This window comes from Eutrema salsugineum, unplaced genomic scaffold (genome assembly GCF_000478725.1).
Source record: "Eutrema salsugineum unplaced genomic scaffold, Eutsalg1_0 scaffold_4, whole genome shotgun sequence".
Lineage (NCBI taxonomy): Eukaryota > Viridiplantae > Streptophyta > Magnoliopsida > Brassicales > Brassicaceae > Eutrema > Eutrema salsugineum.
In genome coordinates this window covers 8461925-8531781 of record NW_006256686.1, presented here as the reverse complement: position 1 = coordinate 8531781, position 69857 = coordinate 8461925, and the positions used below count along the sequence as shown (strand labels likewise).

General features: G+C 44.8%; 6 protein-coding genes and 4 non-coding genes across 16 annotated transcripts in view; 8 read left to right on the top strand and 2 right to left on the bottom strand.

Annotated features, from left to right (window-relative positions):
• Positions 1–2566, top strand: part of LOC18014062 (putative receptor-like protein kinase At3g46340) — a 4656-nt gene extending 2090 nt beyond the window's left edge. For 2 of the 7 annotated variants that reach the window (XM_024153743.1, XM_024153740.1), the window contains 10 exons: positions 1–68; positions 157–228; positions 304–375; positions 461–538; positions 626–783; positions 862–1112; positions 1200–1326; positions 1424–1489; positions 1790–1982; positions 2158–2566. The exon at positions 1–68 is cut by the window's left edge and continues 77 nt beyond it. In XM_024153743.1, the coding sequence (XP_024009511.1) occupies positions 1–68; positions 157–228; positions 304–375; positions 461–538; positions 626–783; positions 862–1112; positions 1200–1326; positions 1424–1489; positions 1790–1982; positions 2158–2566 (1494 nt within the window). Of the gene's footprint in view, positions 69–156; positions 229–303; positions 376–460; positions 539–625; positions 785–861; positions 1113–1197; positions 1327–1423; positions 1490–1789; positions 1983–2157 lie in introns of those variants that run through there. The other 5 variants (XM_024153745.1, XM_024153742.1, XM_024153741.1 and 2 more) reach the window with 5 other exon arrangements.
• Positions 2567–5482: 2916 nt separating this feature from the next.
• Positions 5483–6563, top strand: LOC112084455. Its single transcript, XM_024153591.1, has 3 exons — positions 5483–5836; positions 5908–6161; positions 6278–6563. The coding sequence occupies exons 1-3, from the start codon at positions 5483–5485 to the stop codon at positions 6561–6563; spliced, it is 894 nt and encodes a 297-aa protein (XP_024009359.1).
• Positions 6564–9626: 3063 nt separating this feature from the next.
• LOC112084454 lies at positions 9627–10730 on the top strand. Its single transcript, XM_024153590.1, has 2 exons — positions 9627–10197; positions 10240–10730. Exons 1-2 carry the CDS (start codon positions 9627–9629, stop codon positions 10728–10730), a joined length of 1062 nt encoding a protein of 353 aa, XP_024009358.1.
• Positions 10731–15435: 4705 nt separating this feature from the next.
• Positions 15436–18070, bottom strand: LOC112084453 (uncharacterized protein At3g60930, chloroplastic-like). Its single transcript, XM_024153589.1, has 3 exons — positions 17182–18070; positions 16280–17088; positions 15436–16206 (listed from the first exon to the last, which is right to left on the bottom strand). Exons 1-3 carry the CDS (start codon positions 18068–18070, stop codon positions 15436–15438), a joined length of 2469 nt encoding a protein of 822 aa, XP_024009357.1.
• A 15858-nt stretch (positions 18071–33928) lies between these two features.
• On the top strand, positions 33929–34034 carry LOC112084912. The gene has a single exon (XR_002898568.1). It is a non-coding gene; the product is annotated as a small nucleolar RNA R71 (small nucleolar RNA).
• Positions 34035–35777: 1743 nt separating this feature from the next.
• LOC18014061 (putative receptor-like protein kinase At3g46340) lies at positions 35778–36519 on the top strand. Its single transcript, XM_006418848.2, has 2 exons — positions 35778–35935; positions 36111–36519. Exons 1-2 carry the CDS (start codon positions 35778–35780, stop codon positions 36517–36519), a joined length of 567 nt encoding a protein of 188 aa, XP_006418911.2.
• Positions 36520–39465: 2946 nt separating this feature from the next.
• On the top strand, positions 39466–40545 carry LOC112084452. Its single transcript, XM_024153588.1, has 3 exons — positions 39466–39819; positions 39890–40143; positions 40260–40545. The coding sequence occupies exons 1-3, from the start codon at positions 39466–39468 to the stop codon at positions 40543–40545; spliced, it is 894 nt and encodes a 297-aa protein (XP_024009356.1).
• Positions 40546–57199: 16654 nt separating this feature from the next.
• On the top strand, positions 57200–57306 carry LOC112084705. The gene has a single exon (XR_002898366.1). It is a non-coding gene; the product is annotated as a small nucleolar RNA R71 (small nucleolar RNA).
• Positions 57307–65478: 8172 nt separating this feature from the next.
• On the top strand, positions 65479–65584 carry LOC112084873. Its single transcript, XR_002898530.1, has one exon. It is a non-coding gene; the product is annotated as a small nucleolar RNA R71 (small nucleolar RNA).
• A 3844-nt stretch (positions 65585–69428) lies between these two features.
• Positions 69429–69533, bottom strand: LOC112084977. The gene has a single exon (XR_002898622.1). It is a non-coding gene; the product is annotated as a small nucleolar RNA R71 (small nucleolar RNA).
• Positions 69534–69857: the final 324 nt, after the last annotated feature.

Here is a 69857-nt window from a genome sequence, read left to right as displayed (position 1 = left end):
AAGTTTTTGTGGGACAATCTAAATTGCAACAGCAAAGATACATCTACACCACCAAGAATCACTTCTTTGTGAGATCTTTATACAGCACAACCTTTGTAAAATGGTTAGAAAACAGTTTTTAGGTACATTACACGTTTTTTCTTTATGTGTAAACAGGAACTTATCTTCAAACGGGTTAAAAGGAACCATAGCAGCTGCAATTCAAAATCTTACTCGTCTTGAAATGTTGTAAGTATGATAACTGATACCTGGAAGACAAGAAATTCATACCTGTTAATGACATTTGATTCTTACAAACTCCAGGGACTTGTCAAATAACAAATTGACTGGAGAAGTTCCAAAGTTTCTAGCTAATATGAAGTCTTTATTTCTCATGTAAGTTTCTCTCGACATATTTGGTCATATTCTTTCTTGGGATCATGTTCACCTTTCTGTACGAGCTTTTTCTCTGGTTTAACAGAAACTTGAGCAAGAACAATCTGGTTGGTTCCATTCCACAAGCCCTTCTTGATAGAGAGAGAGAAGGGCTGAAGTTGATGTAAGAATGAACTCCACCCATACACTTTTCCTTTTGAATCCTTTACCACATGCATTCAGAATCCTAAGATTCAATCCTTTTTTGTAGTGTTGATGGAGAGCATCACTGTGTATCTGGTTCATGTGAAGCAAAGAAGAAGAAATTTCCAGTAATGATATTAGCTTCTTCCGCGGTTGTTGTGGTCATTGTAGTGGTTCTAGTTCTCATTTTTGTGTTTAAGAAGAAAAAATCATCAAATTCAGAAGGTATTCGCCAAAACTAATATTATAAGCAAAACAACTATATATACACACTATTCTTGTACTAAATTTAGGTCTCTACAGCTATACCACCATCATCAGTTACGCCTAGTGTAAATACTGGATCCACTAATCTATCTGAATTATGGATCGAGACGAGAAGGAAGAAATTTACTTATTCAGAGGTTTTGGAAATGACAAAAAACTTGGAAAGACCACTTGGTGAAGGAGGGTTCGGCGTTGTTTATCATGGTGAAATAAATGGTTCACAACAAGTAGCTGTCAAACTACTTTCCCAAACATCTACACAAGGCTATAAAGAGTTCAAGGCAGAGGTAAAAAAAATCTCGTAAGTCTATGTATGTTAATCTAATGGATTTCATGTGTTTTTTTTTTTTTTTCCTTTGTTAATTGGTGTACAGGTCGAACTTTTGTTGAGAGTTCACCACATAAACTTGGTAAGCCTAGTAGGATATTGCGATGAACGAGATCATTTGGCTCTCATCTATGAATACATGTCCAATAGAGACTTGAAATATCATTTGTCAGGTGAAAAATTATACTATTTATATATAGATAACTATAGCATTTTTGGTTATATTAATACATAAAAGATATGTTTAGCTGATTTGGCAATCTATGACAGGAAAATGTGGCAACGCTGTTCTGAAGTGGAGTACAAGACTACAAATAGCCATTGATGCCGCACAAGGTTCGAACTATAAAAACGTCATCTACTTTTCTTCTTACTAATCATTTCATGTGTTCTATGGAGCTAAATGATTCAAACATAAACAGTACATATACATTTTCTAATCTTCTACTCAAGTTAGAAAAATGAATGGGCCGTTTATACTCTTAACATAGTAATAATATGCATCAATTTGATAATCTTGTTACAATGACGAAGGTAATAGTTTTGGATAAATTTTGTTATAAACGTTAACCATATTCTTATCACGATTTGTAAAGACCATACAAAAATAAACAGTGCAAGTTCTAATGTTTATAGGACTAGAATACTTACATTTTGGATGTCGACCATCTATGGTACATAGAGATGTCAAAAGTACAAATATATTGTTGGACGAACGATATAGTGCCAAAATTGCGGATTTTGGGCTTTCAAGATCTTACCAACTCGAAGATAAATCTCATCATGTTTCGACAGCTATTGCTGGCACTCCTGGATATCTTGACCCTGAGTAAGTATAATTACTCCACCTAAGATTTGGTGCCTTTGGTTGTATGTATGAACAGGATATGTCAAAAGAAACTCAAAAATGATAATACACACAAATGAGCTAAAATTTGTGTCAGTATTCATCTTTTCCAGTTAAACGAGTTTACATATATTACTCTATGTTTTTGCCATGCTAGATACTACAGGACAGGTCGTTTGGCAGAAATGAGCGATGTCTATAGTTTCGGGATTGTATTATTGGAGATAATCACAAACCAACGCGTGATGGACCTAACCCGTGATAAGTCACACATAGCAGAATGGACAGCATTTATGCTTATTAGAGGAGATATTACCAGTATCATGGATCCTAACCTTCATGGTGATTACAACTCTCGTTCTGTCTGGAGAGCTCTTGAATTAGCTATGTTGTGTGCAAACCCTTCTTCAGAAAAACGACCAAGCATGTTCCAAGTTGTTATCGAGCTAAAAGAGTGTCTTGCCTCTGAAATCTCGATGAAAAGTAACAATCAAGACATGGACTCTCACAGTTCCTCTGAAGTAAGCTTGAGCTTTGACACCAAGGTTGTGCCTAGCGCAAGGTAGTATTTCCAAAGAAGCCTTGTTTGCGTCGATTTTATACATTTCTGTTTGTTGTATGTATCTTTTTGTTGGAGTGACATCCTAAAGAAACATCTAATCAAAACAAAAAAATATATATAGAGTAAGAGACATGAGCAAGAAATATAACAATTTTTTTACTCATTCATTTAAATTTATTGTTAGATATTATATTTGGGCAGTTACTTTTCATACTCGCATGCTATCTTTTTTTTCTTTCTTTTTTTGTTAATTAGGAGGGCTTCAGGCCGACCACCTTTTACTATTACTTTGCGATATAATTTGTAAGATATTTTTTCTATTAGGAATTGAACTAGAGGCACATATGATCAAGTGACCAACCCCTGTATTTAACCACTTGTTGAAGGTAGGTTTAGTATCCCTAATTAGCTAGGTCTATCTGTGTTTAAGGCCCAGCGCTCAAGATCAACAACTATCAAGCCTAGAGTCAACAAGTCCAGTCAGTATAACCCGCGAGATTACTATCATTACAACACCGATCTACACTGCCCAGAACCGAGCAGAAACTGACACGTGTAAGAGCAGTTCGTCTATAGTAGCCTAACTGCACAAATAGTTCGGCGACGAACTCATCATGATTTGCCGCAGAGTGGTTCGAACGCGCAGCTCAAAATGCCAGACCCACAGAATGCACTGAAGCTGCCACATCACCCTAGTTGGGCGGGAATCCGCCTCCCAACTTCCGCTATAAATACTCCCCAAGCATCATTAATGAAGGGGATCCCCGAATATAATACTCTTAGGCTGCTTGTATTCGCATTTTATACTTCAGTTCTATAAACACACAGTCAACGGTCCACGACCTGACTGCTTTCTCGACCTAAGTTCTTGTCAAGTCTTTACTCTTAAATCACAGAAATCTCATCCCCTTTTACATCTTAATCATCATCACCATCTCATAAATACACTTAGTGATCACTGGGATCAACAATTGGTGCTAGAAAAAGGAGAGTTTAGAGATTTTCTATACGCAAAAGAAAGATTTAAAAATGGCAGAAGCACCGACCTCGACCTCAGGAGTGCTGAAATCGTCACCAGCAAGAGCACAACCAGCAACTACATCAGTCGCAACACTCGCGGAACCCTAGCTGCCCACACCCGTCCCTCAATCCAAGGAGACCACCATGTCAATAGAGGCCGGAGCGTCACCACCGCAACTACCAGCACTGCCCCTCGCTCCGGATCCCATGCTAACAAACAGCCTACCTCGCCAGATCTTGGACCTGTTGGCGCTGCCCCCGAATCCGGTCCATGTTATCCCACAAACGCCGGTCAAGCAGCATGCTCCAGCAAGTGGAGAGCATGTTCTGGCTCCTCTGCTTCACTCTTTGCTTAACATGATGAACGAGATGACATGCCAAACTGACCAGAGATTCTCCGAGCTGACGGCAGAGCGCGGAATGCAGACAAACCAACCAGAGAACCCCAGGTCCTCAGCCGAGCGAAATCGGGAGGTAGTGCATCGTTCAGAGGTGTTGCGCTTACAAAGGAACCTCTTGGGCGATTCTCCAAAGGAGCAAGTAGGAGATTCACCCTGATAGCCAACAACTCAGCAGAGACGCGTCCACAGGTCACCAGCCCTGGAGCTTTTCGACGGATGGCCGCAGAGCGGGAGCGAGACAAAGAGATTGAAGCCATCAAGGCGAAGATTCACGAGATGATCTCTAAGGTTCATCAGGCTACAAGCTCGGCCCTTGAGATAGGCCATGTCTTGCAAGAGACGTAGAACACTTCCTTTACTCACCGTATAGCCTCCACTCCGTTCCACCACGTCAGCAAAGTAAAATTCCCCTTATATTCTGGGAACACCAACCCCACGTAATACCTAACAGCATTCACGGTCGCATGGGACGAGCTCACTTCACACCAGAAGATTTGGTCGGCCCCGCCCTGACTTGGTTTTCCAGGTTGGAGATGCACTCCATCGACAACTTCAAGGCACTCTCAACCACCTTCCTCAAGCACTATTCTATCTACATCCAGCGGTTCGCCTCCAGTGCTGATCTCTGGGCTCTAAGCCAGGGACTGAAGGAGTCACTCAGATCGTTCATCGAACGTGTTAAAGCAACAGCCTCACGTGCCGAAGTATCAGATGAATTCACCATCCCCGCTTTGAGGAAGGCACTCTACTTCGAATGGCCATTCAAGGATGAAATGATGCTCAACAAGCCACGAACTCTGAAAGACGCCTTGCATCGTGGGGCTGTTTATCAAAGGTTAGGAGGAAAGGGCGAGTTTCAAGAATCTCACTCCCCAGAGGCCGACACAAAAGAAGAAGGTCCAGGACAAATACCACGAATCCCACCAACACTATGACGAAGAGTATCAGCGTAGACAGACCGCCACCTTCCTCGTCAGCAAAGTATCGGTCTCGTGCCTCGTTAATGAGGCCCCAGCCTTCTTTCACATAAGTGGCCAGCCCCAGCAATCTCTCCTGTCGAACAGGTGATTCCGAACTGTAGAAACGGCTATTCCAGAGCGGACAGTAGCCCCTCAAGTGAGCTGCAGCTCCCGCCACGCGAGACAACCAAGCCTTCTACAAATACCATCAAATGAGAGGGTACCCTACCGAAAAATACCGCAAGCTTCAGGAAGCTCTCTTAGCTCATTATCAGAAAGGGAAGATAAGGGTTCCTGACCAGCAGCCATCGCATTGAAACAACAGCAACTGACCTTAGAATAATAATTGACGCGGTTAGCAGGACAACCAACATCACCTAGACAATCGGGCTCAACAATATGACCGACGTCAGCGATCTCCCTATCACGAGGACAATAGGATACAACCTGCACAGCAGCAAGCTGCATAAAAAAGGCCAGTATCCCCACCCCCAGCTCTGACGATGATCAGAATGATCATGGGCGGCCTCCTATCTTGCAATGACTCCGTTAGATCGATCAAAGTACACGACGGAGATGTGGGTAGCCAAAATAAGAGAGACAAACGCTAAGGATACAAGCAGAAGGGGCATAACTTTCTACGAGGAGGACGCAGAAGGCATCGACCAAACATACAATTGCCCCCTCGTCATCCAGATTCGCGTGGCCGACTGCGACGTAATCCGAGTGCTCATCGACACAGGCAGTTTGGTCGATCTCATCTTCAAAGAAGCCCTCGAGAAGATGGACCTCCGTGGCATCGAGATGAAGCCATCCGTCACTCCCTTAACCGGCTTCGCCGGAGATACCATTACAGCCATTGGCACCATCAAATTACCGGTTTACGTAAGCCGGGTAACAAAGATAGTAAAACTCATCGTCGTCGACATGCCGACTATCTACAACATCATCCTTGGAACCCCTAGGTTGCATTTGATGAAGGCGGTCACATCGACCTACCACCAATGCCTCAAGTTCCCCAACCAGGCCGGACAGTCCGGAGCAACAAGAGGGTCTCGCGCTCATGCTTCATCATTGAGCATAAACTTTGCAACGCCGCTCGCACTCAGCTCTGCGCGACGATAAGCCGCAAAGGAATACCGACCTGCAATGTTGTCGAACCAGGACTCTCAGGGAACCAAACCAAGAAGACCGTCCGTTCCGAGACCTCATCATTCAAGTGAATATCGACTTCAGTAATCGCGATCATTGCGTTGGCATCGGAGCCGACCTGAAGGAAAGTATTAAGACCGAGTTCCTCAAGCATAACGTCTCCAGTTTTTCCTGGTCAACCAGCGACATACCCGACATCAGCCCGACCATATGCAGCCAAGAGCTCAACGTAGATCCAACATTCCGACCCATCAAGAAGAAAAGACGAAAGTTGGGCGTCGAACGTGCTCAAGCTGTGAATGACGAAGTGGAAAGATTACTGGCAGTTGGTCAGATCACCGAGATGAAATACCCAGATTGGCTGGCCAACCCAGTCGTGGTGAAAAACAAAAACTGCAAATGGAGGGTTTGTGTGGATTTCACCGACGTGAAAAAGGCCAGCTCAAAAGATAGCTTCCCACTTCCATAAATCGACCAGATCATCGAAGTAACTGCGGAGAATGAAATGCTTTCATTTATGGATGCCTTCTCGGGGTACAACCAAATTTTTATGCACCTAGACAATAGGGAGAAGACAGTAATTATCACTGATCACGGGACTACTGCTCAAGAACGCCGGGGCCACGTACCAGCACCTCGTATATAAAATGTTCGCCGACCAGCTCGGCTGCACAATGAAAGTTTTCATAGACGATATGCTGGTCAAGTCCCTGGTGTCAAACAATTACATTGGTCATCTCAAAACATGCCTCAATACCCTGAACGAATACGGCATGAAACTGAATCCCTCAAAGTGCACCTTCGACGTCACCTCGACAGAATTTCTCGGATACATCGTCATGCAGCGCGGGATAGAGGCAAATCTGAAATAAATTCAAGCCGTCCTCAAACTTAAGTTGTTGAAGAATAACCGTGAAATTCAGCGCCTCACCAAAAGGATCGCCGCTCTCAACCGATTCATCTCGCACTCCACGGACAAGGATCTCCCTTTCTATCAGTTACTCCGAGGTAACAAACGATTCGAATTGGACGACAAGTGCGATATGGCCTTCCAAGAACTCAAGGAATATCTATCTACCCCTCCAGTCCTGGAAAAACCCGAAGTGGGAAAAACTCTCTGTCTCTATATCACTATGTCCACCTCGGCAGTCAGCTGAGTACTCGTGCGAGAAGACCGAAGTGAATATAAACCCGTATTCTACATCTCCAAATCGCTTGACAGAGCCGAGAGCAGATATCCGACAATGGAGAAGCTTGCACTAGCAGTCGTGGTAGCAGTCCAAATTCTTCGCCCCTACTTCCAATCTCACACGATCGCCGTCTTGATCACGTACCCTCTTCGGACGGTCCTTCACAGCCTGAGCCAATAAGAGCGGATGATGAAATAGGCAGTAGAGTTCAGCGAGTATGACATTGATTATCGAGGACGCACCACCGCCACTAAATTGCCCATCTTTTTTCTTGATGAATCGAGCAATCCATGTCCCAACACACATACACAAAAACATGTATATATTGTTGGGGTCGATTTCCACCCCACACAGATAAACCATCCCAAAATAACTAAGTATAGAAGATGGGAGAGCCGTGATCATCAAAACGGGAGAGCCGTTCTCACCAAGGCAAGAAGGAGAGCCGTTTTTACCGAGAAAGGCGGGAGAGCCGCGATCGCCAGGTGGGAGAGCCGAGAAGAAGGAGATGGGCTGAGCCGTATAACATAACATAGGCCGAGCCCCTGTCCTAAATACCTGGGCCGAGCCGTGCCGCGGAGAGGTGGAGCGAATTATGCCAAGTGGGCCGAGCCGTAAAGAAAGCATGACGGGCCGAGCCGAAGCCTTGAAGAGGCGAAGCCCACGAAAAACCCTAGGCGAGATGCAAAGTCGGTCAGCCGCACGAGGCGATAAGGAAATATTCCGAAAATCTCGCCCGAGATTCTCGGCTAGGCGGTTTAGAAAATCAGTATAAATATGTGGTGTATGTAATTCATTCCGCCAATTTTGGGCAACCCTAAGCAATAAGAAGGAAACACTTTCACAGCAAGAAAAGCTCTCTTTTGATCTTACTGTCTTTGGCGATAAACCCTAGAAGTTTCCGATCCCTTAGTTTCTTTACAAATCTTTGGTTGTGCGAGTTTTGGCTCACACAATTTGGCGCCGTCTGTGGGGAGACGAAACTTTCTTACTCTATATCGACAAAGCTTTAAGATTCGAAGAAAATGGCGAGCAACGCTAATGACGACAACAACAACACCGGTAACAGCGCGGATAGGGACGCTCCAGGATCAGGCACAACGACCGCGCCGACAACAACGGCGACGACCGAAACCCATGAGGAGATGCGATATATGATAGCTGCGTTGATGAAAAAGATCGACGACCAAGACAAAAGAAACGAGGCGATTACGGCGAGGCTCGACGCAATGGCAGCAGAGCGACAGCATCCGACTTGGAGAGCCGGAGTCAACGACCCGATGGACGGAATTCGGAGACGCTTCGACTTCTCGACGCCCGCCGAAGCCTCAGGGAGTGGTGCAAGAAACTCCTCTTTTCTTCGTCCCCTCGACGAACGCACTCCTGCAGCAACCAGAGTCAACATGACCGAGCCGCCTCCACTACGCCGCAACTCCAGGCAACGAACCGGTGAAGAAGGAGACGACGCGATCGATGTAGACGCCCAGCAAAATGACGAGACCATAAATCTGCAACAAACTGGCTCGGCTCGTCGAATCAGTGAAGAAGAACTCGCCTCGGCACTGAACGGCATCCGGACTGACGATGTCTCCGATCCAGCCCGAGGCGATAACCCAACCGAAGCGGACGGAAATCCCCAATGGAACGAGCCGGAAGAGCGCGAAGACGAGCCGAGGCGAGAGGAGCGGGAGCGACTCCCCCAATCAAAGGGAATGACTCACGCACAAACCCTCGAGCTTAAAGAGCTGCGAGCCTCTATGGCTCGAACGGTAGCTGAAATACGCGCTATGAAATCCCAAGTGCACAACGCGACAAGTGCCGCACCCAAAATCGACCGAATGCTCGAAGAAATGCAAAGAACCCCGTTCACTGCAAGGATCACGGAAGCCAGGATTCCCGAGCCAGGGAAGGTGAGAATTCTGTTCTACGAAGGAACAACCGACCCAAAAGCACACATCACAGCGTTTCGAATAGCGATGGGGCGAGCCTTCACAAAGAACGCCGCTAAACTCACCGAGCGCGAAGTGGATGCCCGATACTGTCTGCTCTTCGTGGAGCATCTCAAGGGAGCCGCACTCGAGTGGTTCTCAAGGCAGGAACGAAATTCAATCGGCAGTTTTCAGCAGCTCTCCGCCTTGTTTCTTAAACAATACTCGATGTTTATGGACAGAGGAACATCTGATGCCGATCTATGGACAGTATCTCAAGGACCGAACGAACCGCTTCGGGATTACATGACGTGATTCAAGGCGGTCGTATCCAAAATAGAAGGGATAAGCGACAAGGCTGCACTCGAGGCTCTGAAACGATCCTTGTGGTACAAATCCGAATTCCGCCGTGAGATGGCTCTCAATACGCCGCAAACAATTCAAGACGCGTTGCACCGATCATCAGACTTCGTCGTAAACGAGGAGGAAATGAAAAACTTGGACGAGCAGTACGAAGCCACGAAAGCAGTGATCCGAAGCTCAATTTTGCCACGCCCAGCGAAGAAGGGCAATCCATCAAGCAATGCGGCAACGCAGAGTTCGGAAGAGCCTAGGAACGGAGGTGCCCATAACTACCAGGTCAGCTCCGGACGCGGAAGAGGAGAGCCGCGCAACAATACTTGGGTAAGAAAGTCAGCCAACTACGACGAGAAGGCTTTCTGCGAGTATCACCAGACCTACGGACACTCAACGGCTCAATGCCGGACCTTGGGAGCAAAGCTCGCAGCCAAAATGGCAGCAGGAGAGCTCCAAAACGCGGTCAGCCTCAAGGACCTCGTCCCTAACAAACAACAGGAAAAAGCCGAGCCGAACGGTGCGGCGGAACCAGCGAATCCTCCCCGACGAGGCGACAACCCCAAGCGCGACAGGCGAGGCGAACCTGAAGAGCGACCCGAGCCGAGGCAAAGGATCAATATGATCATGGGTGGATCCTAGTACTATCAAGATACCGTTTCCTTAATCAAAGCCTATCAGCGCCGAGCCGAAGCAAAGGAGAATTGGACAGAGCCGACTGACATCCCAAACACGGTGATCTCTTTTGCTGAGGAGGAAACAGCAGGAATCGATCGACCTCACAATGATCCGTTAGTAGTTGAGCTAACGATCAGGGATCATGACGTAGCAAGGGTGCTCATCGATACTGGAAGCTCGGTGAATGTCGTCTTCAGGGAAACGCTCAGAAGAATGGGAATCGACCTCTCCGAGGTGGAGGCAATCCCCAAACCTCTAACCGGATTTTCGGGAGAAACGACGATGACTATGGGAACGATCAGGCTTTCTATGGTAGCTGGCGGAGTCACCAAGATCGTCGAGTTTTGCGTCACTGACCTCCCAGCCATCTATAACGTCATCATGGGAACCCCTTGGATCAACGGGATGAGGGCGGTACCTTCCACCTATCATCTTTGTCTCAAATTCCCAACTCCATCAGGTGTCAAAATGATATGGGGAAATTAAAAAGAATCAAGAAATTGCTTCCTAACCGAGCACAAGCTAAGGAACCCCGTCACCGACGCACGAGCTGACATAGACCGCAAAAAGATGAAGACAGACAGAGAGCCCGCGAACGAGCTCTCCAAACTCTTATAGCAATTACAGATCGCGGAGAGCCGCGCAACACGCACCGAGCCGATATGTGACGCAGTGGACTCGGTGTGCATAGACGAGACGCATCCGGAGCGGTGCGTCGAAATTGGAACACAACTAGGCGAACCCCTGAGAAGCAAGCTCCTTTCCCTCCTCAAGGAAAACATCGATACTGTTGCCTGGACGGCGGAAGACATGCCAGGCATCAGCGTCGACGTAACCTGTCACGAGCTTAATGTGGATCCAACCTTCAAACCAGTCAAGCAGAAAAGAAGAAAGCTTGGTCCAGAACGAGCTAAAGCAGTCAACGACGAAGTTGAGAGATTACTCAAGGTAGGATCAATCACCGAGGCCAAATATCCGGACTGGCTCGCAAACCCGGTGGTTGTGAAGAAGAAGAACGGCAAGTGGCGAGTCTGTGTGGATTTCACCGACCTCAACAAGGCATGCCCAAAAGACAGCTTTCCCCTGCCACATATCGACCGGCTCGTCGAGGCCACTGCGGGGAACAAACTGTTAACGTTTATGGACGCGTTCTCCAGCTATAATCAGATCCTGATGCATCCCGATGATCGGGAAAAAACGGCATTCATAACCGATCGCGGGATATATTGCTACAAAGTCATGCCGTTCGGGCTCAAAAACGCAGGAGCAACGTATCAACGGCTCGTCAACAAAATGTTTGCAGCTCAGCTCGGGAAAACTATGGAGGTATACATCGACGACATGTTAGTTAAGTCACTCGAGGAGGAAGACCACGTCGCGCACCTACAAGAATGTTTCGAACAGTTGAACAAGCACAACATGAAGCTAAATCCGGCGAAGTGCAGGTTCGCAGTCACCTCGGGAGAATTCCTCGGCTATCTGGTAACCCACCGAGGCATAGAGGCAAACCCCAAGCAGATTAAGGCGTTAGTTGAAATGCCCTCTCCAAGGACGAAGCGCGAAGTACAAAGGTTAACATGGAGAGTCGCTGCGCTAAATCGATTTATCTCCCGTTCTACGGACAAATGCCTGCCTTTCTACGACACCCTCAGAGGAAACAAGAAATTTGAATGGGACGAACGATGTGAGACGGCTTTCCAAGAACTGAAGACTTATCTGGCGAGCCCGCCAATCTTAGCAAAACCGGTCGAAGGAGAGCCGCTCTTCCTCTACATCGCGGTGTCTGCTACAGCTGTAAGTGGGGTATTAATCAGAGAAGAACGATCCGAGCAAAAACCCATTTTCTACATCAGCCAAACACTGACCGACGCCGAGACCCGCTACCCACAAATCGAGAAGGTCGCCCTAGCCGTCGTAGTCTCGGCTCGCAAGCTGCGCCCATACTTTCAGTCGCATTCGATTGGTGTGCTCGCCACCCTTCCGCTGCGCTCGATCCTGCACAGCCCAAGCCAATCCGGTCGGCTCGCCAAGTGGGCCATAGAGCTGAGCGAATACGACATCGAGTATCGGAATAGGTCGTCTGCAAAAATCACAAGTGCTCGCTGATTTCCTCATTGAACTCCCGGCCGAAGCAACAAACGAGCTAACCCTAGACGAAGTATGGACATTGCACGTCGACGGCACGTCATCTAAACATGGCTCGGGAATAGGAATCCGCCTTACCTCTCCCACCGGAGAAATACTTGAGCAGTCTTTTCGCCTGAATTTCCACGCCTCGAACAACGAAGCGGAATACGAAGCACTGATCGCCGGCATACGGCTAGCACAAGGAATCGGAGTTCGAAAAATAAGAACCTTCTGCGACTCGCAGCTCGTAGCATGTCAGTTCAACGGAGAATACGAGGCGAAGGATGGACGTATGGGCGCTTACCTCAAAGTGGTCCGGCAGTTGGTGCAAAAGTTTGATGAGTTCAAACTCACTCGCATTCCCCGAGGAGAAAACACCTCGGCCGACGCCTTAGCAGCACTCGCTTCAACCTCGGACCCGGACCTCTGACGAACGATCCCAGTCGAATTCATCGAACGCCCTAGCATCGAAGAAGTAGAAGGAGTTCGGCTGATAAATCCCCCTGAACAAGAACCAGAAAACGACGAAGCCATTCCGATGGAGGAAGACGCCTCGTCGGCTGAGCCGGAATACGGCTGCGACAAAGAATGGCTCGGGGCCATCCGCACGTACATCGCCGACGGAGAGGCGCCAACCGACAAATGGGAAGCCCGCAAGCTTAAAGCTCAGGCAGCACGTTATGTCCTCGTCGATGGCGAGGTGTTTAAATGGAGATTTTCGGGGCCTCTCATGACATGCGTCGAAGGACCAGAAGCACGAAAGATCATGCACGAGGTGCATAGCGGCGCGTGCGGTAACCACTCCAGCGGAAGGTCACTCGCTATCAAGATAAAACGGCACGGCTACTTCTGGCCTACGATGGTCAAAGACTGCGAGAAATTCACGGCGAAATGCGAGAAATGTCAGCGGCACGCTCCAAAAATTCACCAACCTACCGAGCTGCTCTCGTCAATTTCGTCGCCCTATCCATTCATGAGATGGTCGATGGACATCGTCAGACCTCTACATCGCTCGAAACAGAAGCGTTTTCTGCTCGTCCTCACGGATTACTTTTCCAAGTGGGTCGAGGCCGATTCTTACGCAAGTATAAAAGACGTTCAGGTCGAACACTTCGTCTGGAAAAATATAATCTGCCGACACGGGGTCCCTTACGAGATCGTCACCGACAACGGATCCCAATTTATTTCAACACGCTTCGAAGCTTTCTGCGAGAAGTGGAAAATCCGCCTCAGCAAATCCACGCCAAGATACCCTCAAGGGAATGGACAAGCCGAAGCAGCCAACAAGACGATCCTCGATGGTCTGAAAAAGAGGCTCGACGAGAAGAAAGGACGGTGGGCAGACGAACTCGAAGGAGTCCTTTGGTCTCATCGGACAACTCCGCGCCGAGCCATTGGGGAAACTCCATTCGCTCTGGTCTACGGGTCGGAGTGCGTAATTCCCCCCGAGGTGGACTTCCCAGGTATTCGACGAAGACTTCTACCAGGACAAGAAGGCTTAAACCACTTAATGATGCTAGATGAGCTCGACCTAATCAACGAAAAGCGCGACCAAGCCCTAGTTCGAATTCAGAACTACCAACAAGCAACGGCGCGGTACTACAACAAAAACGTTCGTAGCCGAAGATTCAAAGAGGGAGAGCTCGTCCTCCGAAAGGTCTTCCAAAATACTGCCGAGAAGAACGCAGGAAAGCTCGGAGCAAATTGGGAAGGTCCTTACAAGATCACCAAAGTGGTTCGTCCGGGAGTCTACGAACTCGCGACACTAGCCGACGAGGCGATTCCAAGATCATGGAACGCAATGCATCTGAAGAAATACTATCACTAAGGATACAGCACGACCATCATGAACTACGGGACGACTTGATCCCTGCAAAGGGTACGTAGGCAGCCCGTCTTCGGACGGGTTCAGCTGTCCCCCCCCCCTAAAAAGGGGGGGGAGTGGGTACGTATACACATACCTCCTCTAAACTCTATTATTTTGACTTACCCATTTAGGAACGTCGCCACTTCGGCATATTTCTCACTTCATTTTTAATCATCTACTTATTTCACTTGATTTCTAGTTAAACTATTATCGCTTCGGCTAGCTTCACATTGTAACAAGCTCGGATTTTTAAATTTTATCACTCATCACTTCGGCAAGTAATCGTACCACTTCGGCATGATATCATGACCCGATTACCTCGGACCCTAATCGGTCCTCAATTTCAGTTCGGCAAACTAAGCCTCTGAACGCCTAGCCTCGTTGCTGGCCACAACGGGGCAACAAGTACAAAGTTCTCTAAACGAACTTTTACCACCTTTCCTAGGACGAGGGTGCAAGTTACATCCTCTACGGATAAAAATTAAGCGCGCTATACAAATATCAGACCAAAAACGTATCTGGCCGCCACGGTTTACTATCGCACACGAGAATATAAGTCGAGACTACATCGCTTTCTCTAAAAACCGAAGTAAACTCTTAAACCCGGATAAACATACTCGAGAACACCGGTCCTTAGACAGGTTCGATAACACTTCAACCTCGGCTAACAACTGCAAAACGCCTCGTCGCCTATACAGCTCGGCGTCACGCCAAGCGAAAAAACGCCTCGTCGTTTACACGGTTTGGCAAAATACGCAGCAAAAACGCCTCGTCATTAAAAAATGGCTCGGCATTACCAGGCAAAAAGTCGCCTCGACATTATCACTTTAAAAAGTTTTCCAGCATCACCTAAAAGATGTTCCACAAAACTAACTCCCACCTCGGGATTAAGAATCCAAACGATGTCCTTAAACGAACTCAACCCTTAGCCAGTACTTCTATCATTTTCAAAGGATTCGGCTAAGGAAGCAGTTAAAATCATTACAACAGTTTTATCCTCAACAATTTTCTCTATTCCAAGGGTTGAAAATAAGTACATCAAATCCTAAAACAGCTAAGGGAAAGAGAACTTATTCATAAAACGAAAGTAAAATGTTAGATGGATAAAGCCGTCCAGGCATCAGTTACAAAGAGAGTTCAAAAACAAAAAAAAAACCTAAGTACAAAAGGATTAAAGACAGGGGAGAGCAGAGAGAATCAGGCCGCGGACTGCGTCTCACGTTCGGCGAAGAGGTTTGAGAGGACTGGCATGCCCGCGTTCGATCCGTTCGGGTCCACCACACCTAAGTTAGCCGCTGTCTCTTCGAGCGGCTCGTTCCCGAGGGTGGTGTCGACCGAGTCCGGCGATACGGGGGAATAGTACAGCTCGCCCCGAATCTCGGAAGCAATGCGCTCGTACGCCTCTTCGTCGGCATACTCGCTTTCCCAGCTTTTCAGCTTTGCTTTCTCGTCGTCGAGCGTCGGGGCATCTGGTTTCTTCAGGTCGGCAATCATCGCCAGATTGCCCTTAATCTGTCCCAGATCATTCTCGTCATTCTTGGCTTTTTCAAGCCGAACCAGACCCTCCTCCACCTTGGCGAGGCGTTCTTGAAACTTCGCTGTAAGCTCTCGCCTCGCCTCCTTCTTCGCCCTCTTGACCTTAGCATCAAACAAGGCATCCTTGGCCTCGATACGCCTCTTCAGCATCGCCACCTCGGCACTTTTGGCTCTCCTCGCCTCCTCAAGGCGAATGACCGAGGCGGAGACTTTATCTACGTTTGCACGCAGAACGATCTTCTCCTCTTCCAGCCTGGACGCCCTGGCCGTCGCCTCGTCCAGTTTCCCCTTTACCGCCGCGGCTTCGGTCTGAGCCTCTTCCAGCTTCGTTTTCGACGATGCGGACTCAATTTTGGCCTCGGCCAAGCGACGTTCGACCTTAGACAGGTCCGCCTCGTACTCGGCCATTAGGTCGTTAATGGCCGCGACAAACTGCAGAAAATAAACTCGTGTCAAATACTTAGCGAAAATTCACGAAAGCAAAGGAAAGCAAAATGGAATATACCTTGGTCCCGCGCTGCGCTATTGCGCCGTAGGACCTCGGCCTCCTCAACTTCTCCGGAGGAGGAAGACGCGTGTTCGCGTTATTTACACGCGAGAACATTATGGCGGAGGCGTCGGGGTCATCGACGACCAACTTGCGCGCGGCGGATTCTCCGGGCGTCGGCTTCCGTCTCTTCTTGGACGGCTCGTCCCTCTCAACAGCGACCCCCTTCCCTTTATCAGCAGCCGAACGTTTTCGGCTCGGGTCGTGTTTCTGCACGACGGAAGTCGGGGGCCTCGTCGACTTCGGGAGGGCTAGAATAGCGGAGTTCGAAGGCTCTTTGTTCCGAACCGCCGAATCGCCCCCAGACGCCTCGGGAACAATTTCGCCCTGTTCCACCTCGGGCGCCACATCTCTTTCGACCACCTCGGTCGTATTACCCTCCGCAGCTCGGGTCGTCTCATCCCGGTTCGGTGGGTCGGTTTGAGGGGTGGCCTCGGCTTGCGCCGAAACCACCTCGGCTTGCGTCGAAACCACCTCGGCTTGCGCCGGAACCACCTCGGCCTGCGCCCGAGACGCCTCGGCAGCTCCTCTAGCGGCTTCTTCCTGTTCGCGTCTCTTCCTTTCTCGGAGGGTTAAGATCACCATCTTTTCGCGGGTATCTCTGGAGGAACTGGAGGATGAAGAGCTGACGGGAACTCCTGCAAGAATGGCTCGCGCTTTCTCTACCCTCTCGAGGGTGAAATTCTTTCTCCAGTTAACCTTCTGCGCCGAAAGAGAATCTCGAACGGTGAACAGATCATCGGGAATCGGGGGAAGATAGCACCGAACTGCAAAACAAAGCAAAAAAAAAGATAAGTGTCAGAAAAGGAAGAAAGTTTGAACCGAATCTCCGAGCCGAGGCAAAGCTTCGGGTCGGCTACCAAGTGGTCCCCAAGCGGTCTTGGTTCGGCAAACGTAATCCTCGCCAACCGACGCCTCGTTCACTAAAACGTAGAAGAAGCGTTCAGTCCAGAGCTGGTCCTTGCTGGGAAAACCGCCGATAATCCGTCGTTTCGCCTTGTTTGAAATATAGAACCTGTTTCCTTTCGGAGCCTTCCTGATTTCCAGCAAGTTCAGCAGGTGGTTCAGCTCAATGTCAAGACCGCATTCGAAGCTTCGGACTAAAATGCCGATCATATGCCGCAGTCCCCTCGGCATAATTTGCCCGATCGAGATCCCGTGTTTCCAAAGGTATTCGAGGATCACTCCAGGGATTGGGAACCAGAGGAAGCAAAGCTCGAAGAACGCCTCGTACAGAGTGAAATGATTCTCTGGAGGGTTGTCGGCGCGGTCGCTTTTCTCTAGGACAACGAACTCCACCGCCTCGGATATTCCGAAGCGATGCCTCAACACTTCGAGCGACTCAAGGGAGCAGAGTGAAGACCCAAGCGGGTCGGGTTTTTGCCTCTTAACTCTCGGCGTTCGCCCAGATGTGGAAGCACCTCGGGACGCCAGGAGGCGTTCCAACTCAAGCTTCGCCTCGAAAAGATCAAAGGGAAATGCCTCCTCCTCGGCCTTGAGCGCGGCTCGGTTAATGCCCTCGTTAGGAACGGGATCATGGGGACAGCTCGTCGAAACCAACGGCTCGCCATCCGGAGAGCCGACATCTGATGGGTTTTCATCATTTGACGCCTCGTCGGATGGACGGTGAGAACGGCTCGGCGAAGCAGACGCCTCGGAAGAATCCATCGCACCCCTCGCCTCGGCGTCTATACGGCTCGGCTCGTAGTGGAAAAGCGGATCTAACGAGTCGTCGGAACGGTTCGACATACTTTACAACTTTTACAATGAATTACAACTTTACTCGGCGAGCCTCTACCGGAAAAAGATCTGGAGCGGCGGAGACCTCAGAAACCCTAGCCGGAAAATAAATAAACTAGAGAGAGAAAGAATAGAGAAGGGAGAGCTACCTTTAGTAAAAACGAGTGAGTCGGGAAATAATGAAGGAGCTCACCTATTTATAGAAAAACGAGGCGCGTGAATTCCGCGTGAACCTCGGGAAGCCGTCCAACAGCGCGTAGGGTCCGCGGCGAATTGGTCATACCGGGTTGCGTCGTTGGCACGCGCCGAAAGATCCGGAACTTCCTCTCGGAAGACCAACAGTCAGGGTACCCAGGATAACGAAACGACTTGGTATAGACTCTCTCTCACTTGTATCGCCTCATCGTCTAATCGAAAAGGCTCGGCATTATCTGTCTCCTCGAAACGCCTCGTCGTTAAACAAAACGGCTCGGCATTAACTATCTCAAAACGCCTCGTCGTTAAACAAAACGGCTTGGTGTTAACTATCTCAAAACGCCTCGTCGTTAAACAAAACGGCTTGGTGTTAACTATCTCAAAACGCCTCGTCGTTAAACAAAACGGCTTGGTGTTAACTATCTCAAAACGCCTCGTCGTTAAACAAAACGGCTTGGTGTTAACTATCTCAAAACGCCTCGTCATTAAACAAAACGGCTCGGCATTATCTGTCTCTCTCGAAACGCCTCGTCGTTAAACGAAACGGCTCGGCATTAACTATTCTTCTTGAAACGCCTCGTCGTTAAACGGCTCGGCACAAATCCTTGTTCTTGAAATGCCTCGTCGTTAACCGGCTCGGCACTGACCCTTGTTCTTGAAACGCCTCGTCGTTAACAACACGGCTCGGCATGAGCTTTCACTCGAAACGCCTAGCCATATAGTCGGCTCGGCATAACCGTCACCAAATCGCTTCGTCCCTGATTCGCCTCGGCATCTTCGGCACTCCTTGGAAACACCTCGGCACTCACACTCCCAAAACATGAATCTGGGCTCGTGTCGTAGCAGCTCGGCTCGATGGTTTATCTCGTGGTCAGGAGTAATGTACCTCGTCACTCTCGACTCCGAGATTGACGAGCTGGGGGGCTAACTGTTGGGGTCGATTTCCACCCCACACAGATAAACCATCCCAAAATAACTAAGTATAGAAGATGGGAGAGCCGTGATCATCAAAACGGGAGAGCCGTTCTCACCAAGGCAAGAAGGAGAGCCGTTTTTACCGAGAAAGGCGGGAGAGCCGCGATCGCCAGGTGGGAGAGCCGAGAAGAAGGAGATGGGCCGAGCCGTATAACATAACATAGGCCGAGCCCCTGTCCTAAATACCTGGGCCGAGCCGTGCCGCGGAGAGGTGGAGCGAATTATGCCAAGTGGGCCGAGCCGTAAAGAAAGCATGACGGGCCGAGCCGAAGCCTTGAAGAGGCGAAGCCCACGAAAAACCCTAGGCGAGATGCAAAGTCGGTCAGCCGCACGAGGCGATAAGGAAATATTCCGAAAATCTCGCTCGAGATTCTCGGCTAGGCGGTTTAGAAAATCAGTATAAATATGTGGTGTATGTAATTCATTCCGCCAATTTTGGGCAACCCTAAGCAATAAGAAGAAAAGCTCTCTTTTGATCTTACTGTCTTTGGCGATAAACCCTAGAAGTTTCCGATCCCTTAGTTTCTTTACAAATCTTTGGTTGTGCGAGTTTTGGCTCACACATATATCTAGTGTGAAGTATATGTATAACAGTATATAACAAGAATTAAATAGATACAAGTCCCAAGTTTTAGCAGATTTTCTGGTCGAGCTCGCTCTCGAGCTAGTAGGTGAAGACCCCGATGAGAAATGGAGTCTTCATGTTGACGGTTTCGCTTCTATGCATGGTTCTGGCATCGGCATTCGGTTGGAATCACCGACTCACGAAGTACTGGAACAGTAGTTCCGTTTGGCTTTTCAAGTGTAAAATAACAAAGCGGAATATGAGGCTCTAATCGCCGGCCTGAGACTCGCGAAGGAGATCGGCGTAAAAAAAAATCCAAGCATATTGCGACTCCCAGTTCGTCGCAAATCAATTCAGTGGAGAGTATGAGGTAAAGAACGAACGCATGGAGGCATACCTCAAAGTTTTCCAAGGACTGGCTTCCGAATTCTTTGAATTCAGCCTCACCAAAATTCCCGGGGTGATAACACCTCCGCTGACGTCCTGGCTTCCACCTTGGATCCAACTAAGCGACGCGTGATCCTGACCGAGAGCATCAATCTCCCAGCATTGATCTACCAAAAGGGGTCTGCCTGATTAACGAGTTCCTCGCGGACGATCCCAATGAGGACTAGGAGGATGCCCAGGACGACAATAGTCTGCCACCTTCTCCACCCGAGCCCGAACAGTCGGAGTGGCGCATTGATATCCTACTGTACATTGTCGATGGAACTGTCCCGGATGACCGCTGGGCTGCTCGGAGACTAAAGAAAAAGACAGCTAAGTACTTTCAAACCGACGAGAACCTATTTCGGTGGAGCGAAACAGGCGTCCTGCTCAGCTGTCTCCACGAGGATGAAACAATTGAAGTGATGGAAAGAAATGCAAGAAGGTGCTGGAGGAAGCCATTCAACAGGCCGATCTCTCGCACTTCGGATCTGTTACCAAGGGCACTACTGGCCAACCATGATCCAAGATTACAACAAGTTTGCAGCTCGGTGCGAGAAGTGCCAATACCACGGTCCTATGATTTACTGACTCGACCGAGCTCCTCACCACCGCATCACCGCTCTATCCATTCATGCGCTGGACCACTACCCAAATCCCGCCAAAAGCGCTTCCTCCTAGTGATGACCGACTATTTCTCCAAATGGGTCGAGGCTGAATCATACGCACAGATCAATGCCGAGGATGTTCGCAAGTTCATGTGGAAGTTCATCATCTGCCGTCACGGCCTGCGATACGAGATCGTCACAGATAACGGCGCCTACTTCACATCGTTCATATTCGAAGACTTCTACGCAAAGTGGAAGATCAGGCTGAGCAAATCCACACCGAAGTACCCGCAGGGCAACAGTCAAGCTGAGGCAACGAACATAACATTTAGATGCAAAGAAAGGTCTCTGAGCGGATAAGCTCGATGGAGTATTGTGGTCCAACCGCACTACACCTTGACATGCAACCAGTCAAACTCCCTTCAGCTTGTCACACGGTATGAAAATGATGCCCCCCCTCAGAAGTCTGACTCCCAATCATTCGCCAGTTTATGCTTACACAATAAGCCGACCTCAATAACAACATGATCTGAAGTGAACTCGATTTCCTCGAGGAGGAACGCGACCAATCTCTGCTCCGAATGCAAAATTACCAGTAGGTCGCCTCAAAATATTATAACAAAAAAGTAAAGGACATGTTCTTCACAGAAGGTGACCTAGTCCTACCAAAAGTTTTCGAGAACACGGCCTAGCTGAACGCAGGCAAGCTCGGGGCCAGCTGGGAAGGTCCCTACCTCATCTCAAAGTCACTAAGCCTGGGGTATACGAGCTGGTTATGATGGAAGGCGAAGCGATCCCGCACTCATGGAATGCAATAAATCTCATGCGATATTACTTTTAAGCTCCCGACCTCTAAAATCCAAATCTATCTTTGTAATCAACCGAATTACGGCTGGCTTGATCATTTCTTTCGAAAGGTACGTAGGCAGCCCAACCCGGGCACAGCTATTAATATAATAAAATTTAATTATCAAATCTTTGCTCTCGAGTTATGTATACAAAGATGAGTTCAGACTCGCATTAATAAACACACAAACTATAAGTATTTTAGCCAGGTCCCGATCTGCATCAATAAACACACAAACTATAAGTGTTTTAGCCAGGTCCCAATCTGCATCAATAAACACACAAACTATAAGTGTTTCAGCCAGATTCCGATCTGCACTGAACATCACACAAACTATAGGTGTTTTCAGCCGAGTTAGCTACTCGCACCTACACAATTTCTAAATGGAAGCCGATCTCAACCTTGCAATACGCAAAAATCGGGAAAGTATCTTTTATTAAATAAGGAAACGGCCCATGGCCTACATCCGAAATCAAGGCACTTCGGCCTACAAAATAATACAAGGGATAGAGGCTAAAACTTAAGGCAAATCAACACGCCTATATCTTCCTGGCTCAGCATCCGTGAATTCGTCCCATGCGGACCTCGGAAAGGTTGGTTCGACCCCACCACTCCATCTCGATCTTCCGAGTTTGGGTTCGGGATTCGAAGGACCAGCGCCGGAGGGGTCACGCCTTGGCTAGGCACCAAAGGCGGAATTGGAGCAGTTGATAACACCATATTTGTACCCATTTTCACCATTGATTTTAAATGATTTTTCAAAGGTTTTAATCAGTTTTAAGAACTTTTATTATGATTTCTATGTATTTGTAGTTTCAAGGCTCTTTTCAGGAAACTTATGAAAAATGTAGCAAAATGGAAGAAATCCACATTTTTAGCTTAGAGTCAGATCGTCAGAAGTTTGGCCTCAAATGAAGACTTTCTCACCGTCCGATCCAGCTCAAATTTAGAAACAATCAAGAGGATAAAACCAGATTTCCATAGCATTTTACATCACAAAGATCCAACGGTGCAATCAAAAGATACAGGGAGAACAAGTTGACCAAATTCACCAGTCCGGAAAGACTCTCACCCGCGGCAAAGTAGCATTTTACCTGTCCTGGAAGACTCTCACCCCCGATGGATCCATGACAAGCGACAAGACCCAGCATCAAAGCCCACTTCACCATTCCTCTTCAGAGAAGCCCTAAATGAGACCTGAAAGACCTTAGGACCTATAAGTACATTTCTTAGCAGTTCTAAACGAGTGTGTACTTCTGTAATAAGATTTGGAGCCACCAAACTTTGTTTTTCTAGGGTTAGGCGATAGAGATGGGGATTCTTCCCCAGATCCATTTTTCTTTCTCTTTTTTATCTAATTAACTTTTCTGTTTCATCTTTTGCATTCTTTCATGTCTTTTATCATTCCTTGCATCATGTAGATCTGTTTCAGAGAGTCAAGTTGTTTGAAGAGCTTTCGATAGGCATACATATCGATTAGGATGTCTAAGTTTCTAGACCATATTCTGGATCTCAATCTCTTCTAAGTTGTTCATATTGCATGAGAGTAGATTTATGACCTATTCTCTGAGCATAGGATCGATCAGAGCCACGACAGTGCTGTATCAGATCATCTATACCTAGCTTCAGAAGAACATAGTCGCTATAGGAGTTGAGAGCTACCTGTAGAGAAGATATGAGCAGGCGAATTCAATATCTAATGCATGATCTTATTTCTGGCATGAGAGCGAGAGTTAATTGTCAGATCTAAGTGATTAGTTTTCTAAGATGGCGATAGTTGGTTAATCATACACAAGTTTATTCTAGTTCCATGCAGATCCCAAAAACAGATGAACATAAATCGCCCGGAAGCTAATTGAAAATGCCACCCAACATCGATTAGAGTAAACCGTAGAAGTCTAAATCGCCACCTATGAGTTTAGAGTCTAAACAATTCATTTTGCATTGCATCTTATTTCCTGTGAATATTAGAGTAAGTTTAGTTTAGGATTCTTAATCAAAAACCCCATAATCTGCATGAGTTTATAACTTTGCTTACTTCCCAGTTTGTTGTTTCTTGCAGATTAGACATCCTCCCTGTGGATCGACACCCTAATTTCTATAACGTACATCTGTGAACTTTCAGACATTAGGGTTTTATAATTTAAAATTTTTTGAGGACCAATGGGCTTGTGAAAGAAAAACAACCCTAGACCGCAACCCATCAAAGTTTTTTGCGCTGTTGTCGGGGAGGTTTTAGTTGCTGGAGGTACCCAGGAGGTTAAAGCCGCATATGACTATATATGTGTCGAGTTTCTGCCAAAACATCATAGGAAGTAAACCAAACTCATAAACACCCTAACCTTTTTTTTTCTGCTTATTCTTTTTTTTTTTCTGTTTGTCCTAGTTTCAGAATCCTTGAAGCATGGATCGTCCAAGAAGAAACCCTAACCCTGAGTGAAGGTTTTGCAACCTGTGTGAATCTCCTTGTGAATGTGAATCACCATCTAGGCGTGATTCCGATCATCTTGTTCGGCCAAATCATCCGAACCACTATGAAGGAGACTCGTGAACTCCACACCACCGAGATGAGCCCTATTTGCCACACCTGGTGAACCGTCGACCATCTCATCCCTTACCTCATCAGATTCTGCACCAGAACATTGAGGCTGATCGATTTAGGCTCCAACTGAATCGATTAGAAGATATGCTGAATCAATACTTTGATTTCCAAGTTGTTACGGAAGATACCCTGTACAAGAGAATCGATGATCTCACCCACCATGTGAAATCATTGGAAGATCTGCACTCTAAAGATATTTCTACTTTAAAAGGGAAGATAGAAGTTTTGAGGAAGAACAACCAAGACAGAAGTAAGACCATCGATGCTAAGGCTGCCAAGCTAGAGAATAAGGAGGCCAACAAAATTTCTTCATGGTACATAGGAAGAAATGGTGAACTTCAAGAGATTGAATTTCGCCAAAGCAAGCTTGAGCACAAGAGCAGAGAAACCAGTTATGACGTCAAGCATCTCTCTAAGCGCCAAGGAGACACAAACCTTATGGTGAAGAAGATCTTTGAGAATCATAAGAAGGATTCTCTTGTCCACGGTTGATTTGAGTACAGTGGGCAACACAAGTTTTACCCTAGACAAGCTGCAAGTGCACAACAAACGCAGTAGTACTTAGGGATCGAATCAACAGAGATCTGTGTGTTGAGGACTTCTAACAGATGCTAAAAACAATCGTAACCTAATCTAATAAAAAGGGGTTTTGGTTTGTCACTAAATCTAATTAGGCAGAGAATTAAAAAGAGCTTTAAGTAAAAATCGGTTGAAAAACAGTAAGGAAAAAGCGCTGGGTTCAAGGTTCATCTTCAGGGTTCATGTTCTAAAACACAAGAAATTTAGGCAAGGATTTTCTATGACTCTGAAACTAGGATAGACACATGTAAGATTAGCCAACTCTCGTCACCCTAATCATCTAATCACTCGTTCATGGCAATTAACTCTCGCTCTCATGCCAGAACAAGATCATGCTTTGTAGATCGGAATCCATCTCTGCTTACGTATCCTCCGTTAGGTAGCTTTCGTCTCCTACAACGGGGACGTCCATAAGATCCGGTTCAGGCAACCCAGATACAACACTCTTGTGGCTCGGATTAAACCTAGGATCGGATTCTGGGTGATCAATCCAGAATTACCAGTTTGAGAATTGGATGAATGAGAGAATCATGTTAAAAATTGAAATCCTTTTTCCTAAAAACCTAGATGTCATCCGAACATGGGATCCCTTTGGGTTACCCTTTCACCCAACTAGGTGACTACTCAGACTTGGCTGAGGTAGACATCATCATCGGTTTAGAACTAAGAAGAAGAAAAGTAAAAGAAACAAAGTTGCAGAAAAACTTTTCTGGTTTTTTGAATGTTTTTGGTTTTTTTTTTCTTTTTTTTTAGGTTTTATGAAAGCCTGAAATGCATAAAAAGAAAAGAAATCAAATAGAAAAGAATTAAAAAAAAAAGAAAATCATACCAAATGAGTTCATATTAAGCGCTTTTGTTTAAAGTCTTTTAGCTAGACTCTTGGCAGAATTAGGATTGAGAAGAAGAGACAGGACCCCTTGAATTAAGAGTCCTAGTGGTCCCCCTTAGCCTGAACTTTGGATTTCCTTCATCTTGAATCACAATCTCTTTTCCTTTCTTAAGGATTTTTGCATCCTTGAGGACATATTTTGTCTTCTCAACAATTCCTTCAAGATTTTTCTCCCTTTCCTTGCTGATGTCTGGTGGCACCACTATCTTGATGTTTCCAAATTGCCTAGATGCAAGTGCTTTTAGTTCCTTCTTGTCCTCCAACACCTTCTCCTTGTCCTTGTCTTTTTGATTTGGAGCTGTGTCTGGTGTGGTCTTATAGAACTTTCTCCTGTCCACATTTAAGAAAACTAAACAAAGATTTGCATGGTCAATAACAGCCCGAGCCAATAAGAGCGGATGATGAAATAGGCAGTAGAGTTCAGCGAGTATGACATTGATTATCGAGGACGCACCACCGCCACTAAATTGCCCATCTTTTTTCTTGATGAATCGAGCAATCCATGTCCCAAAACACATACACAAAAACATGTATATATCTAGTGTGAAGTATATGTATAACAGTATATAACAAGAATTAAATAGATACAAGTCCCAGGTTCTAGCAGATTTTCTGGTCGAGCTCGCTCTCGAGCTAGTAGGTGAAGACCCCGATGAGAAATGGAGTCTTCATGTTGACGGTTTCGCTTCTATGCATGGTTCTGGCATCGGCATTCGGTTGGAATCACCGACTCACGTAGTACTGGAACAGTAGTTCCGTTTGGCTTTTCAAGTGTAAAATAACAAAGCGGAATATGAGGCTCTAATCGCCGGCCTGAGACTCGCGAAGGAGATCGGCGTCAAAAAAATCCAAGCATATTGCGACTCCCAGTTCGTCGCAAATCAATTCAGTGGAGAGTATGAGGTAAAGAACGAACGCATGGAGGCATACCTCAAAGTTTTCCAAGGACTGGCTTCCGAATTCTTTGAATTCAGCCTCACCAAAATTCCTGGGGTGATAACACCTCCGCTGACGTCCTGGCTTCCACCTTGGATCCAACTAAGCGACGCGTGATCCTGACCGAGAGCATCAATCTCCCAGCATTGATCTACCAAAAGGGGTCTGCCTGATTAACGAGTTCCTCGCGGACGATCCCAATGAGGACTAGGAGGATGCCCAGGACGACAATAGTCTGCCACCTTCTCCACCCGAGCCCGAACAGTCGGAGTGGCGCATTGATATCCTACTGTACATTGTCGATGGAACTGTCCCGGATGACCGCTGGGCTGCTCGGAGACTAAAAAAAAAGACAGCTAAGTACTTTCAAACCGACGAGAACCTATTTCGGTGCAGCGAAACAGGCGTCCTGCTCAGCTGTCTCCACGAGGATGAAACAATTGAAGTGATGGAAAGAAATGCAAGAAGGTGCTGGAGGAAGCCATTCAACAGGCCGATCTCTCGCACTTCGGATCTGTTACCAAGGGCACTACTGGCCAACCATGATCCAATATTACAACAAGTTTACAGCTCGGTACGAGAAGTGCCAATACCACGGTCCTATGATTTACTGACTCGACCGAGCTCCTCACCACCGCATCACCGCTCTATCCATTCATGCACTGGACCACTACCCAAATCCCGCCAAAAGCACTTCCTCCTAGTGATGACCGACTATTCTCCAAGTGGGTCGAGGCTGAATCATACGCACAGATCACTGCCGAGGATGTTCGCAAGTTCGTGTGGAAGTTCATCATCTGCCATCACGGCCTGCGATACGAGATCGTCACAGATAACGGCGCCTACTTCACATCGTTCATATTCGAAGACTTCTACGCAAAGTGGAAGATCAGGCTGAGCAAATCCACACCGAAGTACCTGCAGGGCAACAGTCAAGCTGAGGCAACGAACATAACATTTAGATGCAAAGAAAGGTCTCTGAGCGGATAAGCTCGATGGAGTATTGTGGTCCAACCGCACTACACCTTGACATGCAACCAGTCAAACTCCCTTCAGCTTGTCACACGGTATGAAAATAATGCCCCCCCCTCAGAAGTCTGACTCCCAATCATTCGCCAGTTTATGCTTACACAATAAGCCGACCTCAATAACAACATGATCTGAAGTGAACTCGATTTCCTCGAGGAGGAACGCGACCAATCTCTGCTCCGAATGCAAAATTACCAGTAGGTCGCCTCAAAATATTATAACAAAAAAGTAAAGGACATGTTCTTCACAGAAGGTGACCTAGTCCTACCAAAAGTTTTCGAGAACACGGCCTAGCTGAACGCAGGCAAGCTCGGGGCCAGCTGGGAAGGTCCCTACCTCATCTCAAAGTCACTAAGCCTGGGGTATACGAGCTGGTTATGATGGAAGGCGAAGCGATCCCGCACTCATGGAATGCAATAAATCTCATGCGATATTACTTTTAAGCTCCCGACCTCTAAAATCCAAATCTATCTTTGTAATCAACCGAATTACGGCTGGCTTGATCATTTCTTTCGAAAGGTACGTAGGCAGCCCAACCCGGGCACAGCTATTAATATAATAAAATTTAATTATCAAATCTTTGCTCTCGAGTTATGTATACAAAGATGAGTTCAGACTCGCATTAATAAACACACAAACTATAAGTATTTTAGCCAGGTCCCGATCTGCATCAATAAACACACAAACTATAAGTGTTTTAGCCAGGTCCCAATCTGCATCAATAAACACACAAACTATAAGTGTTTCAGCCAGATTCCGATCTGCACTGAACATCACACAAACTATAGGTGTTTTCAGCCGAGTTAGCTACTCGCACCTACACAATTTCTAAATGGAAGCCGATCTCAACCTTGCAATACGCAAAAATCGGGAAAGTATCTTTTATTAAATAAGGAAACGGCCCATGGCCTACATCCGAAATCAAGGCACTTCGGCCTACAAAATAATACAAGGGATAGAGGCTAAAACTTAAGGCAAATCAACACGCCTATATCTTCCTGGCTCAGCATCCGTGCATTCGTCCCATGCGGACCTCGGAAAGGTTGGTTCGACCCCACCACTCCATCTCGATCTTCCGAGTTTGGGTTCGGGATTCGAAGGACCAGCGCCGGAGGGGTCACGCCTTGGCTAGGCACCAAAGGCGGAATTGGAGCAGTTGATAACACCATATTTGTACCCATTTTCACCATTGATTTTAAATGATTTTTCAAAGGTTTTAATCAGTTTTAAGAACTTTTATTATGATTTCTATGTATTTGTAGTTTCAAGGCTCTTTTCAGGAAACTTATGAAAAATGTAGCAAAATGGAAGAAATCCACATTTTTAGCTTAGAGTCAGATCGTCAGAAGTTTGGCCTCAAATGAAGACTTTCTCACCGTCCGATCCAGCTCAAATTTAGAAACAATCAAGAGGATAAAACCAGATTTCCATAGCATTTTACATCACAAAGATCCAACGGTGCAATCAAAAGATACAGGGAGAACAAGTTGACCAAATTCACCAGTCCGGAAAGACTCTCACCTGCGGCAAAGTAGCATTTTACCTGTCCTGGAAGACTCTCACCCCCGATGGATCCATGACAAGCGACAAGACCCAGCATCAAAGCCCACTTCACCATTCCTCTTCAGAGAAGCCCTAAATGAGACCTGAAAGACCTTAGGACCTATAAGTACATTTCTTAGCAGTTCTAAACGAGTGTGTACTTCTGTAATAAGATTTGGAGCCACCAAACTTTGTTTTTCTAGGGTTAGGCGATAGAGATGGGGATTCTTCCCCAGATCCATTTTTCTTTCTCTTTTTTATCTAATTAACTTTTCTGTTTCATCTTTTGCATTCTTTCATGTCTTTTATCATTCTTTGCATCATGTAGATCTGTTCCAGAGAGTCAAGTTGTTTGAAGAGCTTTCGATAGGCATACATATCGATTAGGATGTCTAAGTTTCTAGACCATATTCTGGATCTCAATCTCTTCTAAGTTGTTCATATTGCATGAGAGTAGATTTATGACCTATTCTCTGAGCATAGGATCGATCAGAGCCACGACAGTGCTGTATCAGATCATCTATACCTAGCTTCAGAAGAACATAGTCGCTATAGGAGTTGAGAGCTACCTGTAGAGAAGATATGAGCAGGTGAATTCAATATCTAATGCATGATCTTATTTCTGGCATGAGAGCGAGAGTTAATTGTCAGATCTAAGTGATTAGTTTTCTAAGATGGCGATAGTTGGTTAATCATACACAAGTTTATTCTAGTTCCATGCAGATCCCAAAAACAGATGAACATAAATCGCCCGGAAGCTAATTGAAAATGCCACCCAACATCGATTAGAGTAAACCGTAGAAGTCTAAATCGCCACCTATGAGTTTAGAGTCTAAACAATTCATTTTGCATTGCATCTTATTTCCTGTGAATATTAGAGTAAGTTTAGTTTAGGATTCTTAATCAAAAACCCCATAATCTGCATGAGTTTATAACTTTGCTTACTTCCCAGTTTGTTGTTTCTTGCAGATTAGACATCCTCCCTGTGGATCGACACCCTAATTTCTATAACGTACATCTGTGAACTTTCAGACATTAGGGTTTTATAATTTAAAATTTTTTGAGGACCAATGGGCTTGTGAAAGAAAAACAACCCTAGACCGCAACCCATCAAAGTTTTTTGCGCTGTTGTCGGGGAGGTTTTAGTTGCTGGAGGTACCCAGGAGGTTAAAGCCGCATATGACTATATATGTGTCGAGTTTCTGCCAAAACATCATAGGAATTAAACCAAACTCATAAACACCCTAACTTTTTTTTTTTCTGCTTATTCTTTTTTTTTTCTGTTTGTCCTAGTTTCAGAATCCTTGAAGCATGGATCATCCAAGAAGAAATCCTAACCCTGAGTGAAGGTTTTGCAACCTGTGTGAATCTCCTTGTGAATGTGAATCACCATCTAGGCGTGATTCCGATCATCTTGTTCGGCCAAATCATCCGAACCACTATGAAGGAGACTCGTGAACTCCACACCACCGAGATGAGCCCTATTTGCCACACCTGGTGAACCGTCGACCATCTCATCCCTTACCTCATCAGATTCTGCACCAGAACATTGAGGCTGATTGATTTAGGCTCCAACTGAATCGATTAGAAGATATGCTGAATCAATACTTTGATTTCCAAGTTGTTACGGAAGCTACCCTGTACAAGAGAATCGATGATCTCACCCACCATGTGAAATCATTGGAAGATCTGCACTCTAAAGATATTTCTACTTTAAAAGGGAAGATAGAAGTTTTGAGGAAGAACAACCAAGACAGAAGTAAGACCATCGATGCTAAGGCTGCCAAGCTAGAGAATAAGGAGGCCAACAAAATTTCTTCATGGTACATAGGAAGAACAGATGGTGAACTTCAAGAGATTGAATTTCGCCAAAGCAAGCTTGAGCACAAGAGCAGAGAAACCAGTTATGACGTCAAGCATCTCTCTAAGCGCCAAGGAGACACAAACCTTATGGTGAAGAAGATCTTTGAGAATCATAAGAAGGATTCTCTTGTCCACGGTTGATTTGAGTACAGTGGGCAACACAAGTTTTACCCTAGACAAGCTGCAAGTGCACAACAAACGCAGTAGTACTTAGGGATCGAATCCACAGAGATCTGTGTGTTGAGGACTTCTAACTGATGCTAAAAACAATCGTAACCTAATCTAATAAAAAGGGGTTTTGGTTTGTCACTAAATCTAATTAGGCAGAGAATTAAAAAGAGCTTTAAGTAAAAATCGGTTGAAAAACAGTAAGGAAAAAGCGCTGGGTTCAAGGTTCATCTTCAGGGTTCATGTTCTAAAACACAAGAAATTTAGGCAAGGATTTTCTATGACTCTGAAACTAGGATAGACACATGTAAGATTAGCCAACTCTCGTCACCCTAATCATCTAATCACTCGTTCATGGCAATTAACTCTCGCTCTCATGCCAGAACAAGATCATGCTTTGTAGATCGGAATCCATCTCTGCTTACGTATCCTCCGTTAGGTAGCTTTCGTCTCCTACAACGGGGACGTCCATAAGATCCGGTTCAGGCAACCCAGATACAACACTCTTGTGGCTCGGATTAAACCTAGGATCGGATTCTGGGTGATCAATCCAGAATTACCGGTTTGAGAATTGGATGAATGGGAGAATCATGTTAAAAATTGAAATCCTTTTTCCTAAAAACCTAGATGTCATCCGAACATGGGATCCCTTTGGGTTACCCTTTCACCCAACTAGGTGACTACTCAGACATGGCTGAGGTAGACATCATCATCGGTTTAGAACTAAGAAGAAGAAAGTAAAAGAAACAAAGTTGCAGAAAAACTTTTCTGGTTTTTTGAATGTTTTTGTTTTTTTTTTCTTTTTTTTTGGGTTTTATGAAAGCCTGAAATGCATAAAAAGAAAAGAAATCAAATAGAAAAGAATAAAAAAAAAAGAAAATCATACCAAATGAGTTCATATTAAGCGCTTTTGTTTAAAGTCTTTTAGCTAGACTTTTGGCAGAATTAGGATTGAGAAGAAGAGACAGGACCCCTTGAATTAAGAGTCCTTGTGGTCCCCCTTAGCCTGAACTTTGGATTTCTTCATCTTGAATCACAATCTCTTTTCCTTTCTTAAGGATTTTTGCATCCTTGAGGACATATTTTGTCTTCTCAACAATTCCTTCAAGATTTTTCTCCCTTTCCTTGCTGATGTCTGGTGGCACCACTATCTTGATGTTTCCAAATTGCCTAGATGCAAGTGCTTTTAGTTCCTTCTTGTCCTCCAACACCTTCTCCTTGTCCTTGTCTTTTTGATTTGGAGCTGTGTCTGGTGTGGTCTTATAGAAATTTCTCCTGTCCACATTTAAGAAAACTAAACAACGATTTGCATGGTCAATAACAGCACCTACAGTAGCTAAGAATGTGCGACCAAATATCAAAGATCTGTGTTTGTCCTTGTCCATCTCCAGGACTTGAAAATCAGCTGGGATTTTTATTGTTTCCAATGATCAGTGGCAAGTCCTGGATCATTCCTTCTGTTCTCTTTTAAAATGAATCACCAAAGATTATCCTTATTGGGGATGGGACAAATGTACCTATACCAAGTTTCTCAGCAACAGATTTTGACATGACATTCACATTAGCAGCAGAATCACATAAACAATCTGAATATTCAATTTCAAAGATTGAACAGGTGAATGAGAAACGCCCTGGATCCTTAGACTTTTTGAGTCTTTGGTCAGGCAAGCGTTTGGGTACCTTAACGGGAATGACTCGGCTTTTCTCATGCTCGGTTTTAGAGTCCTTTATGAGAGGTTCATGTGTCAATCTCTCCTTAGAAACTGCGACAGGTTCTTCCTCCAAAACTGCTGTCATAGCATTGCAGAACTTCTTTGGGTTATCTTCTACTCTTCCTGGTAAAAATCCTGGTTGTCTCTCATTGAATCTGCAGTTTGACCTATCTGATGTTCCAACTTCTTGACATGGGTCACAAGAGATTTGAACTTCCCATTCAAATCAGTGTAGATACAATCGATCTTCACCCCCATTTCCCTGAATGACTTCTCATTGCCTTGAGTAGTCTGCATCATAGTTAGTTCAAGCGATTTTACCTGATTACATAGCTGGGAAAGGGTTGCTTCTAATGAGCTGGTCTGTGTTTGTTGAGGATTGAATGCTGGTCTTTGTTGGAAGTTTCCTCCTCCATAGTTTCCACCTTGAAACTTGTTTTGAAAACTCCTTTGCTGCTGTGGTTAGGGCTGATTTTCGGCTCCTTGATTTCTGTATGAGAGGTTGTTGAAGTTGGCACCAGAGTTCCTAAAATTGTTTTTGAAAGCTGGACTAAATCGATTATGCTATGCCTGAGCTCCCATAAAATTGATTTCTTCCTCATGGTACATGCCATCCTCTTCATATCTTCCGTCTGCTTCATTTCCTATAGCAATATCACAAGCATGTATATTCTTGTTTTGAGACTTAAGAAGTTGGCTTACCATGTTTTTTAGCTCAGCAATCTCCCTTGATTCATGACTAGTGATAGTCTTCTTGATCTGTCATACTCAGGGTTGTTGTTGCAGTTAGCTACAGCCAGATTTTTGATGAGTGCTCTCCCTTGTGGTATGGTTTTTGAACTGAAAATCTCTATTGCTGGCAGTGTCAAAAGAAAGTTGATACTTCTGCTGAAAGCCTCTGTAGAAGGTGCTTAGCAGGTTTGCTCCAGAGAAACCATGATGAGGGCAGTCTCTCTCATACTCCTTGAATCGCTCTCAGGCTTCATATAATGATTCTGTTGGGCCTTGTTGGAAGATTTGTATCTTGTTTCTTAGCTGGTTCGATCTTGACTTGGTGTAGAAGTGGTTCAGGAAAGCTGACTTGCATTTTTCCCATGAAGTAATAGAACCAGATGGCATAGATTTCAACCATCTAAAAGCTTTATCACTTAAAGAGAAAGGAAAAAGCTTACACTTCACATAGTCCACAGTTTCTGGAGTTGTTCTCACCATTCCAGAGATTTCTTCAAAAAGATCAATGTGATCCATTGGATGTTCAGTAGAGCATGGAATTGGTTCTGTTTCACTAAAGAGACTATCTGAGGTTTTATCTCATGATTATCTCTTGGAAGAGGGATTTGAATAGCTGATCGATTTTGAAAGTGTTGGTGAGGTGCATCAAAATCGGCAATGAGTCTGTTCCGAGGCTGTCTTCTCGCAGGATTGGCAAGTTGTATTGGTCGATTGGCTTCTCTAATGACTGGTGGAACAATGTTTTCATCATTCCTTCTTCCTCCAACATCGGTCTGGTCTTGTCTCCTTTGATTTTCAGCGGCTGGAGCAGGATTTAGAGGGATTCAGTTTCCCTCTTCATCGAGTTGTGGCTGTCCATCTTCTTCATGAGCAGCATCTATGTCGTCACCATAAACTGAATCACGGTCATCGTCTCCAATGTGATCCTCCTGATCACGGTTTAAAAGATTTTCCCGATGGGCATTAGGATTGGCCATCTTGAGCGTTCTTCGTCTGAGTTTCCTAAGTGCTTTTTCATGTTTGTCAATCTCGTCTAAGGGCAATACGATTTCGTCAGGATCTCTCCTAGTTTTCATGCACCTGTTAGCAAAGAAAACAAAGATAAAAAGAGGAGATAAAAAATCTCCAGCAGAACTCGAAAATCTTGAGGTTTAGGATTGAAATTAGATTAAGAAGTAAGTCAACAGCAACAGATCCCCTGCAAAGGCGCCAAAAACTTGATGTGAGTGCAGTGGGCAACATAAGTTTTACTTTAGACAAGCTGCAAGTGCACAGCAAACGCAGTAGCACATAATCATCATCACCATCTCATAAATACACTTAGTGATCACTGGGATCAACAATTGGTGCTAGAAAAAGGAGAGTTTAGAGATTTTCTATACGCAAGAGAAAGATTTAGAAATGGCAGGAGCACCGACCTCGACCTCAGGAGTGCTGAAATCGTCACCAGCAAGAGCACAACCAGCAACTACATCAGTCGCAACACTCGCGGAACCCTAGCTGCCCACACCCGTCCCTCAAGGAGACCACCATGTCAACAGAGGCCGGAGCGTCACCACCGCAACTACCAGCACTGCCCCTCGCTCCGGATCCCATGCTAACAAACAGCCTACCTCGCCAGATCTTGGACCTGTTGGCGCTGCCCCCGAATCCGGTCCATGTTATCCCACAAACGCCGGTCGAGCAGCATGCTCCAGCAAGTGGAGAGCATGTTCTGGCTCCTCTGCTTCACTCTTTGCTTAACATGATGGACGAGATGACATGCCAAACTGACCAGAGATTCGCCGAGCTGACGGCAGAGCGCGGAATGCGGACAAACTAACCAGAGAACCCCAGGTCCTCAGCCGAGCGAAATCTTGGATGTCGACCATCTATGGTACATAGAGATGTCAAAAGTACAAATATATTGTTGGACGAACGATATAGTGCCAAAATTGCGGATTTTGGGCTTTCAAGATCTTACCAACTCGAAGATGAATCTCATCATGTTTCAACAAGTTCTAATGTTTATAGGACTAGAATACTTACATTTTGGATGTCGACCATCTATGGTACATAGAGATGTCAAAAGTACAAATATATTGTTGGACGAACGATATAGTGCCAAAATTGCGGATTTTGGGCTTTCAAGATCTTACCAACTCGAAGATGAATCTCATCATGTTTCGACAGCTATTGCTGGCACTCCTGGATATCTTGACCCTGAGTAAGTATAATTACTCCACCTAAGATTTGGTGCCTTTGGTTGTATGTATGAACAGGATATGTCAAAAGAAACTCAAAAATGATAATACGCACAAATGAGCTAAAATTTGTGTCAGCATTCATCTTTTCCAGTTAAACGAGTTTACATATATTAATCTATGTTTTTGCCATGCTAGATACTACAGGACAGGTCGTTTGGCAGAAATGAGCGATGTCTATAGTTTCGGGATTGTATTATTGGAGATAATCACAAACCAACGCGTGATGGACCTAACCCGTGATAAGTCACACATAGCAGAATGGACAGCATTTATGCTTATTAGAGGAGATATTACCAGAATCATGGATCCTAACCTTCATGGTGATTACAACTCTCGTTCTGTCTGGAGAGCTCTTGAATTAGCTATGTTGTGTGCAAACCCTTCTTCAGAAAAACGACCAAGCATGTTCCAAGTTGTTATCGAGCTAAAAGAGTGTCTTGCCTCTGAAATCTCGATGAAAAGTAACAATCAAGACATGGACTCTCACAGTTCTTCTGAAGTAAGCTTGAGCTTTGACACCAAGGTTGTGCCTAGCGCAAGGTAGTATTTGCAAAGAAGCCTTGTTTGCGTCGATTTTATACATTTCTGTTTGTTGTATGTATCTTTTTGTTGGAGTGACATCCTAAAGAAACATCTAATCAAAACAAAAAAATATATATAGAGTAAGAAACATGAGAAGAGAAATATAACAATTTTTTACTCATTCATTTAAATTTATTGTTAGATATTATATTTGGGCAGTTACTTTTCATACTCGCATGCTATCTTTTTTTTTCTTTCTTTTTTGTTAATTAGGAGGGCTTCAGGCCGTCCACCTTTTACTATTACTTTGCGATATAATTTGTAAGATATTTTTTCTATTAGGAATTGAACTAGAGGCACATATGATCAAGTGACCAACCCCTGTATTTAACAACTTGTTGAAGGTAGGTTTAGTATCCCTAATTAGCTAGGTCTATCTGTGTTTAAGGCCCAGCGCTCAAGATCAACAATTATCAAGCCTAGAGTCAACAAGTCCAGTCAGTATAACCCGCGAGATTACTATCATTACAACACCGATCTACACTGCCCAGAACCGAGCAGAAACTGACACGTGTAAGAGCAGTTCGTCTATAGTAGCCTAACTGCACAAATAGTTCGGCGACGAACTCATCATGATTTGCCGCAGAGTGGTTCGAACGCGCAGCTCCAAATGCCAGACCCGCAGAATGCACTAAAGCTGCCACATCACCCTAGTTGGGCGGGAATCCGCCTCCCAACTTCCACTATAAATACGCCCCAAGTATCATTAATGAAGGGGATCCCCGAGTATAATACTCTTAGGCTGATTGTATTATCTCTCTCTAAAGCTTGGGTTCAGTTCGCATTTTATACTTCAGTTCTATAAACACACAGTCAACGGTCCACGACCTGACTGCTTTCTCGACCTAAGTTCTTGTCAAACCTTTACTCTTAAATCACAGAAATCTCATCCCCGTTTACATCTTAATCATCATCACCATCTCATAAATACACTTAGTGATTACTGGGATCAACAATTGGTGCTAGAAAAAGGAGAGTTTAGAGATTTCTATACGCAAAAGAAAGATTTAGAAATGGCAGGAGCACCGACCTCGACCTCAGGAGTGCTGAAATCGTCACCAGCAAGAGCACAACCAGCAACCACATCAGTCGCAACACTCGCGGAACCCTAGCTGCCCACACCCGTCCCTCAATCCAAGGAGACCACCATGTCAACAGAGGCCGGAGCGTCACCACCGCAACTACCAGCACTGCCCCTCGCTCCGGATCCCATGCTAACAAACAGCCTACCTCGCCAGATCTTGGACCTGTTGGCGCTGCCCCCGAATCCGGTCCATGTTATCCCACAAACGCCGGTCGAGCAGCATGCTCCAGCAAGTGGAGAGCATGTTCTGGCTCCTCTGCTTCACTCTTTGCTTAACATGATGAACGAGATGACATGCCAAACTGACCAGAGATTCGCCGAGCTGACGGCAGAGCGCGGAATGCGGACAAACCAACCAGAGAACCCCAGGTCCTCAGCCGAGCGAAATCGGGAGGAAGTGCATCTTTCAGAGGTGTTGCGCTTACAAAGGAACCTCTTGGGGGCGATTCTCCAAAGGAGCAAGTAGGAGATTCACCCTGATAGCCAACAACTCAGCAGAGACGCGTCCACAGGTCACCAGCCCGGGAGCTTTTCGACGGATTGCCGCAGAGCGGGAGCGAGACAAAGAGATTGAAGCCATCAAGGCGAAGATTCACGAGATGATCTCTAAGGTTCATCAGGCTACAAGCTCGGCCCTTGAGATAGGCCATGTCTTGCAAGAGACGTAGAACACTTCCTTTACTCACCGTATAGCCTCCACTCCGTTCCACCACGTCAGCAAAGTAAAATTCCCCTTATATTCTGGGAACACCAACCCCACGTAATACCTAACAGCATTCACGGTCGCATGGGACGAGCTCACTTCACACCAGAAGATTTGGTTAGCCCCGCCCTGACTTGGTTTTCCAGGTTGGAGATGCACTCTATCGACAACTTCAAGGCACTCTCAACCACCTTCCTCAAGCACTATTCTATCTACATCCAGCGGGTCGCCTCCAGTGCTGATCTCTGGGCTCTAAGCCAGGGACTGAAGGAGTCACTCAGATCATTCATCGAACGTGTTAAAGCAACAGCCTCACGTGCCGAAGTATCAGATGAATTCACCATCCCCGCTCTGAGGAAGGCACTCTACTTCGAATGGCCATTCAAGGATGAAATGATGCTCAACAAGCCACGAATTCTGAAAGACGCCTTGCATCGTGAGGCTGTTTATCAAAGGTTAGAAGGAAAGGGCGAGTTTCAAGAATCTCACTCCCCAGAGGCCGACACAAAAGAAGAAGGTCGAGGACAAATACCACGAATCCCACCAACACTATGACGAAGAGTATCAGCGTAGACAGACCGCCACCTTCCTCGTCAGCAAAGTATCGGTCTCGTGCCTCGTTAATGAGGCCCCAGCCTTCTTTCACATAAGTGGCCAGCCCCAGCAATCTCTCCTGTCGAACAGGTGATTCCGAACTGTAGAAACGGCTATTCCAGAGCGGACAGTAGCCCCTCAAGAGTGAGCTGCAGCTCCCGCCACGCGAGACAACCAAGCCTTCTACAAATACCATCAAATGAGAGGGTACCCTACCGAAAAGTACCGCAAGCTTCAGGAAGCTCTCTTAGCTCATTATCAGAAAGGGAAGATAAGGGTTCCTGACCAGCAGCCATCGCATTGAAACAACAGCAACTGACCTTAGAATAATAATTGACGCGGTTAGCAGGACAACCAACATCACCTAGAAAATCGGGCTCAACAATATGACCGACGTCAGCGATCTCCCTATCACGAGGACAATAGGATACAACCTGCACAGCAGCAAGCTGCATAAAAAAGGCCAGTATTCCCACCCCCAGCTCTGACGATGATCAGAATGATCATGGGCGGCCTCCTATCTTGCAATGACTCCGTTAGATCGATCAAAGTACACGACGGAGATGTGGGTAGCCAAAATAAGAGAGACAAATGCTAAGGATACAAGCAGAAGGGGCATAACTTTCTACGAGGAGGACGCAGAAGGCATCGGCCAAACATACAATTGCCCCCTCGTCATCCAGATTCGCGTGGCCGACTGCGACGTAACCCGAGTGCTCATCGACACAGGCAGTTTGGTCGATCTCATCTTCAAAGAAGCCCTCGAGAAGATGGACCTCCGTGGCATCGAGATGAAGCCATCCGTCACTCCCTTAACCGGCTTCGCCGGAGATACCATTACAGCCATTGGCACCATCAAATTACCGGTTTACGTAAGCCGGGTAACAAAGATAGAAAATTCATCGTCGTCGACATGCCGACTATCTACAACATCATCCTTGGAACCCCTAGGTTGCATTTGATGAAGGCGGTCACATCGACCTACCACCAATGCCTCAAGTTCCCCAACCAGGCCGGACAGTCCGGAGCGACCAGAGGGTCTCGCGCTCATGCTTCATCATTGAGCATAAACTTTGCAACGCCGCTCGCACTCAGCTCTGCGCGACGATTAGCCGCAAAGGAATACCGACCTGCAATGTTGTCGAACCAGGACTCTCAGGGAACCAAACCAAGAAGACCGTCCGTTCCGAGACCTCATCATTCAAGTGAATATCGACTTCAGTAATCGCGATCATTGCGTTGGCATCGGAGCCGACCTGAAGGAAAGTATTAAGACCGAGTTCCTCAAGCATAACATCTCCTGTTTTTCCTGGTCAACCAGCGACATACCCGACATCAGCCCGACCATATGCAGCCATGAGCTCAACGTAGATCCAACATTCCGACCCTTCAAGAAGAAAAGACGAAAGTTGGGCGTCGAACGTGCTCAAGCTGTGAACGACGAAGTGGAAAGATTACTGGCAGTTGGTCAGATCACCGAGATAAAATACCCAGATTGGCTGGCCAACCCAGTCGTGGTGAAAAACAAAAACTGCAAATGGAGGGTTTGTGTGGATTTCACCGACGTGAAAAAGGCCAGCTCAAAAGATAGCTTCCCACTTCCATAAATCGACCAGATCATCGAAGTAACTGCGGAGAATGAAATCCTTTCATTTATGGATGCTTTCTCGGGGTACAACCAAATTTTTATGCACCTAGACAATAGGGAGAAGACAGTGATTATCACCGATCACGGGACCTACTGCTCAAGAACGCCGGGGCCACGTACCAGCACCTCGTATATAAAAAGTTCGCCGACCAGCTCGGCTGCACAATGAAAGTTTTCATAGACGATATGCTGGTCAAGTCCCTGGTGTCAAACAATTACATTGGTCATCTCAAAACATGCCTCAATACCCTGAACGAATACGGCATGAAACTGAATCCCTCAAAGTGCACCTTCGACGTCACCTCGGCAGAATTTCTCGGATACATCGTCATGCAGCGCGGGATAGAGGCAAATCTGAAATAAATTCAAGCCGTCCTCAAACTTAAGTTGTTGAAGAATAACCGTGAAATTCAGCGCCTCACCAAAAGGATCGCCGCTCTCAACCGATTCATCTCGCACTCCACAGACAAGGATCTCCCTTTCTATCAGTTACTCCGAGGTAACAAACGATTCGAATTGGACAACAAGTGCGATATGGCCTTCCAAGAACTTAAGGAATATCTATCTACCCCTCCAGTCCTGGAAAAACCCGAAGTGGGAAAACTCTCTGTCTCTATATCACTATGTCCACCTCGGCAGTCAGCTGTGTACTCGTGCGAGAAGACCGAAGTGAATATAAACCCGTATTCTACGTCTCCAAATCGCTTGACAGAGCCGAGAGCAGATATCCGAAAATGGAGAAGCTTGCAATAGCAGTCGTGGTAGCAGTCCAAAAGCTTCGCCCCTACTTCCAATCTTACACGATCGCCGTCTTGATCACGTACCCTCTTCGGACGGTCCTTCACAGCCCGAGCCAATAAGAGCGGATGATGAAATAGGCAGTAGAGTTCAGCGAGTATGACATTGATTATCGAGGATGTACCACCGCCACTAAATTGCCCATTTTTTTTCTTGATGAATCGAGCAATCCATGTCCCAACACACATACACAAAAACATGTATATATCTAGTGTGAAGTATATGTATAACAGTATATAACAAGAATTAAATAGATACAAGTCCCAAGTTCTAGCAGACTTTCTGGTCGAGCTCGCTCTCGAGCTAGTAGGTGAAGACCCCGATGAGAAATGGAGTCTTCATGTTGACGGTTTCGCTTCTATGCATGGTTCTGGCATCGGCATTCGGTTGGAATCACCGACTCACGAAGTACTGGAACAGTAGTTCCGTTTGGCTTTTCAAGTGTAAAATAACAAAGCGGAATATGAGGCTCTAATCGCCGGCCTGAGACTCGCGAAGGAGATCGGCGTCAAAAAAATCCAAGCATATTGCGACTCCCAGTTCGTCGCAAATCAATTCAGTGGAGAGTATGAGGTAAAGAACGAACGCATGGAGGCATACCTCAAAGTTTTCCAAGGACTGGCTTCCGAATTCTTTGAATTCAGCCTCACCAAAATTCCTGGGGTGATAACACCTCCGCTGACGTCCTGGCTTCCACCTTGGATCCAACTAAGCGACGCGTGATCCTGACCGAGAGCATCAATCTCCCAGCATTGATCTACCAAAAGGGGTCTGCCTGATTAACGAGTTCCTCGCGGACGATCCCAATGAGGACTAGGAGGATGCCCAGGACGACAATAGTCTGCCACCTTCTCCACCCGAGCCCGAACAGTCGGAGTGGCGCATTGATATCCTACTGTACATTGTCGATGGAACTGTCCCGGATGACCGCTGGGCTGCTCGGAGACTAAAGAAAAAGACAGCTAAGTACTTTCAAACCGACGAGAACCTATTTCGGTGGAGCGAAACAGGCGTCCTGCTCAGCTGTCTCCACGAGGATGAAACAATTGAAGTGATGGAAAGAAATGCAAGAAGGTGCTGGAGGAAGCCATTCAACAGGCCGATCTCTCGCACTTCGGATCTGTTACCAAGGGCACTACTGGCCAACCATGATCCAAGATTACAACAAGTTTGCAGCTCGGTGCGAGAAGTGCCAATACCACGGTCCTATGATTTACTGACTCGACCGAGCTCCTCACCACCGCATCACCGCTCTATCCATTCATGCGCTGGACCACTACCCAAATCCCGCCAAAAGCGCTTCCTCCTAGTGATGACCGACTATTTCTCCAAGTGGGTCGAGGCTGAATCATACGCACAGATCACTGCTGAGGATGTTCGCAAGTTCGTGTGGAAGTTCACCATCTGCCGTCACGGCCTGCGATACGAGATCGTCACAGATAACGGCGCCTACTTCACATCGTTCATATTCGAAGACTTCTACGCAAAGTGGAAGATCAGGCTGAGCAAATCCACACCGAAGTACCCGCAGGGCAACAGTCAAGCTGAGGCAACGAACATAACATTTAGACGCAAAGAAAGGTCTCTGAGCGGATAAGCTCGATGGAGTATTGTGGTCCAACCGCACTACACCTTGACATTCAACCAGTCAAACTCCCTTCAGCTTGTCACACGGTATGAAAATGATGCCCCCCTCAGAAGTCTGACTCCCAATCATTCGCCAGTTTATGCTTACACAATAAGCCGACCTCAATAACAACATGATCTGAAGTGAACTCGATTTCCTCGAGGAGGAACGCGACCAATCTCTGCTCCGAATGCAAAATTACCAGTAGGTCGCCTCAAAATATTATAACAAAAAAGTAAAGGACATGTTCTTCACAGAAGGTGACCTAGTCCTACCAAAAGTTTTCGAGAACACGGCCTAGCTGAACGCAGGCAAGCTCGGGGACAGCTGGGAAGGTCCCTACCTCATCTCAAAGTCACTAAGCATGGGGTATACGAGCTGGTTATGATGGAAGGCGAAGCGATCCCGCACTCATGGAATGCAATAAATCTCATGCGATATTACTTTTAAGCTCCCGACCTCTAAAATCCAAATCTATCTTTGTAAACAACCGAATTACGGCTGGCTTGATCATTTCTTTCGAAAGGTACGTAGGCAGCCCAACCCGGGCACAGCTATTAATATAATAAAATTTAATTATCAAATCTTTGCTCTCGAGTTATGTATACAAAGATGAGTTCAGACTCGCATTAATAAACACACAAACTATAAGTATTTTAGCCAGGTCCCGATCTGCATCAATAAACACACAAACTATAAGTGTTTTAGCCAGGTCCCAATCTGCATCAATAAACACACAAACTATAAGTGTTTCAGCCAGATTCCGATCTGCACTGAACATCACACAAACTATAGGTGTTTTTAGCCGAGTTAGCTACTCACACCTACACAATTTCTAAATGGAAGCCGATCTCAACCTTGCAATACGCAAAAATCGGGAAAGTATCTTTTATTAAATAAGGAAACGGCCCATGGCCTACATCCGAAATCAAGGCAAATCAACACGCCTATATCTTCCTGGCTCAGCATCCGTGCATTCGTCCCATGCGGACCTCGGAAAGGTTGGTTCGACCCCACCACTCCATCTCGATCTTCCGAGTTTGGGTTCGAGATTCGAAGGACCAGCGCCGGAGGGGTCACGCCTTGGCTAGGCACCGAAGGCGGAATTGGAGCAGTTGATAACACCATATTTGTACCCATTTTCACCATTGATTTTAAATGATTTTTCAAAGGTTTTAATCAGTTTTAAGAACTTTTATTATGATTTCTATGTATTTGTAGTTTCAAGGCTCTTTTCAGGAAACTTATGAAAAATGTAGCAAAATGGAAGAAATCCACATTTTTAGCTTAGAGTCAGATCGTCAGAAGTTTGGCCTCAAATGAAGACTTTCTCACCGTCCGATCCAGCTCAAATTTAGAAACAATCAAGAGGATAAAACCAGATTTCCATAGCATTTTACATCACAAAGATCCAACGGTGCAATCAAAAGATACAGGGAGAACAAGTTGACCAAATTCACCAGTCCGGAAAGACTCTCACCCGCGGCAAAGTAGCATTTTACCTGTCCTGGAAGACTCTCACCCCCGATGGATCCATGACAAGCGACAAGACCCAGCATCAAAGCCCACTTCACCATTCCTCTTCAGAGAAGCCCTAAATGAGACCTGAAAGACCTTAGGACCTATAAGTACATTTCTTAGCAGTTCTAAACGGGTGTGTACTTCTGTAATAAGATTTGGAGCCACCAAACTTTGTTTTTCTAGGGTTAGGCGATAGAGATGGGGATTCTTCCCCAGATCCATTTTTCTTTCTCTTTTTTATCTAATTAACTTTTCTGTTTCATCTTTTGCATTCTTTCATGTCTTTTATCATTCCTTGCATCATGTAGATCTGTTCCAGAGAGTCAAGTTGTTTAATGGAGTCTTTTTAATGGAGTCTTTCACAAAAGAGGTAAGCGACAAAGGGAATAAAACTTAGTTCTCTCCCAAAAAACCCTAAAAAGTATTTATACTTCCTTAAAAACGAACCGGGTCAGCCCAGAACAAACCGGGTCCTGACCCGGCTTTAATGGATAAGGTGGGAATTACTGCGGGTTGGTCCAGTATGTCCCAGGTAGCACACCTAAGTCGCAGTAGATGAAGACTTGTCTTGTGAAGCCTGAATCGCCTTGTCTTAGCCGCACGCCTAAGTAGGAGTGTTTTGCGAGTGTTGCTGCGGCTTGATCTCCTTCCTCTCCAACTCGCAGGACTTTGGCGGTTTCTGGGGAATGTACAAACTGTGCGGGTTGGTCTCTATTCCACCTAGGTCGCAGGCTCAAGTCGGGGTGATTTGCGAGTGATCGTGCGGCTTAGTTCCAGGCGCGGCTAACTCGCATGCCTAAGTCGCACGATTGTGGACTTAGCATTTCTCTTGCTCGGGAGCATCAGACCTCTTCCAGTGATAATTTACCCGCACATTTCAACTCGCAGCATCAGCATTCAGGCGTTCATCTTCAGGCCTGCGGGTTAACCAAGTCGCAAGACCATCTCGCAGCATTCAGAGCAGCTTAGACCACTTCGCATTCCGGAGAGTGTAACTTCTATGATACTTGTCCGAATTGAATACTTTCGGTCGCAGAAGACAGAGGACTCAATTATCTCCAACTTTGGTGAAGGAAACTTCGGTGCTTGGGAAGTGTAAGGATTCCTGGAGGGCACATCTTTGCAGTGCATGTACACGACCAGAGAGAGGCGTCTAGACATGTGTCCATTCCGGAGACCGTATCTTCCTGCTCATAGATCTGAATTGAATGCTCTTGGACGTTCTGCAAAGACGACTCAAATGTCTCTGATTCTCATGAAGGCCCCGGAAACTGAATCGGCCTGGAAGTGCACCGTCCTTCGCATCCTTCAGAACTGATCTGCTCGGTCCGGAATACCTGCGAGACAGGGGTTTCTTCCGACGAGCTTAACTCTCTGCTCACGCGTCCGAATTCCACGATTCCACTTGCTATCAGACCGTGATCCAATGCTCTCCAACTTCTATGAAGCACCCGCCATCTGAATCGGATCGGAAGGTTCCCCGGACAGGCGATTTCTGAGACATGTTTGCACCCGGAGATTTTGGCCGATACACTTCACTCGCGGTACGGGTTTTGGTCGACAAAGTCCACCCGCGGTACGTGAAAATGGCCGAGAAAACCTTCCTGGCCAGCGAGAATGGCCGATAACCTCCATAGACCCAATGTTTGCCACTTTTCAAGCTTTGATCACCATTCCACCTCCTAGATTCATCTTTTCAGCTCCAAATGCACCTGATGAACACTCAAAACATGCAAAGACTCACTGGGACCTAATGCATCTCCTAAGTTCTAAAACCAACCCTAAGGACCTAAAATGCATGGAATAAAACATGATTTAGAATGAATTATGCAACCTAAATGATGCAAATTATGAACATATCAACTCCCCCACACTTGTCATTTGCTTGTCCTCAAGCAAACAAGAACAAATGAGAGAAAGAGGTTGAATGCATGGGAGTTCACATTTCCTTTTTGAGAGAAGTGATCACAATGAGAATTCAAGTTCATGCTCAATTATGCAATGCAAAGTCATACTCAGATATATATAAACTCAACAAGGAATCTCCACAAGTTCTTCTCTCTCTCAACTCTTTAACATTCATTAAGCTTTTTACGAGGTGGATCAAATGATGCATTGTTTAAACAAACATAGTTTGGCTAGGGTGAGGTTATGAGACTAAAATGATCTCATCAATGCTTGAGTGGGTTCAATGCAGCAAAAGGATCTCTCAATGAATGACCAAACTTTGCATACAAGGGCAAAGACTCATCCCACCCCACACTCTACTCAAAGTTTCCTCACTTGCTCACTTTTCACACTCATTCTTCTCTCACTAGGGGACTCTCTTTTCTTTTTCATACACAAGTCTTGGAGTTCAAACTTTACATAGCTCTTTTTCACTTTCTTTTGTAACCTCTAACCTCTTTTTTTTTTCTTTCTTTTTTAAAACATTTGAGCTCTTTGGCTTCTTTTCTTTTCACTTAGAGGCTAGACTCTTTCTTTTCAAAACACTAGAGCTCACTTGCTTTGACTCAAAACTCCAAGACTGATTTCTTTTCTTTTTCATTCCCCTAGTTCTCACCATTCTCCTTTCATTTCCACTCATCTCTCCTTTTTCACTCACCAACATGTATTCCCCCACACTTAGTTCTTGCCAAATCTCTCAGCTCCTTGACGATGGAACTTAGCACTCAATGAGACTTGCCCTTGTCGCCCTAAACCTAACACTTTCTGCTAAGTTTGGTCCAAGGTGGCCTCTCAATCACACACAAACAATTGGCTTGAAAGAAGGATGGGTTCAGGGTGAGGAAAACTGATCTATTATGCAGATTCAGCTATTTGAGCTAAGGAAGAGGATGGTAAAAACAGGATTCTAGCTCAAATATGTATATTGGTATCCACAAGCTTGTTCAAACAATGCACCAAATGATAATTTCAAGTCAAGTTCAGGGTTTTCACTTAATTAGAGTTGAGTTCAATTCAAACTTGTTTCTCAGATTCAGATCATTTCAGACTTTGCAAGCACAGAAAAAGATTCACAAGCATATTCAATTCAAGTTCTCAAAGTGATGTACTCTCTAGAAAACCTATCATTACTCCCTGCAAGATGCAACCTACATGCATATGCAATCTAGACTCAATCCTAAAAATGAGAATGCAACTACATGATCATTTTTTTTTTGTGTAAATTTTTTCAGATTTTTCCATTTTTTTGGTTTTTATATGCACTTAGATGAGACTAAATGAATATGCAACTAGAATGTGACTCAAGACTCAAAGTGTAAAATAAGAAAAGAGAAAACATGATTAGTAAAGGATGAAACTCCTCCCCCACACTTAAATAACACAGTCCCTTGTGTTATAAAAGCATGAGAAAGGAGTTTAAAACAAAGTAAACAAGTAAAATGCAAAAGAAAAAGAAAATCTACATGCTATTTACAAGGTTTTGAGTGTTACCTAGTGGCTGTTGAAGTCAGACCCCAATGAGTAGGAGGGGTTCGAAGTGTGGCCTGACGGTATTTCCCAAGAATGGTGGCTGGCCTCATCAGTCCCGTCGTCAAGATCTACCCAAGTGGTTCCATATGTGACCAAGGCTGTGCAGTTCATGGAACTCCCCCCCAACTTCCTCCCTGTTCCTTGGTGAAACCGGTGCTGGAGCCCCACCTTTGCAAGGGTTTTCAAGCTTTTTGATCCTCTTCTTCATCTCCTTGATGCATTTGGCCATCTTGTGGATGGTTTTGTCTTGGTACTTGCACCATTGTTGGAGAATACCAATCTTTTGTTGAGCTCTGAACCCTGAAGTGCCTGGTTCCTCCCAGTTGTAATCATCAAAGTGATATCTGTTTCCACCAAAACGTTTTTGAGGTGGAGGCAGATCAGCATCTTGAGCACCAGCTGCACTTGTGGTAGCATCTTCAGCGGTTGCTTTCTTTCCCTTGGAGGCTTCTTCTCTGCAAGCTTGCTTGTATGTGAGGATTGGTGGATCAGTTTGGACATTGTACAGCTCTTCCTTCAGCAAGAAGAAGTGAATGTTCCTTTTAACTTGGACTGTGGTGATGGAGGGATTGGGTAGGAGAACTTGGGCTGGCTCACTGATGAGTGTCTTGAAGTTGTAGACTACCTTGGTACCCACTCTTCCTTGGAGGAAGCCAATCTTACACAAATGTGCTTCATTAATCAGATCAAACTTTGCCTTGTTCTCCTTGAATCTGTACCCCATGGCTTTCAAGATCTTTGTTACCACCCATCCATGGGCCAGCTTTGCATCTTGCTTTGTAGAACCCCACATGCACTTTTTGTAGAACATCAAAGACCTTGCTAATTGAGATGCAAGGCAAAGTGGGTATTCATACCCTTCATAGGGTTCCCCATCTTCATGTGTTGGCATCAGCGGTCTCAGCCCTACACCAAGAAGCATCAGATCTCCTTTGTGAACTCTTCCAACATCAATCTTGAAGTAGAAGCTGTGAGAGAGAATCTTGTGTACATATCTCAGAACTGGATTCCTTATCCAAGAGGACTTAGCTGTTCCAGCTGTGTACTTCCCAGAAGCAATTGATCTCCATAGAAGTTGGATCTCATCTTTTCTGAGATTGACCTGGTTGGAGAGAAGTTCATTTCTAGGTGCTGAAAACCCAAAGATCTCATTCAATTCTCGGAATGACACTGAATACTCCTTCCCTTTCACAGTAAACTCCACATGTCCAAGCCCATCTCCTTGAATGATTCTTGAATCCCTTGGGTAGTAAATGAAAGCTTCAAAGGAGGCCAAGAACTCTTGAGACTCTTGCTCATAAGCGATTTCTCTCATCTCCAAAAGTGACTCAACACCCATGTTCCCAAGCAAAGTCTTGACATCTTCATAGAGGCCAATCTTCTTCAGAAAGTCCAAATCAGGGAATCTCCCTTGCTGGATCTCTATCTGCTGAAACTTAGCCAGATAATCAAGTGTTTCTGGTTCAGTTTTCTTGAACTTCTTTGATCCCTCTTCTTCGGTGCCTTGGGAACCACCAGCTGAGCTGCTTGAGTCACTTTCAATCTGTTCACTCTCAGATACCACAGCCAACTGTTTCCCCTTTTTCTTGGAACCAGAAGCAACCACCAAAGCTCTTCCTTCAGGCCTTGTCCTTTTTGGCGCTGGATCACACTTTCCTTGCTTTGTGGTATTCTTTGCACCTTGACCTTTGTCTCTTGGCTTTGAAGGTCCTGAGACCAAACCTTTGCCTTTTGATGCAGTACCCTTCTTCTTGGCCAAAGAGTTGGTTCTTTCAGTCATCTGCCAAGAGATTCTCAAAAATATTGTTAGTACAAGGATAAGCCTCACAAAAGTCTTCAAAATTTTGAAAAAATTGTTGCAAGAATCGATATCAACAACACATGAACAAGTTTCTCAAGCCAAGAATCAATCAAATAAGTTCATAGCAATGCAAAAACAAGAGTGCAAAGCAGGGACTCAGCAAGAAACCAATTCATCTCTTTAAAAAAAAAAAAAAATAAATCGATTTCTTTCATGAATTACTTGCAACAATTTTCAAAATTCAAGAACAAGTAATTACCAACAAAGTGCTCTGTTTTCCAAGACTATCTAGCACCCTAGCATTTATAAAAATAATCCCAAGGTCTAAAACAACCTATCAAAATCGATTCCACACCTTAAAGTTCAAAAATCACCATTGAAGAACATGGAAAGAGATGAGTTTTAACAGGATGAAATACCTTGGGATTAAGATGCAACGAGTTTGAAATGTAATCAGGATGATGTTAACAACTCAAAAACGAGCTCAGAGCACTTTGAATCAACAATTTTGGTGGAGAAATGAGAGAGATATGATGAAAACAATGGAGAGAAATGAGAGAAAGGGTTGCAAACTCGGGTTTGTTGTGGTGAAGAGAGAGTGTGGGACAGGGTCAAGCCTTTGGACTGGTGGTCAATAGATCTATTTTGACCAGTCAAGGCTTTGACCCGTCCTTTTCTCATTGACCGGCCTCCTTTCTCTCTTATATGCGTCCGGGAACCGTCGGGATCGAGCCGTGTGACCGTCTTGGTGCAGAACCGGAAATATTTTTGTGCTACCTGGTCATCCTCTGTCTAACCCGCACGACTAACTCGCAGTAAAGATCCTTCAGCCCAGTTTATCTTTTCTCAGTGCTGCTACTTGGAACCCATTGCAACCAGCTAGCACGACCAAGTCGGAGTAATTTGCGAATGGATGTGCGGGTTGGTCTTCTTTGTTCCCAGGTAGCACAACCATCCCGCAGCTTTTGTTACTTAGACATTCTGGCCGTTCCTCTTTTTGCTGCGGCTTGGTCTTCATATTCCCAGCTAGCACGCCCAACTTGGATTAAATTGAGAGTGCATGTGCGACTTGGTTTCCTCTGTTCCCAGGTAGCGCGACTATGCCGCAGACTTTTGGACTTAAACAAAACGGCCTTTCTTTTCCTGCTGCGACCTGGTGTTCATGTTCCCAGCTAGCACGCCCAACTCGCAGGTTTTGGGACTTGAACACTTTGGCCACTCTTCTTTTTGTGCGGCCTGGAACCCTTACTTCCCAGCTAGCACGCCCAACTCGCAGGTTTTGGGACTTGAACACTTTGGCCACTCTTCTTTTTGTGCGGCCTGGAACCCTTACTTCCCAGCTAGCATGCCCATCTTGGAGTAAATTCCGAGTATATGTGCGAGTTAGCTTCCTTTGTTTCCAGGTAGCACGACCATGCCGCAGGGTCTGTGACTTAGAAAACTCGGCCATCTCTCTTTTGCTGCGGCATGGAACTCTTGCCTCCCAGGTAGCACACCTAAATAGGAGTAATTTGCGAATGTATGTGCGAGTTAGCCCCCTTTGTTCCCAGCTAGCACACCTAAGCCGCAGGTTTTGTCACTTAAGCTCCTTGGCCGTTCTCTTCATGCTGCGACCTGGCCTCCATGTTCCTAGCTAGCACAGCTGACCCGGTGTGAATTGTGAGTCTTCATGCTGCCTGAACTCCTTTCTTTTAACCCGCAGCACCAGCTAGCACAGTTTTGGACTTAGGCGTTTTGGACTCCTTCTGTTTAGTGCGGCCTGGCCTTCTTCTTTCCAGGTAGCACGACCATCTCGGAGTGAATTGCGAATGATCGTGCGACTTAGCCTCCTTGGGTTTCAGGCCGCAGCACCAGGTAGCACAGTTTAGCACTTAGAACTCTCGGCCTTCTTCTTTCTGGTGCGGCTCGGCTTCCATGCTTCTAGGTCGCACACTTAAGCCGGAGTAAATTGCGAATGGGTGTGCGGCCTAGCTTCCTCTCTTCTGACCCGCACTCCCAAGCCGCAGTAACTGGGACTTAAACATTTCGGGCTTCTCATGGTTTCGTGCGGCCAGGTTCCTTTCACACCAGGTAGCACGCCCAGGCCGGAGTAGATTGCGAGTCTTGCTGCGGCCTGGGCTCTTCATGCACTAACCCGCACGCCTAGGTAGCACTGAGGCGTTCTTCAAGTTTTTCTGGCCTTAAACACTTCTCTCAGCTCTCTCACATGCTCCATTCCATTCAGCACTGAGCTATGTCCTCCAAAGATCACCTAGTGCCTGAGACCAACTCACAAAACCCATCAAAAAGTTCTAAAACATAAAAGAAAAGAGAAGAAATCAAAAGAACTATGTCCAAAGATAAGCTTGGGGTGTCTCCCAAGAGCACTTTGTTTAAAGTCTCTAAGTTTGACTTTGAGAACCTGTTTAACAGGCTGGTGGATCAAGAAGAGGAACTGTTGTAGCTTCCTCTTTCCCTTGTGAAACTAAGTAATGCTTGATTCTCTGTCCATTCACCACAAATTCTTGACCATTCTTCCCTTCTAAGACAATGGCACCATAAGGTCTCACTTCAAGAACTTTGAAAGGTCCAGACCACCTAGACTTAAGCTTTCCTGGAAACAACTTAAATCTAGAGCTGAACAGCAACACCAAATCACCATCCTTGAACTCTCTCTTCAGAATCTTCTTATCATGCAGAACCTTGGTCTTCTCCTTATAGATCTTTGAGCTTTCAAAAGCCTCAAGCCTAATCTCCTCAAGTTCATGGATTGCATGATCCTTTTCTCCTGAGCTGTCTTGATATCAAAGTTCAGCAACTTCACAGCCCACATAGCCTTGTATTCCAGCTCAACAGGAAAGTGGCAGCTCTTCCCATATAGTAGACTGAATGGTGATGTCCCAATTGGAGTTTTAAAGGCAGTCCTATAAACCCACAATGCATCATCTAGCCTTTTGCTCCAATCTTTTCTGCTTGAGCTAACAGTCTTCTCAAGAATGGCTTTGATCTGTCTATTGGATACTTCAACCTGGCCACTAGTTTGAGGATGATAAGGAGTAGCTATCTTGTGTTTCACTCCATGCTTCCTCAATAAACCTTCCAGAGTCTTGTTCACAAAATGGGATCCTCCATCAGAGATGACAACCCTTGGAACTCCAAACCTTGGGAAGATGATGCTCTTGAACAGCTTCACTACAACCTTGGAATCATTGGTAGGGGAAGCAATGGCCTCAACCCATTTGGACACATAGTCCACAGCAACAAGTATGTACTGATTCCCATAGGATGAGATGAAGGGCTCCATAAAGTCAATTCCCCAGCAATCAAAGATTTCAACCTCTAGAATGGGGTTTTGAGGCATCTCACTCCTCTTAGATATGTTCCCATGCCTCTGACATGCATCACATGCTGAAACCACCAACTGGGCATCTTTGAACATTGTAGGCCACCAAAACCCACTTTGAAGAACCTTTGCCACAGTTTTGAATGCCCCCATGTGACCTCCAAAAGCAGAACCATGACATTCTTGCAACACAGGTTGCATCTCCTCTTCAGCAAGACACCTTCTATACAGCTGATCCTTGTTCAGAACATAGAGGTAGGGCTCATCCCAATGGTATCTCTGGACATCTCTGAAGAACTTCTTCCTCTTGTAAGCATCCAATTCAGGAGGCTCCACCCCACATGCAAGATAGTTCACTATGTCTGCAAACCAAGGCATCCTCCTTTCTTGAATGCTCTCTACTTCCTCAAACTCCAAGTAGGAATGGAGCACCATCAGAGACTCTTCAGGCAATGCATCATCTATGGGGACCTTTTCTTCAATCCTCAGCCTTGAGAGGTGGTCTGCAGCACCGTTCTCAATCCCCTTTTTATCAACCACCTCCATATCAAACTCCTGGAGCAATAAAACCCATCTTAACAGCCTTGGCTTGGCATCTTTCTTGGTCATCAAATACCTGAGGGCTGCATGATCAGTATATACAATGACTTTTGATCCCACCAGGTAGCTTCTGAACTTATCAAAGGCAAAAACTATTGCCAGCATTTCCTTTTCAGTTGTAGCATACTTCTCTTGTGCAGAGTCAAGTGTTCTACTGGCATAGTAGATCACATGCAGCTTCTTGTCTTTCTTTTGCCCAAGCACTGCTCCAACAGCAAAGTCAGATGCATCTGTCATGACCTCAAAAGGAAGTGACCAGTCTGGTGCCTGAACTATAGGTGCACTAACCAATGCCTCCTTGATCAACTTAAAGGCTTCTTCACATTCAGCATCAAAGATGAAATCCACTTCCTTACACAACAGTCTTGTTAAGGGCCTGGCAATCCTTGAGAAGTCCTTTATGAATCTTCTATAAAACCCTGCATGCCCAAGGAAGCTCCTTATCCCTTTAACTGAAGTGGGGGTTTGCAGGTTCACCATTACTTCTACCTTTGCTCTATCAACCTCAATACCCTTCTCAGATATCTTATGCCCAGGAACTATCCCTTCTTGCACCATGAAATGACACTTCTCCCAGTTCAGTACCAAGTTGTGTTGCTCACATCTCTCCAACACCTGTGTCAAATTAGAGAGACAATCCGAGAAGGAGGAGCCATAGACACTAAAGTCATCCATGAACACCTCAACTTTCTCTTCAATAATGTCAGAGAAAATGTGCATCATACATCTTCGAAAAGTGGCCGGTGCATTACATAAACCGAAAGGCATTCTCCTATAAGCATAAGTGCCATAAGGGCATGTGAATGTTGTTTTCTCTTGATCCCGGGGGTCTATGGGAATTTGGAAGAACCCCGAGTACCCATCGAGAAAACAAAAATAAGGATGATTAGCTAACCTTTCAAGCATTTGATCAATGAATGGTAAAGGGAAATGATCTTTTCTAGAAGCAGAATTCAATTTCCTATAGTCAATTTCACATGCGATGGCCAGTTATGGTTCTTTGAGCTATAAGTTCATCCTTATCGTTTTTCACCACTGTGATCCCACCCTTCTTGGGCACAACATGAACAGGAGACACCCATCTTGAGTCAGTGATTGGGTAAATTATCCCTGCCTCAAGAAGTTTTAGTATCTCCTTCTTAACCACTTCCCTAAGGTTGGGGTTAAGTCGTCGTTGATGCTCAATAGAGGACATAGATTGGTCCTCTAGGTGGATCCTGTGGGTGCAAATGTCAGGAGAGATCCCTCTAATATCAGCCAAAGAATACCCTATGGCTCTCCTGAACTTTCTTATTTCATTAAGCAATGCACTCTCTTGATCCTCTAATAGGCTATCATTGATGATGACAGGATATGTGGAGTTCAAGCCTAAGAAAGCATACCTGAGCCCTGTTGGTAGAGGCTTGAGCTCAACAGGGAGTGCATCAGCCTCATTCCAATCCTGGTCCAAGCTGCTTTGGCTGGTGACTGATTCCTTGATGGCAAAAACTTCAGAGCCACTTTGTTCCAGCTCCAAAAACCTTGTCTCAGGACCCAGCTCTCTTGCATTGTCCAGATACAGCTTATACCCTTCACTTGCTTCAGCTAAGAGCCCATTGTCTCCTTGTTCTTGAGTTAGAGCAGCTTGAAGAGGATCCTCAGTGTTCAGCTCCTCAAGCAACTCATCAGCCAACTGATCCATTGTCTCCACATAGAAATATTGACCTTCAATGGTGGGTTTCTTCACCATCTCATTCACATCAAACTTGAGCTTTTCAGACCCAAGTTGAAGCTCTATTATCCCACCTCTCACATCAATTATAGCTCCTGCAGTGGCTAAGAATGGCCTGCCCAAGATAAGAGGATCTACTGGTTCCTCATCCATTTCCAGCACAACAAAATATGTGGGAACCTCAAAACCACCTATCTTGACAGGTAGATCTTCCAACATACCAACAGGCAATCTAACCGATCTATCTGCAAGGATAAGAGAGATCCTTGCAGGTTTGAAGACTCTAAAGCCTAGCTTCTTAGCTATTGGGAATGGCATCAAGCTGACTGATGCTCCTAGATCACAAAGACATCCGGAGAATAGAAGAGGTCCAATGGCACAAGGGAGTGTGAAACTCCCTGGATCAGTTAACTTCCTTGGGATGGACTTCTTCTGAATGATAGCACTGCATTCATGACTTAGTACTACCATGCCTTGAAGCTCTTTTGTCTTGTTCAGAATGGCATCCTTCAAGAACTTCCCCATCTTTGGCATCATTAAGAATGCATCAATGAGAGGCATTGTAAGTGGTGTCTCCTTGAGTGCCTTCTCAAATACAGCTCTTGCCTTGTCCACTAGTTGCTTCTTGAATCTCCCTGGAAATGGGAGCTTTGGTTGGTATGGAGGTGGTGGCACATATACTTTTTCTGGTTCTGGTTCCTTTGCTACCTCTTTACCCTTTTCTGTCCTTGGTTTCTCAGCAACTTGATCATCCTTTAAGGCTGCCTCCCCCTCAGGGTGATCATTGTCCTCAATGATCATTTTGTTGTTCTCAATACCAGGTTACTCTTTTCCACTCCTTAGTGTAATGGCCTTGGCATATTCCTTGGGGTTGGGTTCTGGTTTTCCAGGTAGGTGGCCTTGGTGCTTTGAGCTTGATGCCTGGTTTTGCTTCAGTTCCTTGATTTCCTGTTGCATGGCTGCATTCTGGCTTGCAAAGATCTGTTGACCCTGAAGTAGTTGTTGCAGAATACCAACCATATATGTACCCATCTGTGGCTGCTGTTGAACCATTGGTGGCTGAAACTGTTGTTGAACCATTGGTGGCTGAAACTGTTGTTGAACTGGCGCCTGCTGTTGGAATTGTGGTGGACCAAACCCTGGTGGTGCCTTTGGCTGCTGTGAAGTGTAACCAGTGCCCTGAAATGGTTGCTGTTGCTGAAAAAAATTCTGATTCTGACCAAACTGATTCTTGGGTTGGAATGACCCTTGAAAGTTGTTCTTGGGAACAAAGTTCTTTGGAGCTTGAGAATTGGGATACACCTGGTCTTGTGGGTTAGCTACATTGGTGTTCCTGTAAGAGAGGTTTGGATTGGCATTACCATATTGATATCTCTGGAACCTCTGATTCCCAATGTAGTTGAGCTCCTCTTGGGTAAGACCTTCTTCACTTATGTTCTCAAAGATTTGAGAAGGTTCCTCATACTCTCCAACAAAGTGCATTGGCTTCTGAGTGGTGAATTTCAGCTTGTCTAATTCACTCCTCAACTCCTTAACTTCTCTGGTGAGCCTCTGTTCTGAGCTTGAACCTTCAGACCTATTTGATCTGTCATAGTCTTCACCATAAGTATCATTGCTCAATGCTAAGTTCTCCACTAGCTCTAAAGCAGGATGTATCTCTTTACCCAGAAAGTTCCCATTGGAAGCAGTATCCAGCTGTTTTCTAATCTTGGGAAGAGCTCCCCTATAAAGTGTGCTGAGAAGAGAAGCCTCACTAAACCCATGGTGTGGGCATTGGTTTGTGTAGCTCCTGAATCTCTCATATGCTTCACCAAAACTTTCATTGCTGTGCTGAGTGAAGCTAGAGATTTGGTTCCTCAGTTTAGCAGTTCTTGAGGTGGAGAAGAACTTAGATAAGAAGGCTTGCTTGCATTGCTCCAAGGTCTGAATGGAGCCTCTTGGAAGATTCTTCTCCCATTGATGAGCTTTGTCACCAAGACTGAAGGGAAATAGTCTTAGCTTGAAGCTGTCTTCTGAAACTCCATTAATCTTGGTCAGATCACACACCTTATCAAACTGGTCCAAGTGTTCCAAGGGATCTTCCATTGCTAACCCATGGAACTTTGAGTTCTGGACCATATTCAGCAAAGATGCCTTCACTTCAAAGTTGTTGTTTTGCACAGGTGGTGCCTGAATACCAGCTCCATACTGATGAGCATTGGCCCTGTCATTCTCTCCAACATAGACTTGGGGTTGCTCATATCTTCTTTGCTGTTGTTGGAAAGGGTGGGGTTGGTGGTGCACTTGTTGTCTTTGCTGAACATTGGCCTGATGCCTCTGTTGATGAGCTTGAGCTTGTCCTTGGTGGACATAAGCTTGTTGATGGTGCACCTGTTCCTGATGAACATTACCCTGATGAAGCCCTTGACCAACTTCATTACCAGCTCCATTACCCTGAGCCTGTTGCTCTTGAACCGGTTGTTCTATATCCACCACGTGATCTCTTTGTTCTTCCATGTCAGCCTGATCAATCTGTCTACCACGTCTTTCCCTTCTCCTCCTTGGTACCAAAAGGTTGATGTTGTCGTTGAGAGGGAAAGGTGGACCACAGCTTCTTGATCTAGACCTGGTGTTCATACACCTGAAATCACAAACAGAACTTGAAAGGAAGTAAAAACAAGAAAGTAAGCACTTGATCTCAAGAACAGATCAGAGCTTAATGATAATCAACCACAATTTGGCAACGGCGCCAATTGATAGACAAGACTTTTTATGGTCTCAGGGCTATCAATCCCCTTGTCAAAGTAGCACAAAGAGGTTAATCAATCCAAGAATGTGGTGATAGACACTAAGCTATATGATCAAGTTCTTAATTCAAGCAAACAAGAGTGGGTTTTGATTAATCTAGAGACAACTACAAACATAAACAGGTTTAAAGACTAATGACAATGACTAATCAAGAACTAAGCAATGACAAATGATGTGAATATGATATGATGGAGGCATGAGATTCTAGACATGATAGTTGGTTAGGGTGCTTTGGTGCTAAACTAGAAATGTTAATGACAATGATGAGACATGATTCAAATGATTAAGAACTCAAATCTAGGTTAATCCTCTCATGAAGGTATTAACCCCTATACTAATCCATTTTCAAACCAAATTCCCATTTGTGAAATATGAATCAATATGCATTAATAAACAGTTCTTAATGATCATTCAAGCAATTAACAATACATCATCATGCAGAAAATGCTTAAACCTCTAATACAGCTCTTTCAGGAATTTCATCAAACACTTTTGGTGCATGAAATTCCCAGAATCTAGATCTCAAGTGATTATCAAGGATCTAGCATAGAGAACAGCTGTTTAGAGAAATAAATCAATGAGTCTAGCCCTAAGCACTCCTAATCTAACACTTTAGCACCCTAACCTACACATCTAGAACCTCATTAAGCTGACTACTCACTAATCATACTAATCTCTCTTAAACCTTTGCAAGTTGAGAAGATTAGCATAATTAATGATGAGAAATGGAGATGGAGATGATAGATTCAAAAGAAAACAGCTTTAAACACCCAGATCTCTTAAAACTCTCTTGATTAAACACTCAAATATAGATATTTCTCTTCTTAATGGAGTCTTTCACAAAAGAGGTAAGAGACAAAGGGAATAAAACTTAGTTCTCTCCCAAAAAACCCTAAAAAGTATTTATACTTCCTTAAAAACGAACCGGGTCAGCCCGGAACAAACCGGGTCCTGACCCGGCTTTAATGGATAAGGTGGGAATTACTGCGGGTTGGTCCAGTATGTCCCAGGTAGCACACCTAAGTCGCAGTAGATGAAGACTTGTCTTGTGAAGCCTGAATCGCCTTGTCTTAGCCGCACGCCTAAGTAGGAGTGTTTTGCGAGTGTTGCTGCGGCTTGGTCTCCTTCCTCTCCAACTCGCAGGACTATGGCGGTTTCTGGGGAATGTACAAACTGTGCGGGTTGGTCTCTATTCCACCTAGGTCGCAGGCTTAAGTCGGGGTGATTTGCGAGTGATCATGCGGCTTAGTTCCAGGCGCGGCTAACTCGCATGCCTAAGTCGCACGATTGTGGACTTAGCATTTCTCTTGCTCGGGAGCATCAGACCTCTTCCAATGATAGTTTACCCGCACATTTCAACTTGCAGCATCAGCATTCAGGCGTTCATCTTCAGGCCTGCGGGTTAACCAAGTCGCAAGACCATCTCGCAGCATTCAGAGCAGCTTAGACCACTTCGCATTCCGGAGAGTGTAACTTCTATGATACTTGTCCGAATTGAATGATTTTGGTCGCAGAAGACAGAGGACTCAATTATCTCCAACTTTGGTGAATAAAGCTTCGGTGCTTGGGAAGTGTAAGGCTTCCTGGAGGGCACATCTTTGCAGTGCATGTACACGACCAGAGAGAGGCGTCTAGACATGTGTCCATTCCGGAGACCGTATCTTCCTGCTCATAGATCCGAATTGAGTGATCTTGGACTTTCTACAAAGAAGACTCAAATGTCTTTGATTCTCATGAAGGCCCCGGAAACTGAATCGGCCTGGAAGTGCACCGTCCTTCGCATCCTTCAGAACTGATCTGCTCGGTCCGGAATACCTGCGAGACAGGGGTTCCTTCCGACGAGCTTAACTCTCTGCTCACGCGTCCGAATTCCACGATTCCACTTGCTATGAGACCGTGATCCAATGCTCTCCAACTTCTATGAAGCACCCGCCATCTGAATCGGATCGGAAGGTTCCCCGGACAGGCGATTTCTGAGACATGTTTGCACCCGGAGATTTTGGCCGATACACTTCACTCGCGGTACGTGTTTTGGTCGACAAAGTCCACCCGCGGTACCTGAAAATGGCCGAGAAAACCTTCCTGGCCAGCGAGAATGGCCGATAACCTCCATAGACCCAATTTTTGCCACTTTTCAAGCTTTGATCACCATTCCACCTCCTGGATTCATCTTTTCAGCTCCAAATGCACCTGATGAACACTCAAAACATGCAAAGACTCATTGGGACCTAATGCATCTCCTAAGTTCTAAAACAAACCCTAAGGACCTAAAATGCATGGAATAAAACATGATTTAGAATGAATTATGCAACCTAAATGATGCAAATTATGAACATATCACTTTTCAGGAAACTTATGAAAAATGTAGCAAAATGGAAGAAATCCACATTTTTAGCTTAGAGTCAGACCGTCAGAAGTTTGGCCTCAAATGAAAACTTTCTCACCGTCCGATCCAGCTCAAATTTAGAAACAATCAAGAGGATAAAACCAGATTTCCATAGCATTTTACATCACAAAGATCCAACGGTGCAATCAAAAGATACAGGGAGAACAAGTTGACCAAATTCACCAGTCCGGAAAGACTCTCACCCGCGGCAAAGTAGCATTTTACCTGTCCTGGAAGACTCTCACCCCCGATGGATCCATGACAAGCGACAAGACCCAGCATCAAAGCCCACTTCACCATTCCTCTTCAGAGAAACCCTAAATGAGACCTGAAAGACCTTAGGACCTATAAGTACATTTCTTAGCAGTTCTAAACGGGTGTGTACTTCTGTAATGAGATTTGGAGCCACCAAACTTTGTTATTCGCGATAGAGATGGGGATTCTTCCCCAGATCCATTTTTCTTTCTCTTTTTTATCTAATTAACTTTTCTGTTTCATCTTTTGCATTCTTTCATGTCTTTTATCATTCCTTGCATCATGTAGATCTGTTCTAGAGAGTCAAGTTGTTTGAAGAGCTTTCGATTGGCATACATATCGATTAGGATGTCTAAGTTTCTAGACCATATTCTGGATCTCAATCTCTTCTAAGTTTTTCATATTGCATGAGAGTAGATTTATGACATATTCTCTGAGCATAGGATCGATCAGAGCCACGACAGTGCTGTATCAGATCATCTATACCTAGCTTCAGAAGAACATAGTCGCTATAGGAGTCGAGAGCTACCTGTAGAGAAGATGTGAGCAGGCTAATTCAATATCTAATGCATGATCTTATTTCTGGCATGAGAGCGAGAGTTAATTGTCAGATCTAAGTGATTAGTTGTCTAAGATGGCGATAGTTGGTTAATCATACACAAGTTTATTCTAGTTCCATGCAGATCCCAAAAACAGATGAACATAAATCACCCGGAAGCTAATTGAAAATGCCACCCAACATCGATTAGAGTAAACCGTAGAAGTCTAAATCGTCACCTATGAGTTTAGAGTCTAAACAATTCATTTTGCATTGCATCTTATTTCCTGTGAATATTAGAGTGAGTTTAGTTTAGGATTCTTAATCAAAAACCCCATAATCTGCATGAGTTTATAACTTTGCTTACTTCCCAGTTTGTTGTTTCTTGCAGATTAGACATCCTCCCTGCGGATCGACACCCTAATTTCTATAACGTACATCTGTGAACTTTCAGACATTAGGGTTTTATAATTTAAAACTTTTTGAGGACCAATGGGCTTGTGAAAGAAAAACAACCCTAGACCGCAACCCATCAAAGTTTTTTGCGCTGTTGTCGGGGAGGTTTTAGTTGCTGGAGGTACCCAGGAGGTTAAAGCCGCATATGACTATATATGTGTCGAGTTTCTGCCAAAACATCATAGGAAGTAAACCAAACTCATAAACACCCTAACTTTTTTTTTTCTGCTTATTCTTTTTTTTTTTCTGTTTGTCCTAGTTTCAGAATCCTTGAAGCATGGATCATCCAAGAAGAAACCCTAACCCTGAGTGAAGGTTTTGCAACCCGTGTGAATCTCCTTGTGAATGTGAATCACCATCTAGGCGTGATTCCGATCATCTTGTTCGGCCAAATCATCCGAACCACCGAGATGAGCCCTATTTGCCACACCTGGTGAACCGTCGACCATCTCATCCCTTACCTCATCAGATTCTGCACCAGAACATTGAGGCTGATCGATTTAGGCTCCAACTTAATCGATTATAAGATATGCTGAATCAATACTTTGATTTCCAAGTTGTTACCGAAGCTACCCTGTACAAGAGAGTCGATGATCTCACCCACCATGTGAAATCATTGGAAGATCTGCACTCTAAAGATATTTCTACTTTAAAAGGGAAGATAGAAGTTTTGAGGAAGAACAACCAAGACAGAAGTAAGACCATCGATGCTAAGGCTGCCAAACTAGAGAAAAAGGAGGCCAACAAAATTTCTTCATGGTACATAGGAAGAACAGATGGTGAACTTCAAGAGATTGAATTTCGCCAAAGCAAGCTTGAGCACAAGAGCAGAGAAACCAGTTATGACGTCAAGCATCTCTCTAAGCGCCAAGGAGACACAAACCTTATGGTGAAGAAGATCTTTGAGAATCATAAGAAGGATTCTCTTGTCCACGGTTGATGTGAGTACGGTGGGCAACACAAGTTTTACCCTAGACAAGCTGCAAGTGCACAACAAACGCAGTAGTACTTAGGGATTGAATCCACAGAGATCTGTGTGTTGAGGACTTCTAACTGATGCTAAAACCAATCGTAACCTAATCTAATAAAAAGGGGTTTTGGTTTGTCACTAAATCTAATTAGGCAGAGAATTAAAAAGAGCTTTAAGTAAAAATCGGTTGAAAAACAGTAAGGAAAAAGCGCTGGGTTCAAGGTTCATCTTCAGGGTTCATGTTCTAAAACACAAGAAATTTAGGCAAGGATTTTCTATGACTCTGAAACTAGGATAGACACATGTAAGATTAGCCAAATCTCGTCACCCTAATCATCTAATCACTCGTTAATGGCAATTAACTCTCGCTCTCATGCCAGAACAAGATCATGCTTTGTAGATCAGAATCCATCTCTGCTTACGTATCCTCCGTTAGGTAGCTTTCGTCTCCTACAACGGGGACGTCCATAAGATCCGGTTCAGGCAACCCAGATACAACACTCCTGTGGCTCGGATTAAACCTAGGATCGGATTCTGGGTGATCAATCCAGAATTACCGGTTTGAGAATTGGATGAATGAGAGAATCATGTTAAAAATTGAAATCCTTTTTCCTAAAAACCTAGATGTCATCCGAACATGGGATCCCTTTGGGTTACCCATTCACCCAACTAGGTGACTACTCAGACATGGCTGAGGTAGACATCATCATCGGTTTAGAACTAAGAAGAAGAAAAGTAAAAGAAACAAAGTTGCAGAAAAACTTTTCTGGTTTTTTGAATGTTTTTGTTTTTTTTTCTTTTTTTTTGGGTTTTATGAAAGTCTGAAATGCATAAAAAGAAAAGAAATCAAATAGAAAAGAATTAAAAAAAAACAGAAAATCATACCAAATGAGTTCATATTAAGCGCTTTTGTTTAAAGTCTTTTAGCTAGACTCTTGGCAAAATTAGGATTGAGAAGAAGAGACAGGACCCCTTGAATTAAGAGTCCTTGTGGTCCCCCTTAGCCTGAACTTTGGATTTCCTTCATCTTGAATCACAATCTCTTTTCCTTTCTTAAGGATTTTTGCATCCTTGAGGACATATTTTGTCTTCTCAACAATTCCTTCAAGATTTTTCTCCCTTTCCTTGCTGATGTCTGGTGGCACCACTATCTTGATGTTTCCAAATTGCCTAGATGCAAGTGCTTTTAGTTCCTTCTTGTCCTCCAACACCTTCTCCTTGTCCTTGTCTTTTTGATTTGGAGCTGTGTCTGGTGTGGTCTTATAGAATTTTCTCCTGTCCACATTTAAGAAAACTAAACAAAGATTTGCATGGTCAATAACAGCACCTACAGTAGCTAAGAATGGGCGACCAAATATCAAAGATCCGTCTATGTCCTTGACTATCTCCAGGACTTGAAAATCGGCTGGGATTTTTTTGTTTCCAATGATCAGTGACAAGTCCTGGATCATTCCTTCTGTTCTCTTTTGAGATGAATCACCAAAGATTATCCTTACTGGGGATGGGACAAATTTACCTATACCAAGTTTCTCAGCAACAGATTTTGACATGACATTCACATTAGCAGCAGAATCACATAAACAATCTGAAAATTCAATTTTCAAAGATTGAACAGGTGAATGAGAAACGCCCTGGATCCTTAGACTTTTTGAGTCTTTGGTCAGCCAAGCGTTTGGGTACCTTAACTGGAATGACTCGGCTTTTCTCATGCTCGGTTTCAGAGTCCTTTATGAGAGGTTCAGGTGTCAATCTCTACTTAGAGTCTGCGACAGGTTCTTCCTCCAAAAGTGCTGTCATAGCATTGCAGAATTTCTTTGGGTTATCTTCTACTCTTCCTGGTAAAACTCTTGGTTGTCTCTCACTGAATCCGCAGTTTGACCTATCTGATGTTCCAACTTCTTGACATGGGTCACAAGAGATTCGAACTTCCCATTCAAATCAGTGTAGATACAATCGATCTTCACTCCCATTTCCCTGAATGACTTCTCATTGCCTTGAGTAGTCTGCATCATAGTTTGTTCAAGCGATTTTACCTAATTACTTAGCTGGGAAAGGGTTGCTTCTAATAAGCTGGTCTGTGTTTGTTGAGGATTGAATGCTGGTCTTTGTTGGAAGTTTCCTCCTCCATAGTTTCCACCTTGAAACTTGTTTTTAAAACTCCTTTGCTGCTGTGGTTAAGGCTGATTTTCGGCTCCTTGATTTCTGTATGAGAGGTTGTTGAAGTTGGCACCAGAGTTTCTAAAATTGTTGTTGAAAGCTGGACTAAATCGATTATGATATGCCTGAGCTCCCATAAAATTGATTTCTTCCTCTTGGTACATGCCATCCTCTTCATATCTTCCATCTTCTTCATTTCCTACAGCAATATCACAAGCATGTATATTCTTGTTTTGAGACTTAAGAAGTTGACTTACCATGCTTTTTAGCTCAGAAATCTCCCTTGATTCATGAATAGTGATAGTCTTCTTGGATCTGTCATACTCAGGGTTGTTGTTGCAGTTAGCTACAGCCAGATTTTCGATGAGTGCTCTCCCTTGTGGTATGGTTTTTGAACTGAAATCTCCATTGCTGGTAGTGTCAAGAGAAAGTTGATACTTCTGCTGAAGTCCTCTGTAGAAGGTGCTTAGCAGGTTTGCTCCAGAGAAACCATGATGAGGGCAGTCTCTCTCATACTCCTTGAATCGCTCCCAGGCTTCATATAATGATTCTATTGGGCCTTGTTGGAAGCTTTGTATCTTGTTTCTCAGCTGGTTCAATCTTGACTTGGTGTAGAAGTGGTTCAGGAAAGCTGACTTGCATTCTTCCCATGAAGTAATAGAACCAGATGTCATAGATTTCAACCATCTAAAAGCTTTATCACTTAGAGAGAAAGGAAAAAGATTACACTTCACATAGTCCACAATTTCTGGAGTTGTTCTCACCATTCCAGAGATTTCTTCAAAAAGATCAATGTGATCCATTGGATGCTCAGTAGAGCATGGAATTGGTTCTGTTTCACCAGAGAGACTATCTGAGGTTTTATCTCATGATTATCTCTTGGAACAGGGATTTGAATAGCTGATCGATTTTGAAAGTGTTGGTGAGGTGCATCAAAATGGGCAATGAGTCTGTTCCAAGGCTGTCTTCTCGCAGGATTGGCAAGCTGTATTGGTCGATTGGCTTCTCTAATGACTAGTGGAACAATGTTTTCATCATTCCTTCTTCCTTCAACATCGGTCTGGTCTTGTCTCCTTTGATTTTCAGCGGCTGGAGCAGGATTTAGAGGGATTCGGTTTCCCTCTTCATCGATTGTGGCTGTCCATCTTCTTCATGAGCAGCATCTAGGTCGTCACCATGAACTGAATTACGCTCATCGTCTCCAATGTGATCCTCCTGATCACGGTTTAAAAGATTTTCCCGATGGGCATTAGGATTGGCCATCTTGAGTATTCTTCGTCTGAGTTTCCTAAGTGCTCTTTCATGTTTGTCAATCTCGTCTAAGGGCAATACGATTTCGTTAGGATCTCTCCTAGTTTTCATGCACCTGTTAGCAAAGAAAACAAAGATAAAAAGAGGAGATAGAAAATCTCCAGCATAACTCGAAAATCTTGAGGTTTAGGATTGAAATTAGATTAAGAAGTCAAGTCAACAGCAACAGATACCCTGCAACAGCGCCAAAAACTTGATGTGAGTGCAGTGGGCAACACAAGTTTTACCCTAGACAAGCTGCAAGTGCACAGCAAACGCAGTAGCACTTAGGGATCAAATCCACAAAGATCTGTGTGTTGAGGACTTCTAACTGATGCTAAAAACAATCGTAAACCTAATCTAATTAAAAAGGGTTTTGGTTTATCATTAAATCTAATTATGCAGAGAATTCAAAAGAGCTTTAAGTAAAAATCGGTTGAAAAACAGTAAGGAAAAAGCGCTGTCTTCAAGGTTCATCTTTAGGGTTCATGTTCTAAAACACAAGGAATTTAGGCAAGGATTTTCTATGACTCTGAAACTAGGATAGACACATGTAAGATTAGCCAACTCTCGTCATCCTAATCATCTAATCACTCTTTCATAACTCTCGCTCTCATGCCAGAACAAGATCATGCTTTGTAGATCGGAATCTGATAACACCGGATTTTGACCATTTTTATGGATCACTTTAATGTCTTTTACAGGTGTTTTTACTCCATTTTCAAAGGTTTTCATAGGATTTTTATGTTCTCGGATTTTAAAGACTTTTCAGGTAATTTGAGATAACGAGACACAAATTGGAACAAAGAGACTCTTTTGGATAAATGCAGACCGTCAGAACTCTCATGGAGAGACGAAGACCTTCTCACCGTCTGATCACCCTCCTAATTGGACAACGTATAGAAGAATCAACCAGCTTTCAAATGCACTTGGTTTGGAGACATTCCAACGGTTGGATCTCAAGATATTCCATTATCCCCGGAGCCACTCGAAGACGGCCAGCAAGTCACGCGACCGCGGTCAACAGCCCATTTCCCGTGGTCACAAGCCTCCCGACCGCGACCAACAACCTATTCCCCGCGGTCAAGTCATTCTCGACCGCGGCCGGCTAACTCCGAACTAAAGCCCATATTTCTGAAGCCCAAAGTCATTCTCAGCCTCAATTCCGGAACCCTAAAGACCATGGAGTATTGAAGACTATAAATACTTGTCATTTAGGTTGGTTTTAGACACAACCCTTCATACTTTACAGAAACCCTTTTTCCTTTAGCCGTTTTTATGCGATTTTTGTAGAAGATTGTTCAAGTCCAAGTTCTTCAATAGAGAAGCTTTCTTCATCTCTTTTCTTTACTGTTTTTGATTACTTTTATTAAAACCAATGATGATGTCGACCTCAGCCATGTCTGAGTAGATCCCGAGTTGGGCTTAGGGTTCCCGAAAGGGGCTCTCATAATCGATTAAGACATCTAGGTTTATAGATCCCGGATTTTAACTTTGTTCTGTGTTTGTTCTTGTTCTTATTGCATGTATGCTTGATTGATCACCTAATATCTGATCTAGATAGTTAGTGTTGCGAAAGTTTTCATTAAGTATCAGCCCTAGAATGAAACAGGCGATTTTTTTCGTAGGAGTGGAAACCTACCTGCGGCGAGATCGTGAGTATTGATGAGTCTTGTGCAGCTCTTGCGTTCTCTCCCTTCCAGGGCCAGAGTGGAAACCTACTGGTCAGGGTTGCGAGAAACAGTTGGTTATGATCACGACAGTGATGTAGTCATACCGCCGTACTCTAGCTCTAGAACCCTATATGTCGATATCCGTCAATCCCAATATATCTACCCTAGTGTTAAAACCGATTATGATCCCTTAGAGTTCCCAAAAGCTCAGCGTTTTTAGCAATAGTTTACAAACCAATCGAGTTTTACTTGCTTATTTAGATCTGCATTTCAATTGTTTTAGTTCGATATTTTGCTTGCTTTACTTCCTTTTTATTTGATTATTCTACTTGTTTCTTAGGATAGATTTATTTGCTTTCTTTAGTTTTAGTTTAATTCGTGACAAACAACCAACCTTTAAAACCAATCTAGTCTAGACATAAAGTTAGAAACCGTAGAAGAATACCAGGCACACAAATCTCTGTGGATTTGATCCCTAAATACTAAAAATGATTAGTTGTGCACTTGCGGCTTTCATTTTTTTTTGTTAAGGGTAAAACTTGTTCCCTCATGCAGTTGACACGCATCAAGTTTTTGGCGCCGTTGCCGGGGATTTGTTTCGCTGCCTTTTGTTATTTTTCTTGTTTTAACTTCTGTTCTAGACACCTGATCTCTAGTTCTTTCTTAGAGTTTTGCTGGATTATCTTTTCCCTCTTTTGTTTTTTCTATGAATTGCATGAATACCAGGCGCAGACCTGTAGAAAACATTCCAATTCTAGACGAGATAGACAGACACGAAAGAGAACTTCGAAGACTTAGATGAACGCAAGGAATGGCCAACGACGACCAGCCTGGAGATCCTATTAACCGAGCTTTAAATATGGACCAAGACGGATCCGAACATGGAGAAAATGAAGAGAATGATCACAGAGGAGGTGATCATGCTCGACAAGATGGAGAGGAGGATGAATTCCTCCGAGAAACCACCAGAACCGCGAGAGAGAAGAGCGTGAAGACCTTGATGCACCTATCAATGCGGCCGATGGTGACCACCAAGGAATGCAGCCGAATGGACGCGTTAACCGTCCTGTTCCGCAAGCAAATCAACACCGAAGACAAGCCAGAAACCACCGCATAGCTGATTTTGATGCACCTAATCAAAATTTTCATAACCAATCTGCAATCCAAGTTCCATTTCCGAACTGGAATGAGTTTGAAGTCAAGCCTCAAATCATCTCATTGGTGAAGCAAAACCAATTCCATGGAGTTCCTTCTGAACACCCAATTGACCATATCGAGCTCTTTGAAGAGATCTGCAGCATGATGAGAACAAACCAAGTTCCAGCAGACTATTTAAAGTGTAAGTTGTTCCTATTTTCATTAGCAGTCAAAGCTCATCGTTGGTTGAAATCTTTGCCTGCATGATAGATTACTAACTGGGAAGAGTGTAAAACTACTTTCCTAAATCACTTCTATACTAAGGCAAGGTCGAACTTGTTGAGAACAAAGATATCGAGCTTTCAACAAGGACCGACTGAATCTTTATATGAAGCCCGGGAACGTTTTAAGGAGTATGAACGTGATTGCCCTCAACAACTTCCGGAATGCAAACTACAACAATCTCTCTTACCGCAATCCGAATGTGGAGAATCCTCAAGATCAGTACTACCCACCACAACAAAAATCCTTCCAAAACAAGTTCCAAGGTGGAAACTTCGGAGGGACAGGAGCATATCAACCGCGACAGCCATATAACTACCAAGGTACGGGTTTTAACAATCAATTTGTACAACAGCAGGGAGTCACGACGAACCAGCTAGCTTCACAAATCGGTAGACTTGAACAGTCCATCCAACAGCTCGTTATGACGAACGAAAAAGCATATAAAGACGTGAATGTGAAAGTTGACTGCATGTAAAATGA

Excerpts from the sequence above, each read along its gene's own strand:
- LOC112084455 (XM_024153591.1), top strand. The coding sequence starts at position 5,483 with ATGACTCCGTTAGATCGATCAAAGTACACGACGGAGATGTGGGTAGCC. Across the intron at positions 5,837-5,907 it reads TACCGGTTTACGTAAGCCGG|GTTGCATTTGATGAAGGCGG; the intron begins GTAACAAAGATA and ends TGGAACCCCTAG. Across the intron at positions 6,162-6,277 it reads TCCGAGACCTCATCATTCAA|CGACATACCCGACATCAGCC; the intron begins GTGAATATCGAC and ends CTGGTCAACCAG.
- LOC112084454 (XM_024153590.1), top strand. The coding sequence starts at position 9,627 with ATGGCTCTCAATACGCCGCAAACAATTCAAGACGCGTTGCACCGATCA. Across the intron at positions 10,198-10,239 it reads AAGGATCAATATGATCATGG|CCTATCAGCGCCGAGCCGAA; the intron begins GTGGATCCTAGT and ends CCTTAATCAAAG.
- LOC112084453 (XM_024153589.1), bottom strand. The coding sequence starts at position 18,070 with ATGTCGAACCGTTCCGACGACTCGTTAGATCCGCTTTTCCACTACGAG. Across the intron at positions 17,089-17,181 it reads GACCGCTTGGGGACCACTTG|TTCGGTGCTATCTTCCCCCG; the intron begins GTAGCCGACCCG and ends TTTGTTTTGCAG. Across the intron at positions 16,207-16,279 it reads TAGCGCAGCGCGGGACCAAG|TTTGTCGCGGCCATTAACGA; the intron begins GTATATTCCATT and ends TATTTTCTGCAG.
- LOC18014061 (XM_006418848.2), top strand. The coding sequence starts at position 35,778 with ATGGTACATAGAGATGTCAAAAGTACAAATATATTGTTGGACGAACGA. Across the intron at positions 35,936-36,110 it reads CCTGGATATCTTGACCCTGA|ATACTACAGGACAGGTCGTT; the intron begins GTAAGTATAATT and ends TTGCCATGCTAG.
- LOC112084452 (XM_024153588.1), top strand. The coding sequence starts at position 39,466 with ATGACTCCGTTAGATCGATCAAAGTACACGACGGAGATGTGGGTAGCC. Across the intron at positions 39,820-39,889 it reads TACCGGTTTACGTAAGCCGG|GTTGCATTTGATGAAGGCGG; the intron begins GTAACAAAGATA and ends TGGAACCCCTAG. Across the intron at positions 40,144-40,259 it reads TCCGAGACCTCATCATTCAA|CGACATACCCGACATCAGCC; the intron begins GTGAATATCGAC and ends CTGGTCAACCAG.